At 35.7% G+C, this 65,911-nt stretch overlaps 1 protein-coding gene across 2 annotated transcripts; it reads right to left on the reverse strand.

Moving 5' to 3' along the window:
• Positions 1 to 8,883: 8,883 nt before the first annotated feature.
• On the reverse strand, positions 8,884 to 49,280 carry LOC100793149 (rRNA biogenesis protein RRP5). Of its 2 annotated transcripts, none has more exons than XM_006575117.4 (40): positions 48,925 to 49,280; positions 48,636 to 48,832; positions 48,005 to 48,145; positions 47,665 to 47,835; positions 44,019 to 44,118; positions 43,797 to 43,915; positions 36,616 to 36,738; positions 36,428 to 36,499; positions 35,532 to 35,624; positions 35,199 to 35,312; positions 34,948 to 35,070; positions 33,599 to 33,784; positions 33,387 to 33,461; positions 30,730 to 30,866; positions 28,906 to 29,040; positions 28,550 to 28,695; positions 28,398 to 28,463; positions 27,681 to 27,787; positions 27,461 to 27,541; positions 27,286 to 27,360; positions 27,084 to 27,185; positions 26,145 to 26,313; positions 25,896 to 26,041; positions 25,432 to 25,515; positions 25,229 to 25,329; positions 24,216 to 24,360; positions 24,033 to 24,107; positions 23,607 to 23,757; positions 22,488 to 23,094; positions 20,431 to 20,479; positions 13,625 to 13,770; positions 13,358 to 13,541; positions 12,934 to 13,032; positions 11,760 to 12,130; positions 11,473 to 11,649; positions 10,281 to 10,377; positions 10,030 to 10,185; positions 9,714 to 9,944; positions 9,554 to 9,637; positions 8,884 to 9,462 (listed from the first exon to the last, which is right to left on the reverse strand). In XM_006575117.4, the coding sequence occupies exons 1-40, from the start codon at positions 49,112 to 49,114 to the stop codon at positions 9,355 to 9,357; spliced, it is 5,733 nt and encodes a 1,910-aa protein (XP_006575180.1). In that variant the 5' UTR covers positions 49,115 to 49,280; the 3' UTR covers positions 8,884 to 9,354. The 2 variants fall into 2 exon arrangements, with proteins under 2 accessions (XP_006575180.1, XP_006575179.1); XM_006575116.4 differs by having other exon boundaries at positions 20,431 to 20,491; positions 48,925 to 49,279.
• Positions 49,281 to 65,911: the final 16,631 nt, after the last annotated feature.

Raw genomic sequence — 65,911 nt, forward strand, 5'->3', positions numbered from 1 at the left:
TGCATCTATTGCTATTTTTACACCCAGATAATAAATATCCATCTTCAGATGACATTGACCAGATAATATTAGTAGAAATTCCTTCACATGAAAATGACCCTGAACTCTATACATTAGTGCAAAATCATATGGTATATGGCCCATGTGGAATTCTACAATCTAAGTCTCCATGTATGAAAGAAGGCAAGTGTAGCCGTTTATACCCTAAAATGTTTTAGCCTCAAACTGTTTTAGATTCAAATGGCTATCCAATCTATCGTAGAAGAAATGATGGTCGTACTATTTCAAAGAATGGAGTTATTATTGATAATAGATATATAGTATCTTACAATGAAAAATTGATGAGGAAATACCAAGCACATATAAATATTGAATGGTGTAATCAAAATACTTCCATTAAATATCTATTTGAATACATAAACAAAGGTTATGACAGAGTCACTGTTGTTGTTGTTTATGATGCTAATAGTGCACTTGAGAATCCTATCACTCAAAATGATGAGATTAAAGAATATGTAGATTGCAGGTAATATTAATTTAAGATGCATACTTAATTTACTCATTGTTTCTTTAATTAACTTTTTTAATTATGAATTTTTTATGCTAGATATATTTCTCCGTGTGAAGCTACTTGGAGAATTTTTGGTTTTCCAATACATGCTAGAAAGCTTGCTGTGGAGAGATTACATTTTCATTTGTCAGGGCAACACAGTGTTCTTTATGAAGACGATGATGATATAGATGATATCCTATCAAAGCCAAGCATTTCAGATTCAAAATTCTTAGCTTGGATGAATAGCAACAAATGTTTTTCAGAAGGTAGAAATCTTACTTATTCATAATTTGTTTCCAAATTCATGTACAACCAAAAGGCTAGATCATGGAACCTCAGAAAGAAAGGCAATACAATTGGCAGGCTAATATGGGTTCCACCAACCACTGGTGAATTATTTTATCTAAGAATGATGCTTACTATATGCAAAGGACCTACTTCATTTGAGGATATTAGAACAGTTGAAAATGTTCTATACCCTACATATAGGGAAGCATGCTTCGCAATGAGTTTTTTTGCAAGATGACAAAGAATTTGTGGAAGCAATCAAAGAAGCTAAGGACTGGGGCACAACTAATTATTTGAGGAAATTATTTGTCTTAATGCTATTAACAGGTGTCATTACTAAACCTGAAGAACTTTGGAATCAAACATGGAATTGGTTAGCTAAAGACATTGCATATCATTATAAAAAAACAACTCTGAACACAGGTTAGTTTTTATCAGTTTGTAACTTTGTATGTTGAATAACATCACAGATAGGCATTGTTTAACTATTTTCTTTATCATTTCTTAGAATTAGACATTGATGATGAGCAACTTAAAAATTTAACATTACTGGAAATTGAAAAACTTCTACATCCAAACCAAAAATCACTCAAAGACTATCCTACAATGCCATATCCTGAGGGTGCAAATCCTGCTTGGTGTCTAGAGAATAGCTTGATATTATCTGAACTTAATTACAACAATGATGAGGCTAGATCATAATTCAAAAATCTTTTTTCATCTATGACAGGTAATCTACCAATTCATATATTATAAATTGCATTTAACAAAGTTAAATTCCATCTGTATCTTCTAATTTTGCATCTACTTATTCTTCATTTCTATCAAATCTCAACTTATTTTTTATTCTAGATGAACAAAAAAAAAATTATCACAAAATTATGCAAGCTGTCAACAACAATGAAGGTGGCATGTTTTTCCTATATGGATACAGAGGTATAGGAAAAACATGCATATGGAGAACATTAGCAAGTTCACTGAGGGCAAAAAATCAAATTGTAATTATGGTTACTTCTAGCGGCATAGCTTCTCTGTTATTGCCAGGAGGCAGGACTGCCCATTCCAAATTTAAGATACCTGTGTCAATTTTCGAAGACTCAACATGCAACATACTTCAAGGAAGTCAGCTAGCAATATTGTTAAATCAGACAAATCTGATAATTTGGGATGAAGCACCCATGGCTCACAAATTTTGCTTTCAAGCACTTGATCAAAGTTTAACAGACATTATTAAAGAAAAAAAAATCCGAATCAAATTTTTGGAGGCAAAGTTATTGTACTTGGTGGAGATTTTCGACAAATTCTACCAGTCATTCCAAGAGGAAGTCGTTCAGACATTATAAATGCAACAATCAATTCATCATATCTCTGGCCTTCCTGTGAAGTCTTAACACTCACCAAAAACATGCGTTTACAAGGCAATGCCCAATCAATTGATGATCAATAAACTACTAAATTTGCAAAGTGGATTCTAGATATTGGAGATGAAGTTATTGGGAATCAAAATGATGGATATGCTACGGTTGAAATTCCTGAGTACCTACTGATTACTTTATATAGTCAAATCAACATTCCCAGATTTATATCAACACCACAGTAATCCTGAATTCTTCAAATGAAGAGCAATATTAGCTTCCACCAATGAAACAGTTGAAAAGGTGAATGATTATATACTTTCATTGATTCCAGGTATTAATGCATATCTAAAACTTACAAAAACTAACATCTATTCAATATTTGTCCTCTATTTAACTTTGCATGCTAACTGAAATAAATATAATAGGTGAACAGATGGAATACTTAAGCTATGATTATATAGAGAAATCAAAAACCATTGACAATTGGCATTTCCAATCAATTACCATTGAATTTCTCAATTCACTAAACACATATGGTCTGCTAAATCATTGTATCAAGCTAAAAATCGGTAGTCCTATAATGTTGCTAAAAAACTTAGACCAAACGCAAGGTCTGTGTAATGGTACTAGATTAGTAGTTACAAGACTAGCCAAACATGTAATTGCAGCTTAAATCATTTCTGGCAAAAATCTTGGCCATAATGTTTACATCCCAAGAATGTCAATGTCACTTTCACAATCACCATGGTCTTTTAAACTTTTAAGAAGGCAATTTCCAATCATGCTATCTTATGCAATGACAATTAACAAGTCTCAGGGCCAATCACTTTCTATGGTTGGACTTTATTTGCCAAAACCAGTCTTTAGCCATGGACAATTATACGTTGCATTATTAAGGGTCAATTCAAGGCAAGGATTAAAAGTTCTTATTCATGATAAAGACCAAAAAAATATGACTTCTACTACCAATGTAGTTTTCAAAAGGGTTTTCAAAAATCTTACAAGGTGATTCTAAATTTTGAAACAACAAATTGTACTATTTATTGGCAACAATTCTTAACTGTTATCTTACTCATATACATTCTAACATACAACCAAAGATGACATCATATATCACAATCTTAAATTTTACATTGTCAGGTATGTAATCTTAGTTACTACATTAATATCTTCCATTTATAATTTCATTTACTTAACGTTATTTTATTAACTCGTTTAGAAAGACATCCATAACCTCTGAATATTTAGCACTTTATCACAGCTTAGCATAGCGCTATCACAGCTTTAAAAATGCCTTTTACTTAATTAAACAATGATGCTCATATTCAATTGCTTTATTTTATAGCCAAATCATACAATGACTGCCTTTCATCCACAAATAACAGCTACTACAAGTGAACTACAATCAAATGACTTCAATATATTTGAGCCCAAATTCTTGCTTTGACATTTACCTGTAAAAATTCTGTTTATTTTTCTCCGAAACATAGAAATTTAAACAATTGAAGTTCAATAATAAAGTATCTAGCGTTCCACTGAGCTTAAAATTTCTTTTTGTTTCATATGCTACTCCTTATATGATAATTATTCTTTAAAGAATATTTATCAAATTTTCCTTGCACTTTTGTGCGACTATGAAAAAAATTCACTTATGCCAATCGTGCAAATATATCATATCATGCTGCATATACTCCATTGGTTGAAAACAACATCATTCTTATTTTACAAAAAAAACTTCATTTAAAAAAATTCAGTTATGCAACATGACATAGTTATTTTTAAAAAATTGTTATATATATGCTTCAAACATCATATGATTAAAAAATACCATATCATACCCCTTCTGCAATACATTAAAAACCAAATCCTAACAAGGAATTCTAGAAATTGCGCCAATCCTCATATCCAGGCCGAAAATAAATCTAGACAGTTAATGCCCCACAATATCAACGGTCTTAACCTTTTGCTTTCAACAAAAACTCTTCAGTTACTTGGCACTTGTTCAATTCACAATTATTCACTTCACACCTCTTGACAACCGTGCTCAATTTAAAAGCAATGATCAAATCAACCGTCAGTTATGACATTGGAAACATGCATATATTAAATATTACACTCTAGAAAACGCTATAACCTACCTTCTCCTACAAATCCTATTTCACTTTTCTATCCAGACTCCAGTTTCACGCCATCCACAAAATGAACAGCACATCTTCAACAACATCAAGTGAAGTAAGTCATTCCTACTCTCCTCTTCACGCCAGACAATTTTTTCCTCTTTTTCTTCAAGATCTACACTTAATCTATTAAAACCACGATATCTCTCTCATTGCAGATGAAAAATCCCATGATCGGACCGTCATTGATCATCCAATTTATTGCTGCCTTCAACAACGACAAAGTCATCTTTTTTTCCAATTCTTTCATTAGTATTATCGTTGCATATACATGCATTTATATTCTCACTTTTTTTTGAAGAATACCATACAACTTCTAGCGTTCTACCATACACAATGTGCACCACAGTATCTGGAGTTTGTTCATCTGAGATATAATGGAGCCATCTACGAAATACGGGTCAGACGACACAAAGAAAAAGTCTATTTGGCAGATGGACTCGAAAACTTCAGGAAAGATTTGAAAATTTATGAGTCAACCACCATAAACTTTTTTGCCTGTGACCATCACTACGTATTTGACATACATTTCATACCACCACTGGAGCGACAAAATTGTGGCAGTCAGAGGCATTCATCCAGAAAGCATATATAGACTATTCGACTTACTCAGGAAATGTTGGATGCTCCTGAACCCCTGGTAAATTGATTTTCATACATTAATTTCTTTAAACATATTTTTAGCAGTTTAACAATTTTACTTTTTTCTATTTACAGAAACTCCTGCGTCACATGACAGTCTTAAGGCGATCTGGCCCTCCATTGCAATGGAAAGTTGAAACCCTGAATCCTGCTATTGGTGGAAAAGGCGTTGTTCAACCATGGTACGATTTTCTTGAAGAAATGGACTTTGATGATGGAGATGAAATCTCTATTTACTATAGATATTATGAAAAAATTTGGGATATTATAATTAAAAGGCAAGAGAATTGGGAGGATAGTGACAACAACTAGACTGGCTTTCGTAGTCTGAAATTTGGGAAAAAAAATCTTGCTCATGTAGTTTCATCAAACTCTGTTAATGTTTACTAAGTGTATTTTCCTGTTAACAAACATTGTTGTTCATCCATGTTTCTTAAATCCATTTTGCCGTTAATCAACTTTGTTATTTTGGTGTCCATTAACATTTACAAAATGCTTACCAAACAACTCGTGCATGTGTACGGGTTGCAGACTAGTTATTAATATAGGAGGTATATTTTGGACTTTTTGATAATAAAATATATATAAATAATAAATAATATTATAGTTTAATTTTTTTTCTTATTATCGATTAATTTGTTTAAAGCTAATGTATTTATCTAAATTACTTTTGTTTAAAAACACAATTTTCTATTTATTTCGAGAAGTAAATTTTATCTTCTTATAAAAAATATTTTTATCTTAAAAAATAAAATAAAAACACGGATAATGTATGTTACCAAAATTTTAATATAAAAAATATTGTTGTACAAAAAGAATCCTATATTAATAATATTAATATAGGATGTACATTTTAGACTTTTAGACTTTTCGACAGTAAAATGTATATAAATAATAAATAATATTATAGTTTAATTGTTTTTTTCTTCTTATTATCGATCAATTTGTTTAAATTTAATATATTTATCTGAATTACTTCGGTTTAAAAACTCAATTTGCTATTTATTTTAAGAAGTAAATTTTATCTTCTTATAAAGTGTTTTTTTGATAAAAAAAAACAAAAATAAAAAATCTGATAATATATGTTACCATAATTTTAATATAAAAAAATATTACTCCGGCTACTCTAAAGATATTAACTGAATGATTTTCAATAAAATATTATGATGCACTTAATTTTAATATTTTATCATTCAACATGTATGCTTTTTTTTTAAATATTACAATCTATTTATTAATAAGGAAAAAATGATTTGAACGTGAATGATTTGAACGAGATATGTGTCACATCATCATATAATAATTTTCCTTTTTTTTTTTTGCAACTTCTTTGTAACGCAACCAAAGAGGGCATAAATTTAATTTTGCTGGACTATTTCTTTATATAATATCAACTTGTCAAAAATACAGGATGTCCATTTTAAACTTTTATACATACTTTATTAGCCAAAATCAATCCAAATAGGACACTTTGTTGTGGCCGTCATATTTGTACAAATATTCATTTTATTAATGATTTTTTTTATTATTGATTAATTATCTTTTGTAGATTTTTTTAATTATATTTTTTTCATATACAAAATTTAAATTTAAAAACTTATTTAAAAAGATCGAGTTACATTCCATAAATTATAGATACCTTAACAACAACATAATTTGTATTTAAATAAATTTTACATGAATTTTAGTTATAAAAAAAATACTTGATATAGATCATGGTACTGTCTTCTTTCCTCCCTTTTTCTCTGCATGACCCAACCCATCCGCCCCTCCTCGTTTGTGACTTACCGACACTCTTCTTCGCATTCTCTTTCCTCACTCACTCACTCTTTAGACTATTTTGCCCCCAAAAGTGGACATGTGTAAATTTTTTAACTAATCCAATTTTGTAAAATCACCAACCTACTCTTTTATATCTATCTATATAGAGATAGATTCTTTGGAAGGGTATATTATTGATGTTCATAAAGATGTTTTTTGTTTTCCTTTCAAAAAAGAAATGCTTTTTGTTTTTCTTCTATTTCTCAGTATAAGTGAACTCCTTCAAAAAAAGCATTAATTAGTCTGCTATTTTATTAAAAATACCTCAAGATGTTTAATTTTGTTTAGTAAAACATGATTAGATTGACACGAGTAATGAGGTTTATCATGTAAATTAAGTGGGACGATATTTAATCATGCAAGTTCTATCCTAACTAGGCGATTTAGTACATGTTTGATTTGCAGTTAGAAATATGACATGCATTTGAATGCAATTTTAATGAATAAAAACAAAAGCAAGATTTCTGATAAGTTGACAAAATTACTTTTGCCTGAAAACTACTTTTACAACACAAATCCAAACATAATACTCTTAACAATTCTTAATTATTAGGTGCATGTACTCAATTCATAGTCGTAGATGAGCTTCGTGATTAAGGTGTGTCTCCCTCTCATGTCAAAAAGTGACATGCTAAGAATGTCCTTTGGTGCGAGCAAATATTCACTCTCCCACAGATGCATCCCATTACCACGCACCTCCAACTACGTGCCACTGCCACATATTTTAAATTTCTAAGGAGGTGTTTGGTTTGATTATTTTTTGTTTTCATTTTCACTGGAAATAGAAATGGTGATGAAAATGTGTTTGGTTGGATTTCTGTTTTCATTTTCAGTGAAAATATTTTTCCAAACGAACCAAAAACGGGAAATAATAAAATCTCATTTTCAGTTGAAACCAGAAACCCCATTTTGGGTAAAATGAAAACGCGGTGGCAAGAAATGTAATTTTAAGCAAATCTAAAAATATATTTCCTTTTGAAAACACATTTTCAGTGTTTTTATTTCTTGAGAGCAGAAAACAAGAAGTTAAACCAAATATGTTTTCAGAATTCTAATCTTTAGAAAATGAAAACAGTTTTCAAAAAATAAAAACAGAAAATAAAAATGCAAACCAAGCACACTCTAATATTCTCCAAATTGATCGTTTCTTTAACATACTAAAAGAAATAAATTGATATTCACATAAATTAATGTTAAACTTTTGTTTATTTTTCTTATAAAAATTATATGACTTTCTAAATTTAAAATAAAACAATAATTGTTTTTCTCTTCATTTTCCTCAAACTGATCAACATTGTTAGTTTTAGGGTGATGTCATTTTGATATAATAATTAATATGTTTACATATAAAAAATTTTATGAAACCTATGACTTTTATTTAAAATTCATCTATGTAAATAAATTAATTATTAGATCAAAATTAATTGTCACAAAATTTATTATCTAAATTTACATGTGCATTAAAAATTTTAATATTACATGTAGCGACATTAATTACTTTATAATATAATTGGCCTATTAATTCTTTTGGTAAAAACATCATGTAAAAATGATTAATATTTAAGCAGTTTTTCAAGTGGAACGCAAAACATTAGTTGTTTTTTTTCCTTCAAGGAGGGGAAAAAAATTACACTTTATGCTCTAAAATACATCTAATTGGAAAGAGATGAATGTGTACCAGACCTCTAATGATAATCAAAGATGCTGCAGCATGAGAGCATAGGAAGCGATGTTCACAGTTCACTTTAATGGAAATTTCATTATATCACAAACACATGTCTGACAAGTAATTTTACGTACACGAGCAAGACAATACGTTATATTTTTTAATTTGTTGTTTCTGAAAAGCAAGGCAAAATGGTTGCTCGTTGCCGCAATGTGATGCTTTCTAGGGAACATCTTAGATTAAAATAATCTGCAGAAACCTTAGTGTTTAACTGAAAATCATATCTAAATATCTACCCGTTAATAAATTGAGAGAAGAAAGGGAACAAAAATCAATGAAACGAGGATATTTTTGAAAAAAAAAAGCCACAATTTCTCATTTTGGAGCATAAGCATATAAGAATATATAAAGTAATGGTTACATTCTCAAAATTTCGTTATAACCTAACACTATACCAACGTTACAACATTGTCCTAACCTCTGCGCCCATGACAAATCATGTGTCAAACCAAAAAATTACAGCCCAAATGCAATAAACGGGCAAAAGACAATACAAAGACCTATATTTCATCTCAAAGGTTTTCTCGTGCTCATTTGATGCATTCACAACTCACCCTATGCTGCACAAAGCACATTAGCACTTAGCAGCACACTATTAGGTAGTGTTAGAACCACTCCATTTACAGAGGCAACCAAGATCAAATACTGTCTCCAGGTGATTTGGGAAAACATGTACTGTTTAGTTGTCATGCCTTATCTAACACAAAGCTTGGTCTTAAGATATCCAGCTTAGACTCCAGAGTGGCTGCAAGTTGAAGAATTCAAAACTAAAGCAGTGGTGAATTTATATCAAGCCCTAGTACTCTCGACATATTCCATTGCTTTCCTCTTCACAGATTCAATCCGTTCTTCATCACCTTGGGACTTCTCATAATAAAGATACTTTTTGAATAAGAACTGTCAATCAAGACAACAAAATCCTAAGTCAGTCTGACTGGAAAAATACAAAACAATGTCAGTAAAATTGGTAATATAGATATGCCCAAACCTTCATCTTTTTCGGTGGGAGGCTCAGACTAACAGCCCTTTCAAACAGTGCACGAATTATATCTTTGTCTTTATGTTGAATTTCCTGTAAAGTACACGAGAGAATGTTACGTTCAAAATAATATACAAACGCAAAGAAAATGAGATGGAGAAGGATATACTTGATCAAGATAAACACTCCATAAGTCTGTTCTCTTTGGGTACTCCCGTAGGATTTTTTCAAACATGGATCGCCCTCGATCTAGAACCCCAACTTTGAATTCAAGAATAGCTGTCTGAGAGAAAAATTTAATATGCTTGTGTTTGGGAAGGCTTAACGAAGCTCGATCAATGACAGGTTGGATTCCATCCTGGTTTTGCTTCAAAAGACTTTGTATACGCCTCAACCAAACCTACAATCCAGTGCAAAATAAGTTTCACATGCATTTTTTATCAACATCAAAAGAGTAGTATTTATACTTAAAAAGTTCACAATACTTTGCATGAATGCTTGAACTTCTTTGTCATTTTATTGAGAAGTTCATCGGCTAAATTATGCTGTTCAGTCCTCTCATACATTCCCAAGAGTGCTAGGTAGACCTTTTTGGGATCATTGTACTGTAGAGCTCTTTGGAATACTTTCATAACAGCCTCCTACACAAAAACACCGATTAAGGATACTCCACACAACAGTATTAGTGAACAAGCAAAAACTGAAATTGCTCTTGCTCTCCCACAAACACTCTTACCTCTCTAGGGTTTCCATACTTATTTTCCAAATTAAAGTAGGCCTTCCAGATGTTAAGCTTCTCATTCTCTTCTCGGATATTTATTGTCCTCAAAGCCCTTCAAAATTACGGATTCATGAGTAGAAAAATGTCAAGTCAGATGACTATGGTAATATGACATTCACATGGATGTATTGAAATACAATGTAACAAGTAGACATGGGGACACTGTTTGTTGCAAACAGAAACTTGAAATACACAATCAAGGGAACCAACAAACAAATGAATAATGATTTCTCTCCACTTTTGTCACCATAAAGATACTAGTAGTACGCAAGCAATTGTTCGGCTCAAGTCACTCTACTTTAATATTTTATTAACAATGACCATACATGGAAGACATCATTTAACAAAGAACATATTAAAAGTTTTTATTCAAGTGCTGAATCTTTATACTTCAAAAAGTACATAACATTGATTCAAGTTACTTTTGTCTTCTGTAACAAATCTATGAAGGAGGCCTTTCAAGTAATTGTTGAAACAATGTCATTTGTAGGATGTACCATCAAATCGTTTAGATAGCTGCTTTGGCTAAATCATAGGTTGTACAAATAATAAGGCCTGTTTGGTTTGAAATTTGTCTCATGTTTTTGTTTCTTAAAACCAGAACAACAGATAACTCTTTGTTCCTATTATGGACCTGGCTGAGGGGGTGGGAAAGGAACTTCCAGATTCCTTATTATTGTTGGTCTTCAAACATGTCTACAGCTTTTAGTTAAAGCTTCTGTTAGTAGGGTTTTCAATTGTGTAGGGTGTTATATCTCCTGATCTTTCAGGATCCTCTTTTGTAATATGTAGTACCTCTGGTACTTTTATTCTATAATATAAATTATCTTTGCCTTCCAAAAAAAAAAGAACATAAAGTGAAGACAATGTTGTACTTTAGTAATTATTAGTACAAGATTACTTGTTTATATGCACATACTCTTTCTCCGATAGATGAAGGTTTAATGTTTAATAGCCCAATAACTGACCCAAAATAAACAAATAGAAAACTTTTTTGCCCAAGATTTTCCTTAGAATAGGATTATGTTTATGGCTCCTCAAAAAAAGCTTAGGATTATACAAATTCAAATCAATATTAACAAAGTCAAGTTTGAATTTCATAATGATTTTAAAATCCACACACAAAATCATAGTTGTTTAGATGTACCTTTCGGCAATTGAGCGGGCTTTCTCAACATCAACCATAGAAACCATGAAATCCATATATTTTATCCAGGTGAAACTGCTATTAGGAGAGCTTCTAATCAGCTTTTCAAACTCATCAGCAGTTCTAGGGACATCATCCTCCAGTAATCTTTCCTCAGCAGCCCTTATTTGCTTCTCCCTGTACAGTATACTTGTCACATTAGAAATTAAAAAGCAAAAGAGAAAAAAATGATAGAGGCAGCATTTTATAAAAAGCAAATCCCAAATAACTGTAAGCCTTATATTAACCTCTCCTCCTTTGCTTTCTTCTTTTCACGTCTCTTATGTTTTTCATTTACAATGTCTTCTTCATTTGCATGTTCTTCACTTTGACTGTTAGTGTTATTTACATCAAATTGATCAAAGTCATCAAGGGGAACATCAAGTGGTGGAATGTCTGCCCTTTGTTGTACTTGTGAAAGAATTGGGAATTGATTAATTTCATCCTCAACATCTATATTTGAGGTTCCAAGCAAACTACTATTCATAGAAGTTATAGACTTCATTCCATCTGTGATAGGTTCATCTGATTCTTCCTCAGATGGTATTTGAAGCATGGTTTCATCCCTCATATATGAATTCTTCATTCCCAAAGAAATTCTGTGTCTTTCTTCATCCACCTGAAGAAATATGTTACAGAAATGCCAGTAATTAGTAATTTAGTACTTCAATACACAAGGATCAAGCAAGAAGGCCTATCTGACGTAGGACAATAAAGAATTCAAGATAAGGATGTATCACAAATGTGAGTTAGTTCAAAACAATTCAATGATAATTAAGATGGAATTAGAGTCTGAATAAGTTAGCATAGCATTTAGAAGTGTTCTGGAAGGGTTTTAGTTATCCGTCAACTATGGTTACAGATATTCAAGCAACTTGTACACAAATCCATTGGATTCCATTTTTTTCCTTGCGGATTTTAGGTTGTCTGCTAGAATATACCCTTATTATCAAACAACCTTCTGAATCATAATTATAAATATATTTATCTGCTGGAGATAAAATCAATATACTACAGAAACATCAACAGGTCTCATGCAAAGCACTTCCAATTATACAATATATACACTTGAGATTGAAGGACAGAATTAAAACTTTGTATTTCTCATTGATTAATTCTGTACAAAGAGTGTATGAATATATAGATATACAGGATAGGCTAGAAAAAAAAAGGAAAGGATCAAAATCTAATTGAAATCTAGAGATATGATCCTATGAGATACTAATTACAAAAAATATCAAAAGTTCCGTATTTTCCTAGAAACAGGTTATTGGAGATATAAATCATATCATACCTCAACAAATACAAATAGTCACAGTTAATAGCTAGAAGTTGCAATGTGAATTAAAACCAATAGGCATATAATTCCTGGTAAAAACATAGAAACCAGTAAAATATCCAAAGCTTTTGTATTTGAATTACCTTTAATATTCTTGCATTTACTCTCTCTCCAGCTCTATAGTTTGCTTCAATGTTCTCAATACGGTTATCAGAAATTTCTGATACATGGCATAACCCAACCTAGGTAATTAAAGGACCATAATCAAGTGAGCTCACAGAACTGAGTTGACCACGGTTACTTAAGAGACTGGTTTATGAAAATAATAATTTTACATAAATATGATCTCAACCAAGAATACATTTTGTGGATAAAGCTGTAAGCATTTGAGGCATCCATGTTAAGAAATGGATAAAACCATGAAAATCAAAATAATATTATACAATGCATAAACTTATAAAAAAGCTAAAAGCATGAAAGAAATATAAGCTTTCACATTTTGTTTATCATAATACTTTTTATTACAAATACATGGACGAGAAATGGCTGCCAAGGTTGTAGGAATACCATGTTTGTGTTGTCAATTGCAATGAATAAACCAAATGACTCAACCCGCTTAATCCGGCCAGATATAACATCTCCAACGTGAAATTTACTTAAATCAATAATCTCAGATTTGGGTATATTGGGATCCGTTGACGTCTTCAGTGTAACTTCAACACGATTTGAGAGAGGCTCCACAGATATAACCCTGTTATTTGCTGTCTTAGTACATTTCTTCAAGTATCTATCTCATGTCAAGAAGTAAACAGAAACAATAGGTTGATTACTTACCTGCCAATGACAAGTTTTCCAATAGGAAATTCTTTCTCAAGTTCTTGAACATATTGTTCGGAAAGATTGGACAGAAGAATTTTGGCATCAATCTTTCGTGACAGCATAATGAAGCAACCTTTTGGTGTGACATTCTTAATATAACCCTAGCCAAAAGAAGACAAATAAATCCAAAAGATAAAAAATACAATATTTAGAGATATATAATACAGAAAATCCAAAAACGATATGCCACCAACCAATCCATGCTTAGCTCAGCGATAAATTACCAGCGCAGAAAATCATCAAGGACCAAAACAACAGGTAAAACAATATTGCACACGTGCACTTCATATCTCGTGGCAGGGTTGTTATAGCCAGTTGGAAAATGAACTGAATAAATATTTTAAAAAAGAAAAATAATATTTGGTTTTCTTATGGAGCTTGACAAGTACCTCTGAGTAACTGTATCTTGTAAACAATTCACGCAAAGTATTTAGGTTCTTGAAAAAGTTGAATCTACAATTTATTTTATCATGGCATGTAAGTGTATGAGTAAATAACTTCAGTTAGCTTGATAAGGATAGTTAGTTGATGGTAGAGATTTCTATTACAACTGAATCTCAACAGTATAAATACTGCTCTTGTAAGAGATTACAGTGGCTTTTGTAATATTTTCTCAATGCAATATACAAATCTCTTTTCTCTTCTCTATACTTTCTACATGGTATCTAGAGTTCTCTGACCCATTTTCATGGCTTCCGCAAATACCGATGCAACTCCAGTTAACACTGGTGACACTCGTGAGATTCCGACTCCGGCGAACGACACTGGTGCGATTCCAACTTCAGCAAACAACTTCAGTGCGACTCCGACGAACAACTTCAGTGTGACTCCACTCAACATTGTTCCGATGAATCAAGATATTTCCTCTTCATCGTTCCCTACAACAATTTTTTTGCATCAAATCACATAAAAGTTAAATGATAAGAACTTCTTGCTGTTGCGACAGCAAATCGAGCCTTCGATCACTATGCTTGGACTCAATCGCTTCATTGCGAATCCTCAAATCCCTCTGCAATATGTCTCTGATGAAGATTGCGACCTTGATCACATTAATCCTTTCTTCTCAATGTGGCAGAAACAAGATGAGTTTCTTGTGGCAGAAACAACATCAGTTTCTCCTTGTTTGGCTTTAGTCAACACTCTCGAGCTCAATGCTTGAATTCTTGGATCGACACACTTGTATCAAGTGTGGGACAAGATCCATGCGTATTTTCATCGCTAGACCGCACAAAGGCACAACAACTCCAAACCAAAACTCTGTCAGACAACACTTGACAATTGTCCAGTTTCTGATTTTCTCTCTCATATCAAAAGCTTATTGATGTGCTTGCTTCAGTTGGTGATGCTGCTACCTATCGTGAACACATGGATGCGATTCTTGAAGGTCTACCTAGGGATTTTGACTCAAAGATTGCTCTAATTGAGAGTCGTCTACCACACATCACCATTGAAGAAGCTGAAGGTTACATTCTTACGCAAGAACTATGAATTCGAAAAATACACTACACTCGAATCTTTGAGTAATTCCTTCACACCAACAGTGAATCTTACTCAAATGAGTTCTTCGCATTCCACTGAGAATGATAACTCAAATTCGTACTTTGACACCAATACAATGTATACAAATCAGTATTCCTCTGATTCTGGAGGTTCTGGTGGCCATAATGGCCGTGGCGGAGGAGGTTTCAACTGCAGTGGTGATCATGGTGGTCGTAACTCAGTATAATGTCAAGTTCGTTTCAAGTACAACCACACAGCTTGCTACAATAGGTTCAATCCTCAGTATCAGGCTTCAAATGCTGGAAACAGTGGAAATTATGGGAACAGCAACAATGGCAATTATGGGAACAACAACAATTGTACTAACTGGTCTCAAAATCAGAATCATAATCAAAATTGGGGTCAGAATCAGAATCAAAACAACAACTGGAACAATTCTTCTTCCAATTGGAGTTCACAACAAAGTCAGAATCAGAATTACAACTCTCAGAACTCTAACTCTAGGCCTCCACAAGCTACTATGGTGGCAAATTCTGACTCCAATACTTCATCCTCTTGGTTTCCAGATTCTGGAGCATCCTTCCATGTGACAAATAACTCGTGGAATATCCGGCAAACTTCTCCTTTTGAGGGTCCAGATCAGATCGTCATTGATAATGGACAAGGTCTGAATATCTCAGCCTCTGGTCATTCCAATTTTATTTCCCCTTTCAGTCCTAATGACAAGCTTGTTCTTAAAAACATGCTTCTTGTTCCTCAAATCATTAAGAATCTAATTAGTGTAAGCAAATTTGCTAAAGATAATCATGTTTTCTTTGAATTTCACGCTAATAATTGCTTTGTTAAATCTCAGGATTCCAATAAAATCCTTCTTCAAGGAGATGTTGGACCTGATGGCTTGTACCAGTTCTCCAATCTTCAGTTCTGCTCAGCTGTGTCTTCTCCAGCTTCTAGCTCTTATTGTATAAACATCGCCTTACAATGTGGGTTCGGGCCTAACTCAACTCCAAAAGCTAGCTCATAAGGTGAGGGTTGTCCCTACTTATATACTCTATCGTAGCACTATCTCTAGTCAATGTGGGACTTAGGTTTTTTCCAATACAATGTTTCTTTTGTTGATTGTAATAATACTGTGCCTAATTCTGCATATACTTGGCACCTTAGGCTAGGTCACCCCAATTCTCAAGCTTTAAAGCTTGTGCTTAATCATTGTAATTTCAAATTTTCAGTTAAAGATGAACTGCCCGTCTGTTCTGCTTGTTGTATGGGCAAGATTCATAGATTTCCTTCTAAGCTTTCTCAAACTGTATACAGTTCTCCTTTAGAATTAATATACAGTGATTTGTGGGGTCCTGCTCCTATGAATTCTCATTGTCAATTTCGTTATTATATATCCTTTGTTGATGCTTATTCTAGGTTTTCTTGGATATATTTTCTAAAGAATAAATCTGATGCTTTATCTGTTTTTAAACAATTCAAGTCACTTGTTGAATTACAATTTAACAAGATTAAAGCTATTCAAACAGATTAGACGGTGAATTTCGAGTTTTATCTTCATATTTGTCTGAATTGGGGATCATTCATAGACTAACTTGCCCTCACACACATCATCAAAATGGTGTTGTGGAGAGAAAGCATCGTCACATAGTTGAGTTAGGCCTCTCTCTTCTTAGCCATGCATTCCTTCCTCTCTCCTTTCGAGATCATGCTTTTCAAACAGATGTGTATCTTATAAACAGATTGGCTTCAGCTCCTCTTAAGTTTGATATCCCTTATACTTCTTTTTCGAACTGATCCTGATTATCAATTGTTAAGAGTCTTTGGTTGCTCTTGTTTTCCCTTCTTGCGTCCTTATCATTCCCATAAACTTGAATTCAAGTCCTCTGAATGTGTGTTTTTGGGTTACTCACCTAGTCACTAGGGCTACAACTACAAGTCCTCTTCTGGTCAAATTTTTATTTCGAAAGATGTCATTTTTAATGAACATCATTTTCCTTATCCTAAACTGTTTTCTACCTCTTCTTCCAATTCTGTTCCTACTGCATCCTTTTGCACTACCTTACCTATAATTGAGTCATTTTCTCTTCCCCCTTTCTCTTTAAATCCATCTCCCCCTCAAAGTCATTCTTCATTACCCTCTCTGGAACCTCACAGTTCTGGCATTGTTGTATCTCAGTCCCCTGTTCCTGCACAGTCTCCTGTTCAGGATACAGCAGCTTCTACTGCTACTGTAAATACTGGTACTTCTCAGTCTAATGATCATTCTCAGTCTTCTGCAACTGATGTAAATACTGGTACTTCTCAGTCTAATGATCATCCTCAGTCTTCTGCAACTGAATCTCAGAATCCCCCACAGACCTCTCTTGTTAGACCAGAAAATGTTCACCCTATGATTACAAGAGCCAAAGCTGGGATAGTGCAGCCAAGGATTCATCCTTCCTTGCTTCTTGCTCATACTGAACCCAAGTCAGTAAAACAGGCACTTCAAGACTCCAAGTGGTATTCTGCTATGACTGATGAGTTTCAGGCTCTTCAAAGAAACAATACATGGCCCCTAGTTCCTCTTCCTCCACACAGAAATGCAATTGGATGTAAGTGGGTATTCAGAGTTAAGGAAAACTCTGATGGCAGTAAAAATATGTAGAAAGCCAGATTGGTGGCGAAAGGTTTTAATCAACAGTTTGGGTTTCATTTGCATGAGACATTTTCTCCTATGATTAAACCAGTGACAATTCGGGTGATTTAACTCTTGCCATCACTCACAAGTGGCCTTTGCAACAGTTAGATGTAAATAATGTCTTTCTTAATGGGCTTTTAGAAGAGGAACTTTACATGGCTCAACCTCCAGGTTCTGAGTATTCAGATAAGTCACTTGTATGCAAATTACATAGAGCAATTCATGGGTTAAAACAAACTCCTATGGCTTGGTTTGAGAGGCTCAGAGCTACTTTACTGCAGTTTGGGTTTATTGACTGTAAATGTGACCCATCTTTATTCATTTACAAGACTTCTTCTACAATTACCTACATTCTAGTTTAAGTGGATGATATCATCATAACTGGTAATTCATCTTGACAAGTTGATTCAGCAACTCAATACCTCATTTTCTCTCAAACAGTTGGGTTCTCTAGACTATTTTTTGGGGATTGAAGTCCATTCCTTGTCCAGTGGAGCTCTCTTAATGACTCAATCAAAATATATTCAGGATCTACAGCAAAGAACAAATATGTTAAGAGGCAAACCCCATTTCTTCACCAATGGTCTCAAGTTGCAAGCTCTCAAAATATGGATCTGATCTACTGCAGGATGCTTTTTTTTGCAGGTCTGTTGTTGGAGCCCTGCAGTATGTGACTATCACTCATCCAGAACTAAGTTTTGCTGTCAACAAGGTTTGCCAGTTCATGGCTTCACCTCTTGAGTCCCACTGGACAGCAGTGAAACGAATTTTGAGGTATCTTAAAGGTGCTCTTCATTCTGGTCTTATTTTGTATCCTGCTTCTCCTCATCAACATCTCTCCATTCAAGGTTTTGTGACTCTGATTGGACTTCAGACCCAGACGACAGACAATCTACTTCTGGTGCAGCAGGGTATGTTGGACTTAATTTGGTGTCTTGGTGGTCTCGTAAGCAGAAAGTAGTTTCCAGGTCCAGCACAGAAGCAGAATATAGAAGTTTAGCTGCTGCCACAGCAGATATTATCTAGATTCAGACTCTAGTTCAGGAACTTGCAGTTCCTCACACTACACCCTTAGTTCTTTGTGATAATTCAAGTGCAGTGCAGTTAGCCCACAATCCAGTTCTGCATGCTGGAACCAAACACATGGAGTTGGATGAGTTTTTCATAAGGAAAAAAAGTCTTAACTAAACAGTTAGTGGTTCAGCATATACCTGGGACAGACCAATGGGCAGTTTTACTTACTAAGCCCTTGTCTCCTACTAGGTTTGCCTATTTGAGTTCCAAACTCAATGTGCTGTGCTACCTTTGGTTTCTCAGCCCCATTGAGTTTGCAGGGGGGTGTAAGTGTATATGAGTAAATAACTCTAGTTAGCTTTATTAAATTTTATAGTGCAACCAAGGCATCCGAAAGGTCCCCTTAAAAACCGGTTCATAAGGGGGTGGTCTACCCAGCTATATAAGCACTTATCATGTTCATGAATTACCCGATGTGGGACTATTCTTAACACGCCCCCTCGAGCCAGGGCTCGTCACCACAAAGCGAGGGCTGGCGGCACCCACTGGACAGAAGTAGAAGATGGCTCTGATACCATATTAAATTTTATAGTGCAACCAAGGCATCCGAAAGGTCCCCTTAAAAACCGGTTCATAAGGGGGTGGTCTACCCAGCTATATAAGCACTTATCATGTTCATGAATTACCCGATGTGGGACTATTCTTAACAAGCTTTATAACTAGAGTTAGTTGACAGTTGTGTTTAGTTAGATTTCTGTTACAACTGAAACTCAACGGTATAAATACTGCTCTTGTAAGAGATTACAGTGGCTTTTGTAATATTTTCTCAAAGCAATATATAAATCCCTTATCTCTTCTCTATACTTTCTACATGGCATTCTTAATTGACATTAAACTAGTGCAAACTAGATGGTGTCCTTGTAATGCAAAATCAAACAGTCTAAATGACAGATTCCTCAGTAAAAGATCTTTCCTCAAAAAAGAATTATAAAAGAGAGGAAAGATAGAAAACAAAGGTGCTCAGAGTCCTCCTGCAAAAATACAAAGAAAACTGAAATCTAAGAGCAAAATGCTTGGGGAAAATCAAGAGAATGTAAGCGAGATTGCAGCATTTATCTCTAAAAAGTACCTCCTACCCTCACCCCTTCAACACCCCCCCAAGTAAAAACTATGCCCAATTGATTATTGTTAGAATTACAGAGAGAGAGAGAACGTACAAATGTAGAATCAAGGAAATTCTATTATTGATTATATGATGAGTACATAGAATCTCTATATATGGAGCAGAGTATAGAAGAAGATTTCTGTGAATAACCGGTCACTAACTACGTACAGCTGACAGATAGAGGCAGGTAACAACTACAGTGCAGTTACAAGAGTAGTATTACTCAAGCCCATTACACAAACTATACTCTAACGATGATTCATTCAAATAATTCTAAAAACATAACCTGATACATAAATGATGAATGCTATGATGTTAAGCAAACACTTAGCATTAAATAAGCTAACATAAACCCTAGATAAAAAAAAATTATGACAAGGAAAAAGACAAAAAAAACCCATATACCTTTACAATCATATCAGGATGAAGATCCTCAATCTTCTCCACACATTTGCTGTTAGCATTCCTGAAAAATCAACAATTAATAATGGGATGAAAATTATCAGATATAACAGATTCAATTATATTGCTATTATTATAGGTTTTTAACATAACTTGGGCAACAATCTGTGCTTTGAACAGGGGTCGTAAACCAATACAACCAATTCTAATATACTAAAAAATGCAATGCAACACTTTAAAGACAGGGCAATCAATGTAATCCTTTAGAAATGCATTAGTTAGATATTTCAATTTCAAAATAGATAACTTGCATTTGCTGTAACAAAACCTCAAAAAAATGATATCAACAGGCTAAAAGGTCCAGCCAGAAGTCAGCCCAAGCAGATAAACAACCCTTGTAAACTGATAATTTTTCAGGCAATTTTCAATTCAAAAAAATCTGTTATATCAAGCTACTTGGAATGTCAGAAACAAATAAATGCACTACATTTGGGCTTAGGATCTAACTTATCCCCATGAGACCAACTTGTAAGGTGAGGACTACCCAAGCTTTATAGGTTTTATTTAAGCCATATCTCTAGTTGATGAGGGACTAAACATCACCATTGAGGCTGTGCAATTAAGGCAACCCTCAAAGAGGCCGCAACTAAGGTGGACTAGGGGTGACTGCAATTAAGGCAGATTTCCAACACTCCCCCTCATGCCCAGGGCTACTGGCTTGGAGCAAGGCAATGCAGGTGACCTAACAACAATGGATTTAGGATTTGCTTTTGTACCAGTGTTATCAAATAGCGGACATGGCGGCGCCATGACGGAATAGCATTGCGGGAATTTGAAAAACCGCCACCAAATAGCGGTGGCGTTGCGGGTTGCAGATGGCGGCGCCATGGCGGCTGCCATAGCTATGGCGGTCATGGCAGAATTGCAGCTATTCTTTTTGTTTTTTGCGGGATAGGTGTTGGGCTGACCCGACCCAACCCTAACCCAATTTTCGCATGCAAAAGAGGTGAGCAACGGGAGCAGGAATGGCACCACGCGAACGAGACGCAGCACCCCGCACCAGCACCTGCACCACGACGACAACAACGGCGAACTCAGCACCCCGCACCAGCACCACGCACGCGACGCGGCACCCCGCACCAGCGCACCACGCTCGCGAGCACGAACGGCGACAGCGACGGCGGCGGCAGCAACAGCGCTACAGTCTGCGACGGAGGGCAATTGGTTCTGTTTTTTTTTTCTTTTTTTGTTGCTGTTGTTGTTTTTGTTCTGTTCTTTTTTCTTTTTTCTGTTTGACACCCCTTTTTTATTTTTGGTTATGCTTTTTTTTTCTGTTCACCCCTTTTTTTTTGTTCAGCCCTTTTTTTAAGATCTTTTTCTGTTTGACACCCCTTTTTCTCTTTTTTATGCTTTTATCTTTTTGTTATTTTGAACTCTTGAATGAGTTTATTTGGTGTTGGTACTTGGTTATTGTGTGAACTCATGAAACTTTTTTTAGTTTATTTGAATACAATCCATTGTTTTTTTTAATTTTTTATTTATATTTATTTTTTATCTATTTTTTTGTTAATATTTATATGTATATATATATATATAATTTTTTTTGTCTGCCATGACGTCCGCCATTTTCCGCTACGCCATCCGCCATATTTTTATGGCGGATTTTTGGCTTTCCGCCATGAACTACCATCTGCCATTAACAACATTGTTTTGTACCATCTTAGAATTTGGGTTTATGGTCTAACTCAAACCCACAAAACTGGCTAGGGTGGTAAGGACTATCCAAGCTTTATAAGCTCTATTCAAGTCGTATCTCTAGTCAATGTAGGACTAAACACCACCCTTGAGACTGCAATTAAGGAAGCTCCCAAAGAGGACACAACTAAGCCAGCCTTAATTGTGCAATTAAGGCAGCTTTCCAGCAGTGACAATACTAATAGGATTAAATATTTGAGCTAATGGCAACTACATATATTAGTATGATAAAAAGAAGGGGAAAAAAACAGCACAGGCTAGGATTATTCAAAGATTGATCAAGAAGTATCAATACTAGTACTTACACGGCAGAATCCTGGGAAAGCTTCACATTGGAAGATCGCAATGACAAGTCAACATGAATAGTACCCTTGACAGTGTGGCTGACTTCAAGCACTACACATTTGACAAACTGCCCTTCATGATATCCAGACAACGGATCAGGCACCAATGTGTCTGCAAGTTCAGTAAAATGTACTTTTCCATATGTGCGAGGACCAACTTGGACAAGCAATCCACCAACACTTGGAAGTATTTTACTAACCCTTCCACCTAAAATATCTCCTTCATGAAAATGTGCTGTTAAACCCTTATCCACAACATTAATGTGTGGCTCTTCACTAGTTCCGCAAGGAAGAGTAGAAAAGGGGCGCACAACCAACCGTAATAGCTTCTTCTCCATGTTGACACTTAGAACATGGCCAGAAACAGGTTGTCCAACATGATATCGATTCTGGAAATCCTCAAGCTCACTGGGTTCAATAGCACTATCAAGAATATATAGCTGAGCCCTTACATTTCGCGATATTGTTAACCAGATCCATTCACTTTCTACTTTATATACATAACCAGCCACGCATTGCCCAATTTTAAACTCAAGATTTTCAGATACATCATCTATATCACTGGAACCTGAATTGAAATTGAGTTATATATTAAATTGCAGGAAGATTATGATAATTTTCATAATTAACAAGTACAAACTGTTGAGATATATTTGACTAGCAGATACTGACGAGATAGAATTAAGATTCATTAGAAAACAAATTAGATAAATAAGGGCAGACTGGAATAGAAATAAATGGACACCAAAACAAAGTTCAATCGTGGGTGGGGATGAAAATATATTTACCCTTGCTTCCATTGAACATGTATCTGATATCAATATCAATATATAATGAAAAGAACAAAAACGGTTATAACTTATACAAGGATGTTAGGATGTCAGGTAAAATTAATTCCCAATAGAATGCAACTGTAGGATCTACTCCCAAGCACCACTGAGGTAACAAATAAAGATGAGTCCATACATGCTTATGAAACAAATTCTTAGCCTTCAATTTAACCAGTCTTTCTTCATGTGTTTCACAAAGTAACCAGTATTTCAATCATTCACATATTTTCAAGCTAGTGGTGTACTTAACCTGTAACCATTTCAGATCTGACTGATAGCTCCCACTGTGAGCCCTTCCGATTGCCATCTGACTCATTAGGTTTTGCAACAATCCTTGCTGTCACTGTTTGCCCAACTTTGTAACAAGAGAATGGATTTTCCAAAACACTTCCATTCTGTACCTGTCCATAGATAGGCACCCAACTATTTAGAAAAATACTAAAACTAAAATAGATAGAACATCAACAAGAGGGTAAGCGTTGATGCACTGCATCATTAAGGCCACTGCTATGTGAATTTGGTCACAATTTACAGCTACAAAAACAGCATATCAGCTCGGGGTAAGGCCACTCAAATCTGACACTCTCAAGGCCCCAGAATGGCAGAAGCTTTGTTATCAAATCTACAACTTTAAATGCTAATTTTAATATTGACACCAGAAAAACAGAAGGCTTACCTCTGTTATGTGAATCCGGCCATGTAGACCAAATCCAAACTTCAACTTCAGTTCAAGCGTTTTGATGTCAGTAATCTGGACAACCATACCATAAAAGAAAATTCATGAAAAACATTTTTAACTTGCAGAATAAGAAATACTACTCTGGACTCAAATATAATCAAACTAGATAAACCCACATACCTCTGCCTCAACCAGAGTTCCCACTTTGTAGCTAGACTTCTTCTTGGTTCTTTTAGAACTAGATGTCCCATTGACCTCATTGGGAAGTAAGAGCAACCTTCCTGATGTTTCAGGACTTGGAAGAGCCATAACAGTTGCAACAACACTAACCAAGTAAAATATGCAATGCAATGAGTTGTGGGAAAACTAGGAAACATAATGAAGCTTCAACTCGTGAAAACAATTCTCATATTTAAAATTAAAATGATATTTCATTATAAGAAGTATTTTTCAGAAGCTTGATATATCTGCTAGCAATGGAATACTTAAAAGAGCATACATCTGATGCTCCAATTCCTTTGACAATAAAAAAGCATATGCCTCATGTATTCCAAGTAACAGGAAACAAATTATGATATGAACTCAGGAGACAATTATTATGCATAAGTATTTGGCCTCCAAACACAAAATGATTAGCAATAACCCAATAAAGCACTGAATTAAATACTGTAACTTTACAAGTAAAAACACACAAGATTAGGGAGTAGAAAATGATTCTTAGTAAATGATCAACACAGGAATCCAAGAGTACAAGAGTAAGGAAAAGAATTACACAGGTCCAAAATTTATGACAAAAAAGGAAAGTCCAAAGAAATCCCTCCAAAGAATACAAGATGATAACCAAAACACGAGACAAAAAAACAGAATATAAATGAGCATTTCCTTGTATCCCCTTGTATCCAAAGAAAAAGAGCATTCAACAAAAAACTTTTTCATAAAGACCAATACAATCAGACAGTTTGTCACTACCAACTCTTTAGCGTATTAAAAGAGGAATTGAAGTCTAGGAATCACACAGGTGGCACTGGCCAGGCTGCTAACAGACATTTGAGTGTGTACCCACTTTACTGTCCAAAATTATTGGGGGCACCATATTACTTAGACACAAACTTTAGTAATGATTAGTTATACTGGATAAAATAAATGTGAAAAGCTGAGTTGATACTTTTAATCAGAGCAAATTTTGTGCTCACCTCTGCCCATTTTGGTATTGTTTATGAGGAAACCTTTGAGCATTATAGTCCGATACTGATGCATATCCTATAGTGTAATCATTTTCTGGAATTGATAGAACCTGCATTGTAGATAATAATTTCAGTAAAATATGTTAATATGCATGAACAAGTTTTACTTTACCAGAAGATAGCTAAAGGTGAAGAACAACATTAATACTTGCCAGGTAATTTTCTTTTACAATTTCCACTACTGCATTCACAGTCTGATGCAATACCAAGTCCTTCGATGCCTCTCTTCGACGTTTCTGGAATCAAGGTATTTCATTGATTTGGTCAAAGTAGGTCACGAAAGAATGATGCACGCAGCCTCATGCACAAGGGCCAAGGCTGCCTTCTAAAGACAAAATTGAATGCCCATTATAGAAACCTTAAACATAACGTCATAACAACAAAAAATAATCCAAACTGTTTTCCCTTCAGATAAAAAAAAAAAAGGAATGTTTATTAGAGAGAAGAAAGAAACAATGCAATGAGATAAATTTCATAAAGATGGTTCCATAGCACGGCAGCATATAATATGTATCAAAAAATTTACTCAGCTCTTTCTCTGCCATGTGGGACCAAAATGTGATATATATGCATGAAGACAGACGTAAGAGGTAAGGAGCAGAAAAAAAATTCCAACCTTCTTGTTGGTATGACTTGTGGAACTTTCTTTAGATCTATTAATGAACTCTGGTTTTAGAGTTAACTCAACAAGCTTGTCTGCCTTTGCAACATCAAGAACCAATGCTTCCACTACAGAGCCACTCTCCAAAATAGTTCCAGCCACTAAGGAATCATATCACAATGAGAATTGGTACTTGCACTTGATAAGAACCATCCAAATTTATTAGTTAATAACTAAATACCATGTGGGAAGGACAAAACTTACACTGATAATTGGCAATAAAACCAAAAACATCATTATGCTTTTCAAAACTTATAGCAAGTCCAACATCCTCAACATCCTTAACTTTCCCTTTTGCAACCATACCAATGTTAAATCCTTCATCCCACTTTGAATCAGATGCACCAGATCCCCAGTATTGCAACTTTGCAATCTAATTCAAAAATGCACACAAGATTAGAAGTAAAAGAAAAGGAAGAGGATGTGAAAGGAATTGCTGACAGGAAAGCAGAAGAGAAAAATGATGCTAGGAGGCAAATAAACAGAAATAACGAAAATCAAAATGTTATTTTTTATTATAAAAAAAATACATGGCATTACATTGTTAGCTATGATAAGTCAAAAAGCAATTCACGGCCAGAAAATTTTTTCATGGATTTAACTTGAAATTGACAAAATTCAAGGTTGACTTGTATTTTCTAAGACAAGTCAAAGTGGTAGAGACCACTTAACTATCCAATAATCAATAATAATGTCAACTCATTTGAGCAAAAAATTTGCTATCTTGTATTTTCCAAAATTTAATGCAAAAGGAAACACAAATTGAAATATGCAGATCTGGTTTTATTAGAAGAGCTAGATGTATTACACAGAAAAATCTCATAATTAAATAGTAAAACTGCATTAATCTAATTGCAGAACTAAGTGAACACCTACATCATTTTCTAATCAAAATAAATGAACATATAGATGAACAAAAGTACTCTAGGTATCTAATTCTAAATTTCAAAAATAACAGTTTGGAAAGAAATTGAGTAAGACAACAAGCATGTTTGCGGGCATATGAAGTTCATAGTTGAAAACAGCACAAGGATAGACATCCGCGTGTGCTAGCATGCATAAAATAAACAATTTAATAAGTAGAATAATAAAATGCAACACTAAGTGTCAATAATATTTGAGTTACATGATAATTGTTTATACCTTGTCATCCATGAGAAAGTAGTCCTGAATAAATGATGCATCAGTTGAAGAACAAGCAGTCTGCTTTAGCGAGAGTGTTACTCTACCAGTTTCACTACTAACCTGAAGGTTTTTTTTTTTAATAAAAAAAGAGTATTAGTATTACACCGTTTTAGCCAGCACTAGGCTTTCATAAAATTGATACAGCCTGAAATATACTAACATTGGATATGTTGCTGCGAACTGATTGTCCAATGTAATAAGCTTCCAAAATATTGCTTTTCTGGTCATCTGCAGCCTATACAATAGAACGAGGTTACTAGGAAATCATATGCCTAGGATAAAGTGAGGTGTGTAAAAGAGAAAGAAAAGGAAGGGGATGTGTTAAATAGAGATACCTTATTTCTAGGAGCAAAGCCAGTTAAATGACCAAGGAAACGAACAAAGCAACCAGACTCAATTAAGTTACATATATAGCCCTGCTCCATACACAATATATTTAGCAAAAGAAGAAAAACTTAACAGCATGTCACTGATAAGCAAGAAACAAAAAAAATCATGAGACTAATAAAAAAAAGTGTTGGAAGCAGTTCATAGATGTTTGACATCATCACTTACATGCACAACGGAGTTAGGATGTATCTGATTGATATCTGCAGGAATCTGCTGAGCATGTTTAATAAGAGAACTTTTGGCAGACAGGATCAAATTGTTTCCCTTAACATCTACATTGATTAAAATGAAACATTAAATTAATAATTGCAGGTTTATGATATAAGTTATCAACTCAATAGATGACACTGAAAAGCAAAACAGAGAATAATAAGAGTGAATCTCATTCATATCTAAGAAATAACATTAAAAACCTATGTTGAAGTTTCTGTTTCACACACAAAACACAGTTTCTTACTGAAAACTGTTGAAATTAAAACAATAAAATTCTAAATAATTATGATCTCATGATGTAAAAAATTGACCTCTCTTATTTATTTTCATAACTTAGGTCAAGTAAAATTATAGTACAAAAACATAATAATTTTAATGATAGTAGTAAGTTAAAAAGTAGCTGCTACACCAAAAAAGGGAAATAAAATCATCCCAGCAATGAATGTCTAAGTAGTAAATAAAAAGATGTTAAAATAGAAGAGGAGTCAAACTTATATATATAACCATGGGGAAAACTTGGATCCTTCCCTAACTCTACAAGGTAAACAAATTCAGTATCAAACCTTAATAAAATGACACAAACACAGAATTGTTAACATTTCATGCCTAACAGCTTTGCCCAGGCATTAACTTTGTCTACAAAGAACATGCTGAATATCTTAACTGTACCTAGAACCAGCAGTTGGTCAAAATTATATCCAGGTTTCAATCTTGAGTGCATCAAAATAGCTTGCCCTGCAAAGTTAGAAGCTACAATTAGCAATTACATTAAGAGTAAGCAGCAATGGGAAAGCCTTTACCAACCATTAGGGAATTTTTACCATGATGATCTGCCAAGTGCTCCATAGATATTGTACCCCTTGAGAAACCACTTGCATTGACATAAACAACTACAGCATTAGATGTTATTCTGTCAACAACTCCTGAAACAAGGCTACCCAGCGTAACCATATCATCTTCAGAAACCCTGTTATATGAAATCAAATTGGATTAGCATAATTTGTACCCCAGCAGAGTGCCTGCCTGCACTTTTTAATCACAACCCTAAAGTAAGTCAGCAGATAGCTTTCTATTTTACCTGACAGAACTTAAACTACTTTTTTACATTTTAAAGAAAACATATTATGTCACCAAAAAATACAATTTGACAACAAGCAGAAAGTGGAAAGAAGCAAACCTTGTGGGCTTTATTATGAAACTAAGATTGATTCTTCGTGAAGCAGGAATGCAACTTATGACCCGGCATTTGACAACTTGTCCAACATTGTACACTGTACCTGGATCAGCCCCTGGCTCTAATCCAAGCTCAGATCTGCTCTTAAATCAAAACAATGAATAACATAGTTCTAGTAAGAGAATAACACTAATACTCACATCGCAAATGAAATGTAGTCACAGTCAATGAGTTTTCAAGATGCCACAACATAAAAACAGGAAGATAATGCACACCAAAAATAAAGGCTTGCAATTGAAGACTTGTTCAACTTCAGAATTGGGCTAACCAAGTTAGCAAGAAACTCAGTTCATAACTATGGATTGGCTAGCATCATGGCATGGCAGATTTTTTGCCAACTGCCATAGGCATTAGGCACTTTGTGAAGGGAGACCAGCTATGGCAGCACCATAGGCTACAATAGTATGTTTATACGGTGGAACTTCATCCTTCCACTATTGATAACACTAATATATACTCCCTTTGCACTCAAATATAAGCAAAAATATCTAATTTTGCACTTATTAAGAATGTTGGTTAACTTCATTTAATTTTCTTGATTTTGTACAAAAAAAGAATGACATCTCCTACACTACCCTTAATCATATTTATTGGAAATGGTACTCATTTGAACTTAAGGATATTTTTGGAATAATGGCATTAAATAGGGTTGAATTAGTTGAAATTTGCTTATATTTCAATCCACCAAACTTAGACATTTTTTTGCTTATAAGTTGTATTTGAGTCCACAGGAAGTAAATATGTATGCATGTGTTTGCAAAAAAATTACCCAAAGTATTCATAATTAACTATAGTCATAGGTTTTAAGCAAAATATACAAGTACATAAAAATAAAAGTCAAGGAAACGAGCAAAATTAAAAAAGACATCCATATTTTTTCAAATACAAGACATCTTAAACATTCAATAAAAATTGAGGGTTAGTTAGTGTAGCACAAAGAACAGAAGTTGAGGGTTCAGACTTAAGAGTTCAGTACAGAGGTGATTCAAAGTTCAAAGTTCAATGCAGAGAAAATAATGGAGGGTGGATGCCACTGGAAATAATGCCTAAGATGAGTGGGTTATTGGTCGAATAGGGTGGGAATCAAAAAGTTAATAGAAGTGTGGGAAATTATCTCCAATTTGGGATTTCTTTTTTTACATTCAGAAAAGGGAAGTGAAATCTCAACTTTGACCCTAAAGAAAACCCCTAAAACAAGTGTTGAGGGCAAAAATGAGTTTTCGTAAAGCATTATTCTAGCATGGCTATGGCTGCGATTTGCTATGGCCTTTATTGAAAAATGCACCACCATAATGCCACTATAGCAAACTATTGAAATTATGATACCCAGGCAGAAAATCCAATTTAAACAAGGTTCTAAATCTTTTCCACAAGAGAAAAGTACAAAATTAAACAATAAAAACCCTTCAAAACCATGTGAAATAATGAGAAACATGATTAGATAAACAAAAAGAAAAAAACATTGTAGAAATAAAAAAATTAAACCCCATGCATTGCCAAAATAAAATACACTTCATTAGTTAGAACTGTTTGGGGCATAAGACTTCTATATATCATTTTATCTTGTGAGAAACGAAAAGGCTTCAAAGTTCAAACATATCAAAATCCCATGATAAATGAATGATATGGAAATGAAGAAATTAGTCAAGAGTAAAAGGTGAAAAATGAAGATGAAATTTCCAAAACTAAAAGCTCATGATTTAAGCAAAAATCAAAATATAACTGACTGTTATCATGACATAAGTATACAGATAAATAGAGACTTGCCTGGGAGCAAATCCTTGGACCCCATTGTAAAACCGTACAAAGCATCCATGAACTTCAATCTTTGTTATCCATCCATGGGTTATCAAACCATCAGTTGCATCAGCATATGAACTAATAATCCCAAGTTTTGATTTCACCTGTATAAATATGATATATCTGATTCAGAATTGAATATGGAACTAATCAATTGGGTTGGGTGGGGGATATTAATAAATGCTCCCAAAATTTCTTCATCGAGGACAATGTAGCGACAAACAAGCTTATTGAAAGATGTATGCAGCAAAAGGAAATTTTTTATTTGTTATTTGAAAGAAGTGAAGCAGCAAATTATCTCAATTGTAGTTCGTAGGCCATTCCTTTTATTTATCTAGGCATACCGATTGGAGCAAATCCAAGAAGGTGTCAGATGTGGGATCCTCTAATCAATAAGTGTGAGAGAAAATTAGCAAGATGGAAACAAAGACACCTGTCTTTCAGGGGGAGAGTGACTCTCATACAGTCAGTTCTAACATCCATACCTATTTATTTCTTTTCTTTTTTCAGGGTTCCCAAGAAGGTGGTGGACAAGCTAGTATGCTTACAGAGAAAATTCCTATGGGGAGGAGGTGCTGATCATAACAAGATAGCCTGGGTCAAATGGGACACAGTGTGCTTCCCAAAGGACAAAGGAGGGTTGGGGATCAAGGATGTGAACACTTTCAATCTTGCGTTACTAGCAAAATGGAAGTGGCACTTATTTCAGCACCAAGGGCAACTGTGGGCTAGGGTATTGGAGTCCAAATATGGTAGATGGAGGGGTCTAAATGAGGCACCTAGAAGTAGCACAGAATCCATATGGTGGAGGGATCTGAAGATGGTATCCCATCATCCAGAGCATGGCGAAGCATTACAGAGGAGCACGGCCTGGAGGGTTGGATGTGGTGACAGAATTAAGTTTTGGGAGGATGATTGGATCAGAGACAATAGAGCACTAGTAGCAAAATATCCTAGGTTGTACCTCATATCCAATCAGCAAAATCATACTATTCAGCAGATGGGAGGACATAAGGACAAAGGGTGGGAATGGTAGTTCACGTGGAGGAGACCGTTGTTTGATAATGAGATAGACATGGCTATTTCATTCCTAAGAGATGTGGAAAGCAAGCAAATTCAATCACAAAGGTCAAATGAGTGGGTGTGGATGGCAGACTCCAGTGGTCAATTCTCAACAAAAACCGCATACAATGCTATGAGGGAGGCCTCATTAGACGGGATAGAAGATACAGCTTTTGCAAAATTGTGGAAGTTAAAGGTACCGAATAAAATACCAGTCTTCGCATGGAGATTACTTAGAGACAGACTTCCCACAAGAAGAAACCTTCATAGGCGACAAGTGGAGATAAATGATAGGAGATGTCTTTTTTGCAATAGCATGGAGGAGGACACAAGACACCTGTTTTTTCATTGTAGCAAAATCAGTCCTCTTTGGTTGGAATCGTTGTCTTGGGTGAACTCTATCAGTCCTATCCCGATAAACCCAAAACAACATTTCCTCCAACACATATCTGGGATGGCTCAGGGGGTAAGGGGTACCAGGTGGAGGTGGTGGTGGCTGGCTCTCACATGGTCAATATGGCAGCACCGAAATAAGATACTCTTCTCCAATGACACATTTGATGCTAACAAAATCATGGATGATGCATCCTTTGTAATGTGGACATGGCTTCAGAGCCTAGAGAAGGACTTTGAGATTTAGCTACAACCACTGGTCAAGTAATCTTAGATCAGGGTTTGTGTGTTAGATGAAGATTGTACAGTGCATAGTTGCAGAGCACAGGACACTTGTATCTAGGCTTTTGGTTTCTATCAAGACTACATATGTTTCATAATGGAACTAGTGGTCTGTGGTCTTAATATGTAAACTTTGTAAGCTTGTACCTCTGGTACTCAATTAATATATTATCTATTTTTGCTGAGCAAAAAAAATTCTTCAAACCCCCCACCCCAACCCCCCTTGCTTCCACAAGTGCTGCTCTACACATTTTATCAACTAAATGGTGTCATAATAGGAAACATGTAATATAAAGTTCATGCAAATACATCACTATAAAGTAGTACTCAGGTGCAAAACTACAACATCCTTCACACTAGGGATAATTATGACCAAAATGGAAAGACAAGCAAATTCAGTTGAAAATTATATCTAGAGAACTAGAGTGCAAAGATTATCATATTTTTTAAATTTTTGGTAGGATGAGGATTAAGGATTGTCAAACTATTAGCCTGGTGTCAAGATTTTGACTAAGATCTTATTTGGTTGGTTGAGTGAGGTTTCAGGAGATACTATTTCATCAATGCATGGCAATTATATTCAGGGAAGGCTTTTTTTTGGTGAATGGAAGAATGATTTTGGACGCAGTCCTCACTGAAAATATAGTACAAAAAAGAAGCCAAAGAAGAAATTCTTAAAAGGAACATATTATCCAACAACAAAGAGTCAGATAAACCTTACTTTTGAAAGACGAGAAAGATAATTCACGATAGGTATGAAAATATAATTGATGGATGCATAAAGAAACGTTATACTGGATAACTAAACTAAAAGAAGAAGAAAATTTATTATAGTGCCTTTGAGTTTGAATAAACTGGAGAAGAAGAGTTCACATGTAGAAACATACAAGCGTTTTCTTGTGTGTAACTGTCACTCTTTTTGACTTGCAACCAAGCACACGGAAAACCAATTCAGCTCCCACCTGTACCATAATCCAAGTAAAAACTTCAGCCACATAATGTCAAAACTGTCCCATCACAAACATGCAACAAAACCATATATTGTCTAAAGAAACAAAAAATGACAATACTAAAAATAACTAGCACAAGCTAATAGAACCTTAAATTTTTTTCCAGGCTTTGAAATTTCCAATTCAGACATATGTCGAAGAGGACAAAGTGCCTTCACACCACCTGGAATTTGCACTATAGCACCAAAGCTGTCAACTGAAAGAATCTTAGCCTTCACCACCATGCCAGGCTTGACATCAGAATGAGTAAACACTTCCTCTTCTAAAGCACTAGCCTGCATGATATGAAAACAAAAAGATGATTAATTGAAAACCTCTTACTAACAACCAAGTCAACATTATTCCACATAACATCAAATTTAAACTCGTATGCACATGGAAAGCCATTATAAAGAGAAACAACAGACTAGCTCAGTTTATGCAGCTAACATTTTTTTCCCTAAAGACATAAACATGAAATGTCATTAATTTGCACATTCAAGAGCATACTTAACATTAACAAACTAGGATTTAGAGAGAAAAAAATTATTGAATATTGAACAACTAAATTATATTGCTTCTACTTTGAAAAGGTCAACATGTTCTAGTTACATCAGACATATGAATATGTATAATTATGGGAATGGAATAGACAAAAAATGACATGAACTAAACCTTGGAGCTTTTGAAACAACTGAAATGTAGAAAATAATGATGAATGAGAAGGTTGGAAGCAATCTAACATGGGATACTAAAGAAGAAATGAACTTTCAAAGGATATGATACAGACCAGACCAATTATAGTCCTGACAGAGCACTAAAAATGTAGAAGAAAAATTACAATTTAACAAATTATTATTTCTACAAGAGATTAGAGCCATTTGCAATTCTTCCAAGCAATCAAGACAATCATAAGAATAAGAACTCTTGAATGTAATAACTCCTATATCCATCATAAGGTCAAGTTCATAAAAGTACTAATGCACATAAACACACAAAAAGACATACAGGTTTTGAACAGTGTTGAAACAATAATACCATTGTGTGCTGGCCCACATACATATATAGTCAGTCTACAGCAATTAGACAGAGGTTACAAACGGTCAATAAAGAAATTATCAAAAACATTTTCAAATTCAACAGATAATTGATGTTCAGACACAAAGGACAACTTGATTAAATATTAAAGAAGTGTATAATAACTTGCCAGTTGCCAGTATATACCAATACCAAAGCTGGTAAGATAACAAGTGAATCATAAATAGAAAAAGTTCCAACATGACTGCTTTTTATAATGCTCAATGTGAAGCACGTAACCCATTCTAAAACAAAAAGACCTAAGATGATAAAAAAGTATGTGATTCCAGTGTAATACCAACATAAAAAGGCACTGCAACCATTCACTGACAGATGCTTATCATCTTTTAGAAATTAAATTAAATAAAAGTACAATGACAACCTTCAAAACTCCTGTAGCAATTCCTTCCAAATATCGTAACCCAAGAATCCGAACTCGAACACGATTTCCTTCCTTGTACTTCTTCTCAAGTTTTTGGACCTCCTCTTCAGCAATATCAGATATCTGTCAACAATAATTTCAATGATCATTTTCATTTTTCCTGGTGGGGTAACGCTTAAAATGCAGTTGAACATTCAGATTTCATACTGTATGAGTTCTGCATCATTAAAACTTGTCCAAACACTACATACACTGACAAAAGCTGGAGTTGGCTCCGGAATTGATGGAACTTCAAGCAATAGTCCTAATCCTCTATCCACCCTAACAACTTTTGAGTTGTCATATATATCTCCAATTTTAACATGCTGCACATCAAAGACAGTTCATCAGTCTCCAACATGGAACCCATGATTATCAATAACAATAATAATTATGGAAGCAACAGACAAGAAAAGCATCCTTTAACAGCATTGAACGGTAATTACTAGTGGGAAAGAGAATAAAAAAACAGTTTTAGAATCCATTCCATTGAATCTAATATGCCATCCTTAGAGCACCAACAATATTTAATCTACAATACTTACAGAAGGGGGGGCCCTGTTCTGAACAAGATGTGGATTCAGCGTCAACCCAACAGCTCTACTTGATGGATCAATGAATAATATCCGAGAAACAACCTAGATAACATAAAAGGCACTTAGAAAAATAGAACAGTAAATCTAAAAGAAGGTAACCTGCTTGACAGCAAAAGAGACAGAATCAGCTGAAAAATACATTGATCATATTGCAAACTCAATGTGAAAATCCATCAAGGTAAAGAAGTAAATATGAAGCTAAGAAACAACACAACCACATGATGATGCATTATGAATTTATGACTGCAATCAGAAATCCAATGATGCCAAAGAACTAAGTACACAACCATTGTTTTTATGGGAGGGTTGAGTAGGAATAAAATAAGAATTTCTTTTGATAAAAAAAAAATAATACCCCTAAAACAACTTGTTTTTAAATCCGCATATGTCAATCCACTTGTATTATTTATGATTATAAAAATTACACACTTAACTTTTAAAGCTATATACTTAAGATCAGTTGAAGAAGACTAGACAAGAGAGCTTTAAACTGCCAGAAGCTTCTAATGGATCACTTGTATTATATCATGGATCAAATTCCTCATCATTTTTAGCTTAAATGGTGTCAGCCTCTCTCCAAAACAACAGAGGTACCAAAAATGCCAATGTAACCTATTACTATACATGCTAAGGCATCAAAAAAATATTCCACTAGAATATTATATCACATGATGCACGCATGCATGAAAAATCTTGCACTCAATAACTTAATAAATTATACAGAAGGAGCTTACAAAAAAAAAAAAAAAAAGTATTTCAGTGTGTCAAGCAAACACTGGGATACAATTTGCAAAAATGGGAGCAGGGCAAGTTGTAAAAGTTGCAAAGGTCAAATTCAAAAGTACCTTCTGAGATTCACTGCACTTATCCTTCCAGTTTGTTCCAGGATAAATATTTTGCAAATGAAACAGATCAACCTGCAATGAAAAGATTCTAAACATTAATTTTGTGAGAGCATTGAGTTTGTCAAGAGAATCTATTTACACAATATCATTGAAGCATTCCATTTACAATAATTGCAGGATGCACTTACAGTTCCAGTGAAGTATGTGAGAAATGATAACATAACACCATTCTCAAGGATTGACTTCACACGGGCATTTACCAGCATTCCTGGAACTAGAAGATCAATTGATAAACCTCTAAGATCCTTGGTCTGTATCAAATGCACAGGGAAAATAAGTATTGGAATATGTTTTTGTACAACTGTGAAAACAGTTCTGTAAGCTAATTGTAAGGGCTGTTAGCTTTTGCTAACAGCACCCATCTAGTGATAAACATCTGTAGTATGATGGTAATGGCAGTTAGCTTTGACTAACTGCACCTCATTAGGATACAAGGCTATATTCTGTTAGTGTTAGTTAGAATCAGTTAGAGTTAGTTAGAATCTGTACAGAGGTTAACAGAACAGAGGTCTATATATACCTCTGTATGTAACTAACTGCAATCAACTTTTCAGATCAATAAAAATCAGCTTCACTATTATACAGCTTTCTCTCCTTTCTCTCTCTCAATTTATTCAACATGGTATCTAGAGCCATTTTTTCGTAATCCTGGTTCTTTCGCAAGGTCCAATGTTTTGTGTTCATGGCTTCTGCTCCTGCGAATTCAGTTCCCCAATCATTTCCCAACTCCATTGCTGAAAAACTTGATGATTCCAATTATCTTCACTGGCGTCAACATGTTGAACCGATTATTAAATCACATAGATTGCAACGTTTCGTTGTCAATCCAGTTATTCCTCCTCGTTACCTCACAAAGGACGATCGTGTTGCTGATCATGTCAACCCTGACTATGAAGCCTGGGAGGTTCAAGATCAAACGCTCCTGGTATGGCTGCAATCCACTCTTTCAAAATCGGTATTATCACGCGTTTTTGTTTCAAATCATTCCTATCCAGTTTGGGATAAAATTCATGAGCATTTTAGTCTCCACATGAAATCCCACACGCGACAGCTCCGCACTGCGATGAGAGCAGTTACTCTTGAAGGCAAAACGATTGAGGAGTATTTGCAAAAAATCAAAGGGTTTGTGGATGAACTTGCTGGCGTCGGTGTTCATGTTCGTCACGAGGAATATGTTGATGCGCTCCTCGAAGGACTGGTGGTTTTTGTTATCGAAAGCAAAAATGAACTCAATCCTTCGCAAAAATTGAAGATTTGCTATATGGTCACGAAACTCAACTCGTGCTACGACAAAGATGCACAGGTAATGAACGTTGTTTCATTAAACTACACTCAAGGCTATTTGCATCCAAACACCTATAAAACTGGTGACTCTGGTGGTTCTCGAGGTTTGTATGGTCGTGGTGGTGGTCGTGGTGCCTTTTTGGACCGCAGTGCTGGCCATGGTGGTGGTGGCTCTGGCAGAGGACGCGGTGGTGGACAATTTACAAACTTCTAATGACAAATCTGTCTTAAATTTAGGCACACTGGTAATGTTTGTCATTTTAGGTCTGATGTGAACTTCCAGCCTCATGAATCTCTAACTTTCATTGATCCTACCACACTACAACCCATCCCCTACTCCACTGGTTCAATCAAAACCTCCAACACCTGTGTTAATCCTAATTCTAAGAATCCTGCTCCAGGCCACAGCCAACCCAATGCAATGCTCACTAATTCAACCTCTCGTGGGAACAGTCAGGCTGGTACGACCTGGATTCCAAATTCTAGAGCCAGTTTTCATGTGACTGGTGACTCGCAGAATATCAAACAATTCACCTACTTTGATGGACCAAATCAGATATTCATAGGCAATGGTGAAGGTTTAAGTATTTCTAACACTGGCTCCTCATCATTTGTCTCCTAATGATGTTGGCATAACCTTTAAACTTCACAAATTATTACATGTTCCTTCAATTTTGAAAAACCTGTTAAGTGTAAGTCAATTTGCCAAAGATAATTCTGTTTTCTTTGAATTTCATCCTCATGTGTGTCTTGTATCTCAAGAGACCAATAAGATCCTCCTTAAAGGAGATGTTAGTGCTGATGGACTTTACTCCTTTCATAATCTCAAGCTTCAAGACAGTCCTTCACTACTGATGTCTGCATCTACTGTTTCAAATGTTGACTCCCCTAGTTCAGCTCTCACTGTTAATAATAATAGTTCTACTGTAATTTCTAATTTTGTTTCTTCTTCTCTTAGTGTTGCTAATCTTTGGCATGCTAGGTTGGGGCATCCTAATGATCATGTAATGAAAATTGTCCTCACTCATTGTAACATTGCTTCATTGAATAAAAATTCCACAGGATTTTGTGCTTCTTGTTGTATGGGCAGGTCTCATAGATTACCTTCTCACAACTCTACTTCTGTTTATTCTCCCTTAGAGCTTATTTTTACAAATTTGTGGGGACCTTCCCATATTCCCTCATATTCTGGTTATAAAAATTATGTCTCCTTCATTGATGCTTTCTCTAGGTATACTTGGATATTTCCTATAAAGTCAAAGGCTGAAACCATTTCTGTTTTCCAAGCTTTCAAGTACATGGTTGAGCTGCAGCTTAACAGCAAAATTAAAATTGTTCAGTCTGATTGGGGAGGTGAATACAGACCTTTCTCTACACTTCTAGCCTCTTTTGGCGTCTCTCACAGACTCACATGTCCTCACACCCATCACCAAAATGGTGTGGTTGAAAGAAAACATAGACATATAGTTGATTTGGGTCTTACATTGTTGCATCATGCATCTTTACCTTTACAGTTTTGGGATTATGCCTTTACTACAATTGTTTACCTCATTAACAGGCTTCCCACCTCTTCTCTCAAATTTGCCATTCCTTGTTATTTTGTTTAAAAAGGATCCTGATTATCACTTTATTAAAACATTTGGATGTGCCTGTTTTCCTTTATTGAGACCATACCACACACATAAACTGAATTTTCGATCTCAAGAATGTTTATTTCTAGGGCATTCTTCTTCTCACAAGGGATACAAATGCTTATCCTTTTCTCGTAGAGTGTATGTTTCTAAAGATGTTTTGTTCAATGAATTAAGATTTCCCTATTCTGATTTGTTTCTCTCTTCCACTAGTTTAATCACTAGCTGTGATTCCTACTTTAGTCTCAATCCTAATCTTTCTCCACCTTCTGTCACTTCTATCCCTCAAACAGCTCAAATGTCACCTGCTGATACAGCTTTTGTTCCTCTTGTTCCTCCTAGGTTTTCTCCTTTACCAACTCATTCTCTCACAATGTTGTTAATGGCGGATGGCGGTTCATGGCGGAAAGTAAAAAATCCGCCATAAAAATATGGCGGATGGCGTAGCGGAAAATGGCGGATGTCATGGCGGACCAAAAAAAAAAAACATATATATAAACTCATTGAAATTGAAAAAAACAAAGGATTGCATTCAAATAAACTAAAAAAGTTTCATGAGTTCATACAATAATCAAGTATCAACACCAAATAAACTCATTAAAGAGTTCAAATAAACTCAGCCATTTAAAAGAGGACTGAACAAAAAAAAAAATTGTGGTGTCAAATACGAAAAAAAAAATGGGACTGTTAAAAGTAAAAAGGGGTGTCACATAGCAAAAGGAAAAAAAAAAGCTGCAAACAGAAAACAGGGGGTGTCAAACAGCAAAAATAAAACTAAGAAAACCTGCGTCTTCTTCTTCTTCGCGACAGCTTCGTCTTCTCCGCGAGAACTTCTCGCTGCAGGCCGCCGTTCGTGACAGGTGCGTCGCTGCCGGAGCTCGTCGCCGCCGTTTGTGCCGGTGCGTCGCTGCCGGAGGTCGTCGCGGCTGCGTGCGCGTGCGGCTGCGGGTGTCGCGGCTGGGTGCGCGTGTGGGGTGCGGGAGGGACGCGGCTGGTGCAGGGGAGGCTCGCGGTTGGGTTCTCTCTTAGATGGAAGGTTGTTCTGAATCACAGAGCTGTGCTGGAGGGTCTTTTAGCTGAATGAATAACCGGGTAGGGTTGGGTCGGGTCAGCCCAACTCCTACCGCGGACAAAAAGCAAAAAAAAAACGCCATTTTCCGCCACCCCGCCATAACCGCCACGACCGCCATGGCTAATGCGGCCGCCATGGCGCCGCCATCCCAAACCCGCCACGCCACCGCTATTCGGTGGCGTTTTTTCGAAAAACCACCATGAAAATCCGCCATGGCGCCGCCATGGCCGCCATTTAACAACACTGTTCGCTCAGCACCACTGTTTCTGTACCTCAAAATTCTACTTCCTTTGTATCTATCTCAATTCAGCCTCTAAATTCAGAGTCAACTACCCTTGCTACATCCTCTTCGGAGTCTATTTCTGTATCAAATGTTGTACCAGTCAATACTCACCCTATGCAAACAAGGTCTAAATCTAGAATTCACAATCCTTGGTTACATCCTTCTCTGTTTCTTACCCATTCTGAGCCTAAAACTGTAAAACAAGCTTTGGCAAATTCAGATTGGCTTACTGCTATGCAGCAGGAGTATGATGCCTTGTTGAAGAATAAGACTTGAGACTTAGTACCATTACCTCCTAATAGACAAGCTATTGGTTGTAAGTGGGTTTTCAGGGTGAAAGAAAATGTTGATGGTTACATTAACAAGTTCAAAGCACGGTTGGTAGCCAAGGGATTTCATCAAGTTCACGGTTTTGATTTTCATGAAACATTTTCTCCTTTGATAGCCTGTAACTATTCGGATTATTCTTACTCTTGCTCTCTCTCATGGGTGAAAATTATTTCAACTTGATATAAACAGTGCCTTTCTGAATGGATCACTTGAAGAAATTGTTTTTATGGCTCAGCCTCCTGGTTTTGAAGTTGCAGATAAGTCACTGGTCTGCAAACTCAACAAAGCCATCTATGGCTTAAACAGGCCCCAAGACAATGGTTTGATAGGCTAAAATCTACTCTGCTGAAGTTTGGTTTTGTTGGGAGCAAAAGTGATTCATCCCTATTCATCTTTCGCCAACAAATGCATGTTGTTTACCTTTTAGTCTATGTAGATGATATAATTATAACAAGTAGTTCAACTTCTCTGATTCAGCAGCTTACATACAAACTAAATACTACCTTTTCACTCAAGTAGCTTGGTCATTTAGATTATTTCCTGGGTCTGGAAATTAAGTATCTGCCCAACAATTCTATCTTGATGACTGAGAGCAAATACATTAGAGATTTACTTCATAGAACTAACATTACTGAAGCTCACTCTATTTCTTCTCCAATGGTCTCCAACTGCAAGTTGTCTAGACATGGTGTTGATGCCTTTCATGATCCAACCCTATACAGATCTGTAGTTGGTGCATTATAGTATGCTACCCTTACTAGACCTGAAATCAATTTTGGTGTTAACAAAGTTTGCCAACTTATGGCTACTCCCTTGGATTCTCATTGGACAATGGTGAAAAGAATATTAAGGTATCTAAAGAGCATCTTGTTTCATGGTTTGCTTCTTCAACCCACTTCTGTTACAAAGCCCTTGGTTATTCGAGCATTTTGTGATGTTGATTGGGCGTCTGATGTGGATGACAGGCGCTCTACATTAGGGACTGCTATTTTTCTTGGTCCAAATCAGTGTTGTCAAATGGCGGCCATGACGGCGCAATGGCGGAAAAGCGTGGTGGTTTTTTGAAATACCGCCACCGAATAGCGGTGGCGTGGCGGCTTTCGCATAGCGGTCATGGCGGAATACCGTCTTTTATTTGTTTTTTTTCCCGCGGTAGGAGTTGGACTAACCCGACCCAACCCTACCCGGTAACTTAATCAAAAGCACAGCCCTCCCCTCCCACGCAAGGTTGAATCAGAACGCAACCTTTCTCCAAACTCCAACAAAAACCACAACCCCGGAACCCAGCCGCGACCACCGCAACCAGCCGCGACGCCCCACACCCAAGCGCGGCCCACTGCACACAGAACGCAGCCAGCAGCGACGACCCATGGCAGCGACGAGCACCGGCGTGAACGGCGGCAACAACCCACACGCAGTGAACATCGCGATCCAACTCAGTGGTGGGCGCAAGCTTTATTTTTTTTTAGTTTTGTTTTTGCTGTTTGACACCCCTTTTCTCTGTCTACAGCTTTTTTTCCTTTTGCTATTTGACACCCTCTTTTTACTTTTGACAGTCCCCTTTTTAATTTTTTTTTCTATTTGACACCACAATTTTTTTTTTTGTAATTGATTATTGTATGAACTCATGAAACTTTTTTAGTTTATTTGAATACAATCCATTGTTTTTTTCAATTTCAATGAGTTTATATATATGTATTTTTTTTTGTCCGCCACACCATCCGCCATATTTTTATAGCGGATTTTTGGCTTTCCGCCATGAACCGCCATCCGCCATTAACAACATTGGTCCAAATTTAATATCTTGGTGGTCTCGCAAGCAAAAAGTTACTGACAGGTCCAGTACACAAGCTTAGCATCGCAGTATAGCTCAGACTTCCACTGAATTGACTTGGATTCATACTCTGCTAACAGAATTACAAGTTTCATTCGTCACTCCTGTTATTTTTTGTGATAATCAAAGTGTTGTCTCTATTGCACACAATCCTGTTTTTCACAGCCGTACAAAACACATGGAAATTGATGTCTTTTTTGTAAGGGAGAAGATTCTGGCCAAGCAGCTTTCTATTGTCCATATTCCAGCTCTGGATCAGTGGGCTGATGTTCTCACTAAGCCTCTATTTGCATCAAGATTTGAAGTTCTCCGAGGCAAACTCAATGTGAAGAGTGTTTCTTCTAAAAACGCTTCCCCTTGAGTTTGAGGGAGTATTGGAATATGTTATTGTACAATTGTGAAAACAATTCTGTAAGCTAATTGTAAGGGTTGTTAGCTTTTGCTAACAGCACCCATCTAGTGATAAACATGTGTAGTATGATGGTAAGGGCAGTTAGCTTTGACTAACTGCACCTCATTAGGATACAAGGCTATATTCTGTTAGTGTTAGAATCAGTTAGAGTTAGTTAGAATCTGTGTTTTCTGTTAGGATAACAGATTATGTTAGTTTCTGTTAGTGTTAGTTAGAATCAGTTAGAGTTAGTTAGAATCTATACAGAGGTTAACAGAACAGAGGTCTATATATACCTCTATATGTAACTAACTGCAATCAACTTTTCAGATCAATAAAAATCAGCTTCACTATTCTGTATGTTTCTCTCCTTTCTCTCTCTCAGTTTATTCAACAATAAGTTAAACAACCAATCAAAAGGGAATTGAGAATCATTAAAAATAGATACCAAAAAGACAATATGATGAATACAGAGGAAGCATACCACACTTTTGGACATTGTATCAGGGTCAGAACTCAAGTAAACCACTTTACGAACTTTATCAATGGTTCTAACCAAACCCTGCAGAAGTTTCCCAATTTTTACTTCACCACCCCAACCTTCTGTATAAGAAAAGAAAGGGCAAAGAAAACCACAAACTGAGCTTGGTTCAATCATGCCAGACAAGATGAGCAAAAAATTCACAGTAGTTGCTTGATTTTTTACCTGCAGAGCTGTTTTTTGGTAAGAACCCCAAGAAAGAAGGTAAACCAAAATGAAGAATGTAACCATGATCTTCAATACTCTTCACATATGCAGCAAGGACCTGAATATACGTAGTGCACAAAAATCAAAACTTTCATCTATCATATTCCATAATCCCTATGACACTCAAAGGCCACTGAATATAGTGAATGGATTAAGAACCACAACAGGCTACAATATGAAATGCCTTGCAAATGCAATCATCATAATGGTGGATCATAATAGCATAATAAAATGTATATAATAAGAATAACAACTAGTTAATTTTTATTTTTATTTTCTTATTACATTTTTATAATGCAATAAACAGATTAAAAAGAATATAAACAGATTTAAGGTAGCATATTTATTTATTAAAATTAGCAATTGCTCAGTATAACTGATTTAAAAAGAATTTTTTTTAAACAGTAGCATTAAATTATGGTGACTCTTAGCAATCAAAATTTATAGGAAATTCAATTCTAAGTTCAAATCCTATAATTTTTTTATGGAAAGTTGCTTTATTATGAGCAAACAGGAGCATTGTAAGAATGTAACACAATAAGCAAACTATATATGCAATATACAATATATAAATCAGCAAGTAGGCAAATGCAGTGTGAATTAAATCCTACATCCAATACAAGTGCCATCCAGAGTAAGGTATACAATACAGAAGACTAAGTTAATTATAGGAGACTAGGAAACATAGTGGCTCCAATATACACACAATAATTTAAGGTTAAGGTCAGCATAGGATAGCTTAAATGTTGTTGAAATTACTCTTCCAAATTGAAGATTTTTGTAAACACATTATTCTATTGATGGTGTGTGGGTCCAGCAACCTAACTCAGTGAAGACTGCAGCTGTTAATTATTTCCAGACCAAATTTACTGAACAGGATTATTCTAGACCTTATTTGGATGGGGTCCCCTTTAAATCTATTTCTCAAGGGCAAAGAGAGCAGATGACTGTCCCCTTCTCTGACCAAGAGATCAAAGAAGCTGTATGGAGTTGTGGAGGTGATAAATGCCCTGGGCCAGATGGCCTTAACTTCAATTTTATCAAGAAATTTTGGGATATCATAAGTCCAGAATTTAGAAGATTTGTGGATGAGTTCTATGCTCATGGCAGCTTTCCTAGAGGCAGCAATGCTTCCTTTGTGGCTTTAATTCCTAAGATGAACCATCCTCAGTCCTTCAATGACTATAGGCCTATATCCTTGATAGGTTGTATGTATAAAGTTATAGCCACGTTGCTGTCTAACAGATTGAGGTCTGTAATGGATGGGTTAATTGATGAAAGGCAGTCAGCCTTTATTAAAGGAAGGCATATTCTTCATGGTATTTTGATTCTCAATGAGGTGGTTGAGGAAGCAAGGAGAAATAAGAAACCTGTGATGATCTTCAAGGTGGATTTTGAAAAGGCCTACGACTCAGTTTCTTGGTCTTTTTTGGACTGCATGCTGTTTAGGTTGGGATTCTGCCCAAAATGGAGATCATGGATATCAGCTTGTCTCCACTCAGCATCCATATCAATTTTGATTAATGGCAGCCCTTCTAAGGAATTTATCCCTACAAGGGGTTTGAGACAAGGGGATCCCCTAGCTCCCTTGCTATTCAATATTGTAGGTGAAGGTATTACTGGTATGATGAGACAAGCAGTCCACAAAAACCTATATAGAAGCTTCTTGGTTGGAAAGAAAAAGGAACCTACCAACATTTTGCAGTATGCTGATGATACTGTCTTTGTAGGAGAGGCTGTGTGGGAGAATATTCATGTTATAAAGGCCTTATTAAGAGGATATGAATTAGCTTCTGGTTTAAAGATTAACTTTGCTAAAAGTCAGTTTGGGATAATAGGTGGTGGAGTCAATTGGGCTTTGGAAGCAGCTAATATACTGCACTGCCGACAGCTGGAGTATCCTTTCCTCTACTTAGGCATACCTATTGGGGCTAATCCTTCAAGCCAGCTGGTGTGGGAGCCTCTCATTTCTAAGTTCAAGTCTAAATTAGTCAAATGGGCTCAAAGAGATATATCCATGGTTGGGAAGATCACCCTTATCAATTCTGTCCTTAATGCCCTCCCAATTTATCTCCTTTCCTTTTTCAAAATACCTCAAAGGGTAGTCAAAAAGCTTATATCCCTCCAAAGAAACTTTCTGTGGGGTGGAGACAATGATCACAAAAAAATTTCTTGGGTCAAATGGGATGATATTTGTTTGCCTAAGACTGAGGGGGGTCTGGGGATAAAGGATATCTCTAAATTCAATATAGCTCTGATGGGAAGATGGATATGGGCTTTTGCATCTAATCAGCAGCAGCTCTGGGTCAGAATTTTAACTTCAAAATATGGTGGTTGGTCAGAATTCCAAAATGGTAGTGACAAAAGGGGCTTTTCCCACTGGTGGAGAGACATTAGAAATCTGTATCACCAGTCGGACTGCAGTATTTTTAAAGACAACTTGGCTTGGAAGGTTGGGAGTGGGGAGAATATTAAATTCTGGACTGATAATTGGCTAGGGGAACAACACACTCTGCAGCAGAAGTATAATCAGCTATTCCTCATAAGTAGACAGCAAAAGGACCACATCTCTCAAATGGGACATTTTACTCATGATAGCTGGAGGTGGGACATGAGGTGGAGGAGGAATCTTTTTGATCATGAAAGCCATTTGGCTGTGCAGTTTATGGAGGAAATCAGTTCTGTTCCTATTCAAAGACAGGTGAAAGATAATATGCTGTGGTTGGCTGAATCTAATGGACAATACACTACTAGGTCAGCTTATAGCTTATGCATGAACACCACTTCAGTAAATTCTGATGGCAAGATTTTTAAGGCAATATGGCAGCTGAAAATTCCCCCTCGGGCTGTGATCTTCTGTTGGAGACTACTTAAAAATAGACTACCTACCAAGGTCAACCTCTTAAGAAGAAATGCCATTACTCAGGAAGACACCTGTTCCTTATGTGGCTGTGTGCAGGAGGATGTGGGTCATTTGTTTTTCAACTGTAAGATGACAAACGACCTGTGGTGGGAATCTATGAGCTGGGTTCGGGTAGTAGGTCCCCTTTCCATTAACCCTGTTCACCATTTCTATCAGTTCTGTGATGGGTTTGGGGCAAATGTGAATCATAGTACAAGATGTGGGTGGTGGATTGCCTTAACTAGCTCTATATGGCAGCATAGGAATCATTTGATTTTCCAAGGAAAACCTTTTGATCCCTATAAAGTCATGGATCATGCTATTATTTTAGCTTGGTCATGGTTAAAGGCTAAGGATAAAAATTTTAGTTCTAGCTTACACTACTGGTCCTCTAATATTTCCAATTTCGTTGCCTAGTTGGGTTTGGGCCTGGTTGTTTTTTGCTTTTGTTGATGGTTTTCTTGGAGGATAGCACCTTGGTGCTTTGTAATTTTAATCTTTGGTACCACTGGTACTGGTTTACCTTTTAATAAAATATATATATTTTCAGCCTTCCAAAAAAAAAAAAACATATAGCCAGGCTCAAGTATGTCATAATTGACAATCTCTTAAAAATCAAAAGAGGAAACTAAATCCTAGTCTAGATGATTGATTTAAAAAAAAGTTAACTACAAACAATTTCATGATAAAATAATGACAGACCATGCCTTCCTGAACAACATCCAAGTTGTAGTTCTTGTGTAACAAAGAAAGACGCAAAGAAAGCCAAATTTTCCTGCTTCCTTTCTCTTTCTTGTCATCATCCAATCTCAGTACAACACAAGAAACCAGCTGCCCAACACAAAATACACCAGAAAGGAAAATTTCCCCAACCTGAAGCAAGAAGGAGAGAAACAGATAGATGAGCTAAAACTGATGGGCAAACAACAAAATTCAAAATTAATTAGAAAATTTATGTTAAGCATAGTGAAGATATGTGTAAACTGCAACAATCGCAGGAGAAGAACAATCAGAATTATACAAATAAAAGCTTATTGCACACCTCAATTTTGTCATCAAAAATAGGATCCACTGCATCTGAAGCATGAACTAAACCACGTAAACCCCCTGGTAAACTAACTACAAGGTCTTTCTCATTTACTTCAGCAACAACTCCCCAAAGCTTCATTCCAGGAGTTATATTCTGGAATGCATACAAGAGTGAAAGGTTTAAGCACAGCACACGGGCAACAGGAATCTAAACTCCAAAGGTGTATGATATCAATAAGCTAAATAAAAAAAATGCAACAATTAAAGCTAAAAGCATATCATAAAGAATTAAAAATAATATCATAAAAAATAAAAAACTTTTAACTGTTAATTGAACTCATCGTGACTTCATGACATGAATATACAAACTCAACCCTAAATCATGAAACCAAAAACTACCTAGTTCTATAAGCTATGCACATTAACCCCATATACAATTGCAGTTCACTAGAGCTATGTTCTTTACATGAAATTACTTAGTGTGAATTTCTAATCTGGAAAGCAGAATAAACCACTCAAAGCATGCAACACAAAAACATGTAAAAATAGCCATTGATGTACTTAGTAACATTTGCATTGCTATAAAAATTAACTTATTTAATAACCAATTTGCATCCTCCATCCTACAAACTGCTGCACCCTACCTTGAGAGTAATTCTATTCACACGCCGCGGCAATTTTCCGGTGATGCCGTCGCCAGAAAGCGAGCCCCAGTCATCTGCGCCTTCATTACTCTTACTCGACGCACTTCTCCCCTTCTTCTTCTTCCTCGTCTTCCTCGAGGGATCCTCGGCGCTAAACTCGTCGTAATCACTCCTTCCCTTCGCGGAAAATTCTCCGCCTAGAAGAAACACATTCAACCAAATTCAAATTCAAAAACGAGGATTCGCAAAGAAAAAAACAGAAAAAATAAGCAGCGTGATTGTTTGCAACCTCGAGGAAAATCGGGAACCTCGTCTTCTAGCTGCAGAGAGAGTGCTTCGGACTTAGCTGCGACGACGGCGTCATTTTGTTCCCTCTTCTTTGGTTTGAATATTTTCTTAGAGGCTTTATCGATTTTCGGCTTGTCTACAGAGTCGTTCTTCTTCTTCTTCTTCTGCGGTTTTTTAGAATGCGGTGCCATGTCGAAACGTTTCTTAGCTCCGCAAGGTTGCGTTGTGTTGTGCTGTGTCCCTGGAAGCGAGAGGAAGAAGAATCAGGGTTTAGAAGGGTTTTAGGGTGCCGCACTGCTAAGTACGCCCAGCTACACCCAGTCATTTTGTAATTTTTCCATTTTGTTCTTTCATAAAAGTATAGGACCAACTAATATGTAAGTTTCATACACACTGGCTCATCCATATGAGACCCGGATTAGCTTAATCATATCAAACCCACGGAATAGTTGATCGTATGAGGTTCAATTAAATTTTTTTTTTCAAAAATATGTGTTACAAATTAATTTTAAATTAATTCGTAACACATATTTTTGAAAAAAAAATTAAAAAAATTCGAATTGGGCCTCATACGGATCAACTAATCCGTGAGACTTACGGATTAGTTGATCTATATCCTTTTATGGAAGGAAAGGACAAAATGAGAAAATTGTGAAATTGCTGGGTGTAGGAATTGTTAAGGGTACCAGCAATTTCGTTGAATGCACGTAACAGTTCCCTTTAGGGTGGGAAGTGGTAACAAGAAGATGCATAATGGGCCTAAACACAAGCCCCAAAAAAGAAAAAACAAGACACAAAATTGTTGAAACACCTCCTCTCTTTGCCAAGTATACCCTTATGCTTTAGGTTTTTTTTACAAAAATGCCCTTACATGGAAACATGTTTTTGTTGATCACAAAAGCACAAAGAAATGTATTTCTATTTTGTATCAGTTGTCAATCATTTTGTACCATTTATTTTTTAAAATAAAATATATATTCTCAATGAATGGCAATATAAATCCAACTTCAAAATAAACAAAAAATGAAACAATCTAACATAAGTGTTAAAACAATACAAAATACATGCATGTAGTGAAACAAACTAGTAGCAACCACAAGAATGGTTTTTGTATAATTTTTATCATGTTGAATTAAATTGGCGATGGTCTTGTCACTGGAGTTGGTTGATGGCTCTAGTTGATGCAAGCTTGTCATGATTTGATCTATGGGTCTTGGTTGATGCAAAGAGGTCAATGAATCTTTGTTCAGTCTTCAGTTATGTCAACATAGTCTCTTTTCAACATCATTTAATTTTTGTACTGATACATTCTACTAATATATGGAGTTGGTCACTGTTTTGCCTGAGGATGACAATTCCTAGACCATAACAATGTTAGAGCCGGTAAAGGACAATGGTCTTTTAAATAAGCATGTTATACATGCACAAACAATTTTACGTTATTATAACACAAATGATTGCATAAATTAAAAAATAGGATTATCTTGAATCTACCTGAACAAAATGATTGTCATAGATGTGACCAATGCATATTTTGCGAAGCACAGAAGAATCTGTTGGTGGTTGACTTCTAAGAGGAAAGAACGTCATACTTTGTTTCAGAGACAACGATACAAGGATTACATTATACCTTGATGCAATGACATATCTCATCTCAGTTATATCCATCCACTTATCCATAGTAACCTGAATCAAACAAATATACATATCACATTTATTTACAGTTAATTCTTAAAAAACAAAACATAAATTACACACCATGGATAATTCATCAACAAGTAGGGACCTTCTTAATTCCTCGAATCTCTCTGTGCCACCAAAGAGGTTGATATACTCATTTGACCATTTGCCAAGTTCTTTAAGCAAATGGTTGCGCACCAAGGACCAAGAATCTTCACCCATACCTAATAAAGCAGCAATCGCATGATATCCAAAGTTACAGTTAGCTTTGACATCCACAATGTTCTCAATGAAATTGTGTATGAACGGATGAAATTGATCCAACATCGGCATGGTCCTTCTTGGAATGGCTTGGTCAGAAGATGATGCACTACGCTTCACTGAAGAATTACTATTTTGCACATAATGTAAAGCATCAACATACTCCTAGTAAGACGGATCATGCTTTGTGATCTTTGGTTTCTGTTCATCGATTTCTTATGTGCACCTTTAGTGTTGACCTTTTCTGGAGGAGAACACATAGAGTTTTGATCAGGGTATGCAATTTCTCGAAGTTTACTCTTTAGAATTACTTTGCCACAAACATCAAGTTCCTCAAATCGCTTAGATATGGTTTTCATCTCTTCCGTTATGGTCACTTGAGGCTCAGATAACCCTTGGTCTGAAAAACTTAGTCTCCTCCAAAGCATATGGATTGAATCTAGTGGGATGTTACCAATAACATATTTAGATAGCTCACATGCATAAAGAAGATCGTGCGTAGTTCTCATCACACACCCACAACGAAAATGATTCTTGTTAGCATAATGTACACACCCATACTCAGCAGCAATTTGATTTAAAGCATACATTGAAACCATGCCAAGAAGCCTTTTGTATAAGGTAACTTTAAAAACATATGCAACCACAAGTGTACTTGTTTCAAAGGATGTTTTAATTTCAATATGTTGCAGCATGATCATGTTGTTCATGGCATCCCAAACACTACATAGGTCTCCAAGGCTATTTTGTAATACTCTTTTTAAAGTCCAATAATCAAATTCAACCCTACATTTCAAATTTACAAAAAACATTAAACAAATACAATAATTAAAAACCATCAATTCATCAACCCTAACACAAAAAGATTAACATTTTCATACCTGTTTGTTATTGTGTTTCCTAAGTGCATCACCTTATTCGTTCAAGCTGTAACAAATTTTTCCTTGTGGGAAATTATACATGTTTCGTTAACATAGTCAACAAACATTGGTCATGATGAACAAGCAATTTCAAACTTCTTAAGGCAATCATCGAATTGATGTTCCGAAGGACAATCAACCAAACTTCCCCAAGCATCCATGACATACTCCCAAGCATTTTTTTGACCAATTAAGGATTTACATTTTGCCTTGACATTCTTGTCGATGTGAAACCTGCACAACAAGTTTGTTCACTCAGGGAATACAGTTTTCATTGCATGCATCAATGCTAGGTCTTTGTTAGTCACAATAACTCCAGGGAGGGCATCACATCTTAGAAAAAGACCTCAAAACCATTCTAGAGCCCATACCATATTATTAACACGTTCACCCTCCAGATATGCAAAACTAGCAGAGAATGTCATCTCCGTTGGTGTCACACCAACAAAGTCAAGTAGTGAGAGTCTATACCTGTTTGTTTTGTAGGTACTATCTATCAAAAACACCAAATTACATGCATTGCATAACTTCACTATATCAGGGTGACACCAAAAGATATCACATACCATATCTTCATCCTTTAATCTATGTCAATGAATATATTGATCTCATTCAAGAAGCTTCATTAGATGTTACATTTCAGTATCACTTCCTCTAATTAAAGAACGATATGCACTTTTTGCATTGTATATTTGTTTGATTGTTGTACAACTATTGACATTCTGCTCCTTCAACGTTAGCAGAATATTTCTTCTTTTACTGCATACCATTTTATAAACACTACAATTCATAACCATATATATAATCTACATACGAATTATTTCAAATACACATATAAACAAATAATTTTTTACAAATTTACACACTAACATATTTATAATTAAAAAGAATTAAAACTTTAACAATTTTAGCAAATTTAAAAATCTGTATATACCATACGAATCAAGTGATCCATATGATTTATATGGCAAGTGATCCGTATGTTTAAATTAAACTTACGGATAACATGATCCATATATTTTATACGGATCATGTAATCCATAACTTTAATTTTAACATACGGATCAAATCACTTAACAGGAAACCAACAACAACAACCTATGTACCTCCGACGACGTTGCTATCGAACCAACCACCGCAACAATCATCACCGGTCGATAACACTTTCACCTCCACCCAAGTGGCACCTCACTCAACGGGAAAAACCAATAGAGCAGAAAGCGAAGAAGACGCGGGGGTATTCTGAAATTACCAAAAATTGCTGGGTGCACAAGCAATAATGCTGGTGCACATTGCTTGTGCACCTAATGATGTGTCATTATTTTCTCCTATTTTATCACCCTTTTTGTCACCATTTTAATTATTAATTAGCCTTAATTATCAAATTAATTATGCAGTTTTATCATTTGGGCCTACTGGACTAATTTTGTGTTTTTAATTTAATTTCAGGATAATTATAAGCAATTGAGCTTGGACTTGAAGAGAGTAGACAATTTTATTTCATCAAATCTTATCTTATCCAGATTTTATCTCATCTAGATATTATTTCATCCAATCTTATCTTATCTTATCTAGATTTTATTTCATCCAATCTTATCTTATCTTGTCCAGATTTTATTTTATTTATGGGCTTGGACTTAAAATAAATTTGTAAGCTTTGGGGCTGAGAACCTATATAACAGCACCAAGGTTTTAGTTTTGAGAGTTTTTTTCGTTTGGGAGAGGAGGATAATTTTAAAAATGCAATATCTAGGAAGTGATCCTAGGTCATCTCCCAACGAGCAATGGTCAACCAAACGTTCATAACAGATAGTAATAAAACAGTAGCGAATTGGGGGGGTGTTTGTTTTTGTAATTTAAACAACAAGCAAATTTTGAATTAGAAAATAACAGAATTAAAACATGTTTCCCCTTGATTCACAAGCAAGTCTCTTATCCTAGGTTACGAAAATTTATCCTTAATCAGTTCAACCACTTAATCCAACCCTAAATTAAATTACTAAGCAAAAATTAACATAAGGCTATCATTATGTGATTAAGCAACACATACACCAATTAATCATGAATGAAACTGATCATTAAGCATGAACGTAAATTAAGCGCAGAGACAATTAATCAAGTACTAAGCATGCATGGATTAATAGCAACAAATACAGAGTAATTGGTGAAGAGGAAAAATTGATTAGAATTCAATAGTAATAACAAAACCTCAAAGAGAGTTGTGCTTGATCCTCAAGAGAAAACAACATTGGAGACTTAGCCTTCCATTAATCAATAGAAAATGAAATTGCAGATTGAAGCAGAAAACAAAATTGCATATTGAAGCAGAAAATGAATTTTATTGCTACGTGAATAGTGCACATGAACAGTAAAAACTGGAATTGCAAAACCTAAAATTATCCTCTTCTCCCAAACGAAAAAAACTCTCAAAACTAGAACCTTGGTGTTGTTATATAGGTTCTCAACCCAAAGCTTACAAATCTGTTTTAAGTCCAAGCCCATAAATAAAATAAAATCTGGACAAGATAAGATAAGATTTGATGAAATAAAATCTAGATAAGATAAGATTGGATGAAATAATATCTAGATGAGATAAAATCTGGATAAGATAAGATTTGATAAAATAATATTATATGTTCTCTTCAAGTCCAAGCTCAATTCCGGATTCAAGCCCAATTGCTTATAATTCTCCTGAAATTAAATTAAAAACACAAAATTAGTCCAGTAGGCCTAAATGATAAAATTGCATAATTAATTTGACAATTAAGGCTAATCAGTAATTAAAATGGTGACAAAAAGTGTTAAGCAATAGGAGAAAATAATGACACATCACCTAGCAACACCCAGAAGAATGCAGTTACAAATATTACCCAGCAATTATGGTTTTGAACAACAAAACAAAGTATTATCTTTCTTCCTCTCTTTGTCCCTCTCCGTGTTTGGAACATTTTGATTGCGTTTGTTTCGCGAATTGTGAAGCCGCGGGTAAAGTTCAAATCTCACACTCTAATCTCTTCTTCTGATTCGATCGTTAAGTGTATCTGATTCTTGTTTCTTCATTGGTTGCATCGTATCGTATGTGATGAAATGCTAATTCGTAAATGTTGAATTTTTCGTGACAAAAAAAATGCCTCTTGGCGCTGGAATCTTTTGTTTTTTTTTCTTTCTAATTCTCTTTTGAGATTAGTTTTTCTTTGTTTTGAACTTGTTGATTCTGCAAAACTATTTTAAAAATTTTTCTCTAGGCTTTGGAATCTTCTACTTTTCCTAATTCTCTTTTTGAGATTGAATTTGATTAGTTTTTCTCTATTTTGAACTTGTTGATTCTCCAAAATTGCATTGGAAGTTGCGGTTAGTCTTATGCTTTTTTTCTAATTTTCTTTTAAGGTTTAAATGAGAGGTAATTTTCGTCTAGATAAAATATTATGATTAGTTTTCTCTGTTGAACTTGTTGATTCTCCAGAATTTTTTTTTGGAAATTATTGTGGTTTTAGGGTTAGTGTTTTCTCTATATGCAAAATATGGTGTGTCTTCAATATTTTCGTTTATGTTGTGATAGGTGAAATAGCATCAAACATGAGGGGAAGAAGCTACAGCTACAGCCCATCACCTTCACCTCCAAGGCGTTACTGCCAAAGAAAGCGCAGCCCTAGACCTAGGGGTCGTTATAGAGGACGTGATACAAATTTTCCAACAAGTCTTTGGTTTGGAACCTCCACAGAGATTGCAGGTATTTGTGTAAATGGACAATTTTTTCCATTGTAGTAGTTATTCTATTTATTTACATGGTTGTTGTAGTGTTGATATTATGTAGATCATGATTATGAAATTTTCTCTTTGTTGCTTGTATATGTTTCTTTGGTTGATCTTTTGTATGTAATGGAAGCTTAGGTGGTATATAGTTTGTTTGTATATGTTTGTTGCTTTAGCTTCACCACAAAAAATTAATTGATTTTTTTCACTATGAACCTGTTTCGAACACACTATAAAAGGTGAGAAGGCATGAACTATTTTTTTTCTCCCCTTTTGTATGACATTTATGTATAGTTTGAATGCTTCTTCCCTAGTTTCCCGATGAAGCTTGGAAAAAAAGTGATTTATTTCTTGGGTGAAAATCTGAATCGATCATGATTTTAAGTGCTTGGATTAATTTATTTTATAGAAAATGATTACTTGTTTTTTTTTGCAGTTTACTAAGGGAGTTTGCCTATAATGCTAAAGGCTAGTATTTTTCAGCAAATAATCTCAAATAGACTTGCACTTCATGAACTGATTGGGATTTTGCATCTATACTCATTTTCCAGGCCACAAGATTTGCACAGTCCATTTGGCCAATTTGGTCCTCTTAAGGATGTTTACCTACCTCGAGATTATTATACTGGTTATGTGTTTTTTCATTGGCTAAAACATGGTTCCTTATGTGTTGAAAGATTTCTTGGTAGCCACTTTTGATAAATTGCTCTAGTAGTCTTTATTTAACTAAGAAATTTCCAACTATGAAGTTGTGTTAAGTTATCTCTTGAATTGGGATTTCAAAAATTTTTGTGGTGGATGTTTACATAAGTATTTAGTTTTGCCACTTCTTTGTTAGTAATAATTAATACTCCAATTATTTTATGGGAATTTGGTTGTTTTATTGAAAGAGTAGAAGACACAAATGAAGTAATAAGAGTGTGTTGAAGAAAAAAAATAAGTAATAATAGTTTTGTTCAAGGTGATGTTAGTGACCTTGAAGGTTCGTAAGGTTGAGTTTGAACTCATTGTGCAGAAGTTAAAGTCTTGAAGAATTCAATCTCAATTAATACTTTGGCTTCTACAAGGTTAGCATACATGTGGTGTTTATTATTGATTTTTGTGGAGTGTTGAGATGACTTGTGATAGTTTAGGAGTCAGGATCATATTTGTGGATATCTGCAATCAACCCACCTTCCGTATGAAGGTGTGTTTACTTACTAAACCATGCATATGGTGTAACTTATGACTTCAAATTTTATGGCACAACGAGCCAAGAGGTTTTGGGTTTGTCCAATATGTGGACCCAATTGATGTTGCAGATGCAAAATATCACATGGACAGTCAAATTCTTCTTGGTCGTGAGTTAGGCAAAATCACCAAATTGGGTCCCTTTTACAAATTAATTACCAAAATGGGTCTGTTTTATTTTTATTTACCAAGGGGGTCTGTTATTTTACTACAAAGCGCCTACCTGAGGAGCGCGTTCCACCAGAACGCGACACGTGGCTTGTCTGGACAGGTCGATGTGACAGGGGTGGTCGTGCCTGCCTGCCAGGCGCTACCAGTCGTGCCTACCTGCCAGGCGCTACCAGTCGTGCCTACCTGCCAGGCGCGACCACTAGTGGTAGCCTGGCAGGCACTTCCACTAGTGGTGGGGCCCCTGGCACGTCCCTGTTCCCTATAAAACCATCTGCCCTCCGTTTCATTTTCACACAAACACAAAATCAAGCTCATTTGGAAACCTTGAAGCTGAGTTGAAACGTACCGGTTAGAAATTTTGTTCAAAACTAGTAAATATTTTTTATCTTCAATACATTATAGCATTAATTAATATTTATTTTGGTGATGATAATAATGATTATATTTTGTAGGTGCATAAACAAATTGACATAAACTATAAAATGAAATAGTAATTTTGTTTATATTTTTTGTGTGATAATTAGTAATTTTTGGTAACTTAATAATTTATTTTTTGGTTATAATTATGATATATTTGTTTGTTGATGACAATAATTATTTATTGTAGTAGTTTTTATGTCTAGCACATTATTATTATTATTAGTTAAGCTCATAATTATTGATGTTGTTGGTATATTTTTTTAATAGCCAAAATTTATACATAGACATTAAAAATAAATGCCGATTGTTTTGCGTCATTCGTGTGCGAAGTAGGAAATTGTTGTGACAGTAATTTCATTTATTTAGAGTAATTTGTTGTTGTTAATTTATTTTAGGTTAATAATTTATGTTATGTTAATATATTTTTTATATTATTGTTTGTTGACGACATTAATTATTTATTGTAGGTATATTTTTGAGTCGCATCCAATTTCTTCCTTCTTTTCCCTTTAAGGTCAAGTCATGTATGTTTTCGGGTTGCATTACTGGGCCCGGAATAGATTGTTGCATTCCAAACTGTCGCATGACTCTATCCGGCTGGTGCCATTCCACTTTTTGAAAACAAATAAGTGGTACGATACATGTCCATAATACAGACCCAATAAAACAAACTTGACTCAAATTCATTTCCACATGTCCAGCATAAAGGACCCAAACAAACTGCATATAAAAGTTAAATTTAATAAATTAAGTAACAATTAGAACATCATTTAATAAACAAATGTCAAAATTATTACCTCGTCACGTTTCATGACATCTAATTTACGACGAAACTCAAGTAAATTGTCATTGCCTATGTGATGCAATTCACCTCCTAACCATCTTCACAAAAAAACAAATAACAAAATAAGATGTTACGTATAATAATGATTAACATCAAGCAACCATATTTATTAATTATCAATTCAAAATATTAAAGGAAAGTATACCTGTAAGCAAGTGGCGCGTTTTGTTGTTGTGGAGGAATAACTGACGGGGCTAACGTTGGGCATCGTTCCCATGCCCATAACTGAATCAAGAGAGTGAAACCGCCTATTGATTTAGCATGATAGTCTGTTGCGATGCACATCTCTCTATAAAGGTTACCCAGAAGAGCAGCTCCCCATGCATAAGTGCTGCACTCTCTAAGGTCTCTCAAAAATTGCAAATATCTCATTGGCACCCTTTTGCTGCTTTTATCAACAAACATCACGCCTCCTATGAATCTTAAGATCCAAGCTCGAGCAAATCTTTCAAGCCCTTGTTGGTTGCCTATGAAATCATTAATATTTGCAAATTGAGAAGTCAGCCAACTCAATAAAAGTGAGTTCCCGTCAACTGCATCATCGTCAGGCATGACACCCAATAATTCATGGCACAACTCAAACCAATCAATATTTGTATTGCCGGTTAAAGGTCTTCCATCAACAGAAATACCAAGTAGCACAGAAACATCTTGAAGTGTAATAGTTGCCTCGCCACACTTCAAATGAAATGTATGTGTTTCTGGCCTCCACCTTTCAATAAAAGCATTAACTAATGCTCCATTTATCTTCAATTGCGCCAATTTCATTATCGGGTACAAACCCGAAACTTGTAATAAAGGAATAATTTCCTCGGGCGGTGCTTCTCTATGATTATACAGTGGTGTAGCTCGTCGAATTTTTAACGTCCTTTGATTAGCACCATTCCAAATATGTTGTGATATATGGTTTTTTTGCATCCACAGTAAATCATCCTCTAATGGTCCAGATGCCACGTCATAATGATTAGATGATGACGAACTTGCCATATTAAAACTCCTGTATAACAAGAAAAAGAATTAATAATCACACATATCATAAATAATTAATAATAAATTACAATATGTTTAAATACATTTTAAATACGTACGCAAACAATATTCTAAAAAAATACATAATTTAAATTTTAGAAATGAACACATAATTTAAATTTTAGAAATGAACACATAATTTAAGTAAATGAATTATAATGACACACACATATATATATAGCAGCAATTTCAGCAATTTTTTTTCTTAATTTTAACTTTTTATTTTAAAAGTTATTAATTATAATTTAGAGTTTATTTTTAATTTTAAACTATTGATATATTGTATCAAACTCAATATGCCTTTCTTTTTTAAATATGCTCAATAGCAATATTCTAGTAATATTTATTATTAATTTTAATTAAAATTATATTCTACAAACTAAAATTATCAACCCAACAACAACAAAGTCTTACAATTGCAAATAACATCAATTATAACTAATATAATTAAATATTAACAAAAATAATAATATAATATTTAAATAACAATATTATTATCTATAATTATCTTCAACAATAATTAATAATTTTATATTATTATAAAATCAAAAAACAAAACACTAAAAATATATATCAATTTAAACTTCCTATTTATAAAAAAAAATATATAACAAAGCATTAAAAATATAACACACTATCAAACTAATAATAATTACTTCTACAAATAAATCCACTAAAAAATATAAATTGCCTATATGCAAAATATATATATATATATATATATATATATATATATATATATATATATATATTAAAATATAACAATTTATATAGTATTTAAATAACAATATTATTATCTATAATTATCTTCAACAATAATTAACAATTTTTATATTATTATAAAATAAAAAACAAAGCACTAAAAATATATATCAATTTAAACTGCCTATCTACCTAGAAAAAAAATATATAACAAAGCACTAAAAATATAACACACTATCAAACTAATAATAATTACCTCTACAAATAAATCCACTAAAAAATATAAACTGCCTATCTGCAAAAAAAAATATACATATAAATATATATATATATATATATATATATATATATATATATGTATATATAAATATAACAATTTATATACATTAAATAAAAAAAAAAAAAAACTAACCAAACAAGGGAAGTGGAACCTGCAAACAGGGGAGAAGCTGGCTGCAAAAAAAAAAATTATATATATATAAAAAGATTAAAATATAATCATTTATATAAATAAAATAAATTAAAAAAACAAAAAACAAAAAAAATATAAACCTGCTGCTGGGGAGGGGGGAATGGGAAGGGGACTGCTGGGGGGGGGGGGGGGAACACAAAGGGGGAGTTTGGGGGGAGGGGGGACCTGTTTCTTGGGGGGGTTTGGGGGAGGGGGGGACCCCCTTTAAGGGCACTTGGACGCGCCTGGGGCCAGGGCGCGAACCAAGGCGCCTCGGGAACGGCACGACGGAACGCGCCTGCGTGCAGGGCGCGACCAGTAGCGCCTGCATGCAGGGCGCGACCTTCGGCGCTTTGTTGCAGGGCGCTTCCAGCACCGTCTGCACCACCTGCAGCACCGCCTGCAGCAGCCTCCACGTGTCGCCTTCCTCCGGTAAGCGCCCCTCAGGTAAGCACTTTCCCTGCCAAAACAGCACCCCTTAGTAAATAAAAAACAAAGAGACCCATTCTGGTAAATAATTTCTAAAAGTAACCCAGAATGGTGATTTTGCCCGTGAGTTAACTATAGTGTTTGCCGAAGAAAACAGAAAGAAACTTGCTGAAATGAGAGCAAGAGAACGCATAAGGTAAGGATTGGGTGTTTGTATTTCTTGCAATGTTATTTAACATGTTTTAGTAGTAGAGTCTTATTGTCATGTCATTTTGAAAGGGCATTTGTATATTGTTACCTGATGTTTGATTTTTTTTATATTAAATTTAATCAAGATCTAGGGATCGATCATATGATTATAGGCGATCTCCACGAACCTATTCACCTAGTGCAAACTATTCTCCTCCAAGACAAAGGCGACATTACAAGTTTGTTATTACATTAGCTAAAATTTCGTTTCTGATGATCTATAGTGTTTATACTCACCTTTATTGTGATTCAAGTCAATCTCACCAAGGGATAGAAAGTGTAGGGATCCATCATACTCTAGATCACCTTATGTGTTATGGAAGGAAAACAACAAGCTTCACCAGAAATGCAACAAGCAGAATTACAACCAGAATCGCAGCTAGCAAACATGAATCAAAGGCCAAAGAGGGTGGTGACCAAGCCACAGTACCTGAAAGATTTCATGTAACAACCCCTGACAAGGGGTGCTGACCTGGCAGAAATCTATTAGCCCTTCAAGATCATCTTGTCTGCCATTTCCATTTTGGTTATTTGCCAAAAAATGTTAGAATCTTTTTTGTTAGTGATAGCCTTGTATCTGTTACCAGAATTGATAGAATTTTGGATATCAACTCTAAATCAATAAGCCACAAGTGTTATATAAGTCATGAATTCTGTAAAGAAAGCCATGGAAAATTAATAAATCACTTTCCTTCCCTTTTCTGTCTTGGAGGAACCTAGCCCTCGAAGTCTAGGACCACTTGAGTTGATTCTCGGCTCATACACTTTGGTGCTTTCATTGAGAGGTTCTTGTGTCTGCCATGGCTAAATCAACTCGTTCGAAATCCAACATGGAGCGTATTGAAGAGGCAATTGCCAAATTGGCTTCCAATCATCTCAATGTCTCCAACAAACTTGATGAACTCATTCAATGCATCTCGATCATTGAGGCAAATCAACACCAACCCTCATCCCCCTCTTCCTCGTCCACCATTCCCTCACCTGTACCTTCCACTTCCCACCTACCCAAAATGAAATTTGATGTTCCCCGCTTCGATAGGTCTGACCCTTTTGGGTGGATGTTCAAAATCAACCAGTTCTTCACCTACCATATAACCCCAGAAACAGATCGCCTCATTATTGCCTCTTTCGTCATGGAAGGTCCCCCCATTGCGTGGTTTCAGTGGATGATGAGGAGTGGTCAAATCACATTGTGGCATAGGTTCCTTCAGGCTCTTGAAGCCCTCTTTGCTTCCTTGCAATATGAGGACCCTACCGGTATCCTTTTTAAACTTACCCAAAGCGACTCTGTCACGGATTACTTGTCATAGTTTGAATCTCTTGCCAAAAAGATTGTGGGGTTACCTACCCCGTTCCTTCTCAGCTGCTTTATCTCGGGGTTGGCACCAGACATTCATCGCGAGGTTCAAGTCCTCCAACCCCTGACCTTGATGCACGTCGTGACCCTAGCACGTATATAAGAAGAGAAGCTAGCTGACCATTGTCATGCCTTTTGAGGACGATTTGCCGCAAACCCATCATCCTTGTTTCCAACCACATCACCTTCGACCCTACTTCCACCACCAGCAAAACTGCCTCCCCTTCCTCTTAAACGATTGTCACTGGAGGAAATGGCGGTCCACCGCGAAAATGGGTTGTGCTTCAATTGGGATGAGAAGTTATCTCGAGGACACCGATGTTCCTTCAAGTTCTTCCTTCTCATTGTAGATGCCGAAGATGTGGCCGTAGGCATTAAGCCTATCGAGGAAGAGCTTTCTCCTTCAAATGATATTTCTGACCTGCCCAGGCCTAAATAAGCTTTTAAGCTTTATTGGGTCACCTGGCTCTAGAAACACTCCAAATAGTGGGCCGGATCGTGAATCAAATCGTAATAATCCTGATTGACGGTGGAAGTATGCACAATTTTGTGCAAGCTCGTCTCGTCCATTCTTTGGGCCTCACTGCCCAGCCCACTTAACCCCTTCGTGTGGTGGTTGGAAACGACAATGAGGTTGTTTGCCACCAGCTATGTGTCAGAGTTACAATCAACATACAGAACCACAACTTCACCATGGACCTCCATGCCTTACCCCTGTGCGGCGCAGATGTGGTACTAGGTGTTCAGTGGCTAAAATCCTTGGGTCCTGTTCTTACTGTTTATAATGACCTTACAATGAAATTCATGAGTAAGGGTCACATTGTTGAACTGAAGGGCGACACTGACTGCGGCTTTCATTCGATAACTCCTCCTCAACTCCACCATATGATTCGCACCGATAGTGTCAACGCTTATTTCCACATTTGACTTCTAACTCTAGAACTCCCTTCAACCAAAACACCTCCAACCCCATATCCTGAAATTGACAGTTTGCTCTGCAATTTCGAACCCTTATTTCAAACGCCAACTACCCTACCTGCTTCTCGAAACACCAATCATTCCATTCACCTGCTCCCTCACTCTGAACCTGTCAATGTGCGACCCTACCATTACCCCTACTTCCAGAAGCACGAAATTGAAACACAGGTCAAGACTATGTTGCAGAGGGGAATCATTAGACCTATTACTAGTCATTTTTCTTCTCCGGTATTGTTAGTCAAAAAATGTGATGGATCTTGGTGATTTTGCGTTGATTACAAGGCCCTGAATGTCATTACCGCCAAGGACCGCTTCCCAATTCCAACCATATATGAGTTGTTGGATGAATTGGGTGGCTCCTGTTGGTTCTCGAAATTGGACCTGTTGCAGGGGTATCATCAGATATTGATGAAGGAGGACGATGTGAGTAAAACCACCTTTAGAACCCATAATGGCCATTATGAATTCCACGTTATGCCGTTTGGATTAAGTAACGCTTCATCATCATTTCAGGCAACGATGAATAGTGGTTTCGTGCCCTATTTACGCAAATTCATCATTGTTTTTTTATGACATCCTTATCTATAGCAAAACCTTTCTAGACCATCTTGTTCACCTGGAGATGACTTTTCAGGTGCTACTCACTGGTCAGTTCTTCCTCAAATTATCCAAATGCACTTTCGCTCATAAGCAGGTCAAATATTTAGGGCATTTGGTCTCACAAAATGGAGTTCAACCGGTCCCAACCAAGGTTGAGGCTATTCAGCGATGGCCCACACCTCATTCCACCAGGGCCTTGAGAGGATTTCTCGGCTTGTCAGGTTTTTACCAAAGATGCATTAAAGGTTATGTTTCGATAGTAGCCCGTTTGACCTAACTCCTAGCCAAAGATAAGTTTCACTAGTCATTAGATGCCCAGAAGGCTTTTGACAAGCTAAAGGAAGCCATTTGTTAGGCCCCTGTTCACGGGTTGCCGGATTTTTCACTACCCTTCGTCGTAAAAACTGATGCCTCAGGGGTGGGTATGGGCGCCATTCTCTCTCAACAGAATGACCCTATTGCAATTTTCAGTAAAGCCTTTTTTCCTAAACTCCTTCACGCCTCCACTTATGTTCGAGAGCTCGCCGCCATAACTTTGGCAATAAAGAAGTGGCGTCAATACTTACTTGGTCATCAATTTACGATTCTAACAGATCACCAGAGTTTGAAGGAATTAATGTAACAAGTAGTGCAGACTCCTAAACAACAACTTTATTTGGCAAGATTGCTAGGTTATGACTATCGGATTCAATATCGTTCAGGGAAAGCCAATATAGCCACAGATGCCCTGTCTCATATCCCTGGAAACTTCATTGGGCAATAACTTTTACTAACTACTCCCAATTTCATATTCTTGCAAGATCTAAAGAAGCAATTACATATTCATCCAGAATATGTGGCATTTCGTGCAAAAATAGAATAGGATCACCACAATTACTCAGACAACATCATTGTGCAAGACCTTATTCTGCACAAAGGTCGAATTTGGCTTCCAAAAAAATTATGCTTTATTAAGACTCTTCTCGAAGAATTCCACTCTACACCGTCAGGAGGCCACATGGGCATTGCGAAGACTCTGGCTCAAATCAGCGACAACTTTACCTGGTCAGGCATCAAGGATGACGTTAGGAATTTTGTTCTTACTTGTGTTGACTGCCAACAGACCAAATATGATCACTACAAACAACCTGGTTTACTATGCCCCCTTCTGATACCGTCTCGGCCATGGGAAGATTTACCCCTAGACTTCATTGGGGGATTACCGGCTTTCCGAGGACACACGGTGGTGTTAGTAGTTGTTGATCGCTTTTTCAAAGGAATCCATTTGGGTACTATGCGCCTCATCATACAACCTTCAATGTGGTCGCAACTCTTTATGGAGATTGTGAGCAAACTTCATGGTATGCCACACAACCTAGTCTCAGATCGTGATCCTCTGTTTATAAGTCGCGTCTGGCAGAAGTTATTTAAACTGAGTGGCACGAAGCTTCGAATGAGCTCGGCCTATCACCCTCAGTCCGATGAGCAGACTGAAGTGTTAAACAGAGTCATTGAATAGTACCTCCGAGCTTTTGTCCATTCTCGATCGACGAGTTGGGGGAAGTTTTTCACGTGGGCAGAGTGGTCCTATAACACCTTCACTCATTCAGGAATCCAGATGACTCTGTATGAGATCACTTTCGGAAAATATCCTCCCACTATTCCTCAGTATATTGTGGGAACATCCAATATTGACGTTGTTGATGAACTTCTGGTCAATCGAGAAGAGATGTTTGCTAGTTTACGAAAGAAGCTTCTTAAGGCTCAGCAAACAATGAAGCACTTTGCTGATGATAAAAGACGTGATGTTAGCTTTCAGGTGGGTGATTAGGTGTTCGTGAAATTGAGACCGCGTTGTCAAGCATCAGTAACGGGAGTTTCACATCCTAAGTTGACTAAGATTTTTTTGGACCATTTCCAATAGTGCAGAAGGTG

The sequence above is a fragment of the Glycine max genome, chromosome 2 (assembly GCF_000004515.6).
Source record: "Glycine max cultivar Williams 82 chromosome 2, Glycine_max_v4.0, whole genome shotgun sequence".
NCBI lineage: Eukaryota > Viridiplantae > Streptophyta > Magnoliopsida > Fabales > Fabaceae > Glycine > Glycine max.

Excerpts from the sequence above, each read along its gene's own strand:
- LOC100793149 (XM_006575116.4), bottom strand. The coding sequence starts at position 49,114 with ATGGCACCGCATTCTAAAAAACCGCAGAAGAAGAAGAAGAAGAACGAC. Across the intron at positions 29,041-30,729 it reads GTCCAAGGATTTGCTCCCAG|ATCTGAGCTTGGATTAGAGC; the intron begins GCAAGTCTCTAT and ends ATTTAAGAGCAG. Across the intron at positions 10,186-10,280 it reads AGTATGGAAACCCTAGAGAG|GAGGCTGTTATGAAAGTATT; the intron begins GTAAGAGTGTTT and ends GTTTTTGTGTAG.